This window comes from Uloborus diversus, unplaced genomic scaffold (genome assembly GCF_026930045.1).
Source record: "Uloborus diversus isolate 005 unplaced genomic scaffold, Udiv.v.3.1 scaffold_433, whole genome shotgun sequence".
NCBI classification, from domain to species: Eukaryota; Metazoa; Arthropoda; class Arachnida; order Araneae; family Uloboridae; genus Uloborus; species Uloborus diversus.
This window is the reverse complement of record NW_026558608.1, coordinates 73,475-145,563: the sequence shown is the minus strand read 5'-3', so window position 1 is coordinate 145,563 and position 72,089 is coordinate 73,475.

Here is a 72,089-nt window from a genome sequence, read left to right as displayed (position 1 = left end):
TAAGAGTTTACCAGCTTTGCACCGATTCTGGTCTTTACGCATGCGCTTTGAATTATACTGAAACCATAGAGCAAAGTTCCACCTAACATTTGAGTTTTCAAATGTGTTCCGTGTAACTTTACACCCATTAGTACTGGTAACCTAATACATTTTTTTTTACAATGAGGTTGTAACGCGGTGGTGACGTATTTGACTCGAAACTACAAGGAACCGGGTTTGAATTCCGGCGTTACATTAGCTGCTTTGAGAAAGAAACGAAAACACGAATAACACGCATTATAAAAAGTTCGAACGTATGCTCATGGTTGCTTCAGATGGTACAACATACGCCAATGATGGTTTCAGGTTTTCAGGTAGTAGAACATACTTCGAAGATTGTTTCTGGCTGTAAATCATATGCACATGTTTATTTCATGTAGTAGAACATTTGTCCATAAATATTTATTTTGGTAGAACAGGTGTTCAAGTGGTTGATGTAGATCGATGTCTAACCATCATCAAGTTGTTTAATAAGAACTTTTATGGTTTTCTATTCAACACGCAAATACGGAGCCACATTTCGTCTAGCACAGTATAGCGTGCTGAGTCTCAACAGTCGTTAAACACGAAAGACAACCAAATCTCCTTGGTATATGTGGTCTTTGAGTCTGTTCTTTTTCTTAACAACACAGCAGAAGGTTTTATTACAGATTAACTAGTTATTTCGAATACAAAAACCGATCTAGCATGAGTATTGCTTTTCTCAATCTCTGCTGTGAACATTATTTGAGCTATGTTACCTCATTAATATATCTAATGATCAAATAGTGATAAATGGTATTTCTTATCTTCATAGCTAATCCCACTGCAATAAAAACTGTGCTCTTACTCCAAAGAATCGGTGTCACCTTAGCTGCCTCCACTGCTCTGGAGTAGCTTAACTGATATTGTTGGTGTAAAGTTACACATCGCTTGTGGAAAGTTACACCATTGTAATGTAAGTATAGCGTAATATCTCATTCATTTCTGCGTTAGGACATACCAGAACTTTCTGTATGTTTACAGAGAAATTGCTTGAAAGGTTACACTTTAGCAAAAATGAAGTTTTCACCTGACTTTCTTGAACGGGTACTCATTTTTAATTGTAAGTAGACTTAAATTTCAAACTAACTATTCAATAGTTTAAATTATACAGATATATTAAATGATCATGTAATAATTTCTTTCTATACGTTTTAAATTGAAAGTACAAAAATAAATTAGTGGGTTACAATGCTTGATATTTCTTTGTAACAGTGTAAACAAAAATCATTCTAGAAACCCCCTTCTTTACAGCTCTTGCTTTTAATTATTCGTTTATTCAATATTTATCAAGTTCATGCTTTTTCACCAACCAATAACCACCAATTACTTATTTATTTTAATATACAAACAAGACATTTTTATTGCACTCAGAGAGGAAGTAACCTGAGTAGTTTCCGAACCCACAACGTGCGAATCTCACTGACAGATCGCAAAGCAAGAGTTTTTACCGCTCAGCTACCAAAGTCCGGTTTTCGTTCCGCTAATAAGTGTTCATCTAATCTGACCCTATTCTGATCTTTACGCATGCGCTTTGAATTCTACTGAAACCATAGTACAAGGTTCCTCCAACAATTTGAGTTTTTCAAACAATGATACTACACACTTCAGAATTCGTGTACCGTTACACCCATTAACACTGGCAACCTTACACATTTTTTTTACAGTGTAGAAATTTCACGTTTTACTCGTATTACTCCGAAGTAATTTAATCCCCATTTTATCTGTAACTGTAAAACCTAAATTTTCGCAACCGTTAGCCTTAGCCCTGCCTACATGCATACTTAAAATTGCTAAAATGGTCAAAATAAGGTGGGGAGTTAAGATATTGAAAATACGAAACGAAAAAAGAAGACAGTGAAAAAATATGAAATCAAACATTGTATATGACATCCAGGTCCTTGCAATAATATTTAGGGAAGTAATATTCATTGAAAACAATTTTGCAACACAAAATATTTGAAATATTCCAAAATTGAAGGAGATAATCGAGCCAAAGTTCCAAGGGAGTGTGCTGAAAACGAGATGGGGACGTATCAGAAGAGCACCGATAAAGGCCATTGTTAAAGCAAAAAAAAAAAAAAACAGTATAACTATATAATCATCCTTTTGAAAAAGGAAAGGAAATGTAATGCAACGATAAGTAAAAACACGCTACAAATTCTCTAGCTGTTTGAAAAATAAGGGGCTGTATGTACACGTATAACTTTACAACAAGTTATCACAAAACTCGGTGTTTCATATGTCGGTAAATACTGGTCGTACAAATGTCAAATTTGTTGTATTCGAATTGTTTTTTCATGCTCGTGATTTTCCTAAATATTACTGCAAGGACCTAGGGGTCGAAAAAAAGTTAGATTTCGTATTTTTCTATGTATATATATATATATATATATATATATATATATATATATATATATATATATATATATATATATATATATATATGTACGTATATCTTTATGAAAAGAGGAACTTTAATTTATAATTTTAAGAAAACATAAACAAAATAGTTTCTAAAAGTTTTAAATAAGGGAAACTGGTTAACTTTTTCCTTGCTTTATTTTTATTTTACTTCCTTTTTTTAACATTTATCCCTCCAGGCATAGAATAAAGCAATTTGGGGGGAAAACGTTGCGCTATGTTTTACGTTTTAAAATAGATAAAAATATTTATCCAAAAAGTTATTTTATAACTAGGAATGAAATTTATGTTAGAAAATTCTACTTAATTGATAGCATAATTTTACACTTCTACACACATTTGATTATTCATTTTAAAACTTTGACTGAAAGATATCATTAGCAATGCCTGAAATACAAATATGAATTTTAAAGTTATTACTAAATGAGTACAAAGAAAGCATTAATGATTTTCTTAACCGACAAATTTTACATGATTTCAAAAATTGTCTTAAATTGCTGCAAAAATTTTTCGGCAACATTTAGAAAAATATGCAGCAAAGAAACATGTCATTTTTTTCTCATTAACAAAGTCAAAAGGGTGGTTCTTTCTTCACACACGATAATTATCTTAATTATAATCAAAGAAACTTTTTGTCCATCGACCTTCATAGAGAAGGCGTTATCGTATTACAGTTCGCATCTTTGACCCAGTACAATATTCTTTCTGTTTGCACTGAAATTCTCAAGGCGGTGCTTCGTGTACAACATTTCCTGCTAAAAGTTACTCCATACTTTCCAAATAGTTTTCGGAATTATTCAACTCGTCCTTGTATGTAACAGCTCATGGTCAAAGTTGAAGGTATGCGTGGGTTGTCGAACATATGATACGTTCCTTAATTATTCGAAGGAATAAAACAGTAGTATTTTTTGCCAATCCTAGTTCCTGTTTCGTTTATGGAACGGGGCTTATCACATTAATTACTACAATGGCCGCCGTATATACAGGGTGTTCCGTTTTAACCTGCAAGACCTTTATTTTCGCAGCCGTTAGTCCTAGATGTATACTTCCAATTGCAAAAATGTTCAAAATTAGATGGAGGGTTAAGATATTGAAAGTTTGAAACAAAAATAAAAATGAGTCAAAAAGTACAAAATTTAACTTTTTACACGGGTCCCAGGTCCCCTAACTTATATTTAGAGAAATAATCTCCATTGAAAAACAATTCCAACACAAAAAGTTTTAAATTAGTACGACCAATATTCACCGAGCGATGAAACGCAGCGTTTTGTCACTTACATCACTTTTCACTTGCCGTCAATAGCACCTTTTGTGGGAAAATATAGTGGTCGAAAAGTGTTTAAAATTACATGTGTGCATAGCGTGTGATTTTTTAAATTATTAAAAGTTTTGCAGAGTGTTTTTGCGTATCACAGCAAAACATTTGCATTTATTTTTGAATATATTTTGAATTTATTTTATAAATATCTTGTTTTTCTTACTTTGACAAGATGTCATTCTTTTGAAAGAGCGATAAGTTCCAATCTCATCTTCTGTATGGTCCTTTAAAACTTTAAACTGGAATATGTTCTTGAGTTTTGGTGGCACAAATGTCAAGTTTTTTGTGTTAGTAATAGTTTTCAGTTCAGATTATTTCTCTAAATTTTAGTTAGGGGACCTAGGGCCCGTATAAAAAGTTAAATTTCGTATTCTTTGACTCATTTTTATTTTTGCTTCAAACTTTCAATATCTTAATTCTTCATCGGATTTTGAACATTTTTGCAATTGGAAGTATACACCTAGGACTAACGGTTGCGAAAATAAAGGTCTTGCAGGTTAAAACGGAACACCCTGTATAAATACTGCTTGTTCTAAGCAGTTTTGATTCATTAAAGCAGCTGATTCAATTAACCGGCGTCCACTGTATCATTACTACTGTAAAGTTATTATTGGAATGCGTATGGTGGGAACATTTCTGCAGTGGATAGGTAAACGGCAGTATCTGCAGAAACGAGTTTTCCAGATATTTGAAAAAACTTGTTTTGGATTCAATACTAACAATGGAAAATGTCGGAATTAGACCTTCTTTTTCGCTTTTTTTTTAAATTTTTCAGCGGAAACCAAATAAGCAAGCTTTTACAACAAAGCTAACGTACAATAGAGGACAAAAATGCCAAAAAACGAAGAATGAAAAATTTGCAGTTACTGTCCTTTACCTGTCCACGGTGGTTTTAATGAGTTGATTAAATATTTTAAAAGTTCAAGTAGACTCTAATTTGTAACTATGAGGACATGCTCAATGTAACTGGAGGAAGTTAATCACGTTAACTTTTAAGCGAGAATATAATTTCTACTATTTTTAGTAGTTGAGACTCAGGTTCCTCCGTGCATACCACATTGGTGGTTTACCGACTGGTTATAGTCCTCAAGACAGTTCCATATTTTTGGACTGAACCAGGAATGGGGTCGTTCCCAAAATTTTAAAAGTCTTTTTTCCTGAAAGATCATGCTTAAAAACATAGCATCTGACCATTTTTTAAATAACTTATTTAAGTTTAATATTTAAAAAAAATACTTAAATCGGTGCGCTTTCATTGTTTACACTTCTGCCGATGACATCACAAATGATGAAATGCCATTCAGTGCTGCCATTCACGGTCCAAAATATTTAATTCGCATCTTTACTCACGTGTACTGGCAACGATATGGTTGATAGCAAGCGTAGAGCGCAATTGTAATTCGCTTCTTGATTATCATAACGTGGAAATGCGGTAGAAAGATGCGCCATAGTGCATCATTTGTGACGTCATAAAGACCACGCCTTGTTTGAAGAATCGGACATTTAAAAAAAAAAAATAATTAAAAAATAACTGTTGGGAAAATAAAAGTATTTTCTGAGTCCATGTTTTTTGTTTTTTTTTGCATTTTCTATCAATTTCAGTGACAAAAAGTACTACTTTTGACTGAAGGAAACAACCCCTTTGAGTAACCCTTGGTTCCGCACCCTCAGACCCATTCTGCTGTGGTTTTTGTTCTCTATTGTAAGTTTGTTTCATTGCAGAAGCTTGCTTACTTGATTTCCGTTGAAAAAAAATTGGGGCAATTTTCAACATATCTCTATTGTTAGCATGGAATCCCAAACGCATTTCTTCAAATATCTCGAATACTCAGTTCTGCAGATACCGCTGTTTACATGCACACGGCAGTACTGCCCCCCCCCCCCCCATTGCCCCTCTTTTGTACTCGCTCTTGTGCTAAGAATACAATTTCCTCTTCTTTAGCCCTGAAGAAATGCTGAAGGTACACGTTGGTTCATGAATAATTAATAAGTTAAATAATTATTCCAAACAAAAAATCTGACTTATAATCATATTTCTTATTTTCCATTCAATACAGGTTAGAGGTGAAGATAATGAAAGCGTGTTAAATACAGATGCTATTTTATACGCAAAAGGTATGGATCTGAACAAAAGTTGAAATACAACAAAAAGGTTCATTATGACCTCAACTTTAACATTGTAATTAAAACAGAATGAAGGTGGAGGAAAACAATGTACTTTCTACATTTCAAGTTATATACTAAAAAACTATAAGCAAAGTAAGCCATTAATAGGTCGACGGTGAAATAACCTATATTAAAAAGCAATAATTACAATAAAGTGGGATCAATTCGCTTTGTTAGTGACAAAATCTAATTTTTTTTTTACAACAACTGAAAATATGTGAAGACTTTCGTTAATATGATATTTAAGTGTTGAAATTGTTCTAATATAACCATAACCTTGAACAAAAAAAAAAAAGGAATGAATTAAACTAAAAATTACTAATTACAAATAACACGATCTCACAAACTTTCCCTTCTTCTTTCGATATTTATTCTCAGTTATTCTTTATTCAAACTGTACTGCTATTATACTAATGTATAAGTGAAGGGATGGAAATATTCCTTTATTGTTTTTCCGATTAATATAACTTTGCTTACTTATATGTTTATCATTAATTTTAAATCCTTCAATTTTCGTCAAATCATCTTCGAGAAAAAATCCTCTTCAAGGAAGTTTGCGTATGTAAATTATATTTTTAGCCTTGAGTAGAGGCAAACTTCCATTTGTTTATTTTTTCACTACTAGGAATAAAGTCTACTTTTCTTCGCACTTCCTACTTTTTAACTGATGGGAAAATAATAACAATAAATGTTCCACTACGTTTCAGGGCCGTAACCAGACTCAGGGAGGGTTTCAAAACACATTTCTTGTGAAATCTATATGGTCAATAAAATTTGATTTCATTTGGACATTTTAATGTATTTTTAGAAAAGATTATTTAATAAAGTCTGCTGCTTCAAGGGCATTAACATGAACAAATGTAAGAAATGACGCATCTATTAAGTGAAAGGGAAAAAATTTTATGTGTGTGCAACATAATTTCACCCTTGTTAAATATTTGAAGTCTTTTTAACAACTGAAAAGAATACATGCGTGTACTCGTATACTCGCATTAGAATTAACACTTCTTAAATTCATATTTTTTGACACTTATAAAATATATTAAATATCGAGTTTGACGCTTTCAAATTTAAAGATTTTTTTTTTTTTTTGGTTAGCCTCGGGGATTCAAGATTTGAAGGAAACGCTGTGATATTTTATAAGAAATGATTTTCCCTAAAACCGCAATAAATTTGAGTACTGTAGATAAAGAACTGAGCTTCTACAATGTTTTATGCTAAAATATTAAAAAATAAATAAACCGAAAAAAATTATTAGCAATATTTTTTTATTAAATTATTAGCAATAATTTTTTTTTTTCAGAAAAAAAAAAAATCATGAAAAGCATTTTTTAGAATAGTTTTGAAAAATTTTGGAGGGAATTGAACCCAATAAACCAACCCCTTAAATACGGCCCTGCAACATTTATCGAATGCTATACTTTATTCTTTAGTTTGTATTTCACTTCAACAATAAACTTTCCCATGGAAAGATTTTCTACTGCTTTGAGAAATAAAACATATAATCATAATCAATAATAATTTCGTTTATTTATTTCAAAATGTTGCAACAGGCAAGCGGCTCCATAGGTGCCATTTATATATACTATACCCATCCTTTCCATTTCACATGATAATTGCCTATTTCTCGACAATCTCTCTAGAGATAGTTGCATGTTGGATGAGTAACTATTAGCGTAATAGACAGGAGAAAACTTATGAAAATTTACGCGATAAAGGTTGGGCAAAGTTTTTATTTTTTCCTCTCATTTCTTAACGTTAAAATCTTCGGCTCGAACGTTTCAATTCCAAATCGTTTGCGCTGCTGTTATGTCACGATAGTAGGATGACCTTATTATGCTTTCTTTTCTCTTACGGTACTTTAAAAAGCATAAATGTAGCAGAGCTGTTTTATAATTGAAGCATGTAGCTGAAAAAATAAATACCTGTAATTCAAATTCTTTTGCATATGCATTTTTTTTTCAGTTTCTTAAATTGTAATATCAAATTAAGCCATCAACCAGAAACGGTCAGATTTACAAAAGGGCCCCCCAAAATGACTTATACGAAACAGGAAAAATTATTGTAACTCGTATGATATATTCGTAGGGACAAACGTCTAAATTTTTCCTAAAAAATGTTTTTTTTTTGTAGAGAGATACCTACTTTCGCAGATATAAGCTACAACTGGTACTACTAAGTCCTTCGACTTCACAGACGCTTTTGTTTAAAATATTCAACCGATTTCAACCGGCTAAAATGGACTATCATGTAGTGTACAACACTTCCTAGCATTCTATTTCAAACAAATCTAAGTTCTTCTGCCTTTATATAGGAGTTTAGTAAGACCTCATTTGGAGTATGCTGTTCAGTTTTGGTCGCCTTATCTGAAGAAAGATATTTTTGTATTGGAAAGGGTTCAAAGAAGGGTAACTAAATTAGTAAGGGGACTCTCAGATTTAGATTATGATACCAGACTTAATAGGCTTAACATGTATAGCCTGGAGCAAAGGAGAGTCAGAGGAGACATGATTCAGTTATTTAAATTTATCAAAATGAAAGATGTAAATGGATTAAATTTTTGCGGGGAAAGCAGGACAAGGGGTCATTGTTTTAAGCTATTTAAATCTCAGGCTAACTTGGAAATCAGGAAAAACTACTACTTTAGCAGGGTCGTGGGCACTTGGAATAGCTTACCGGAAGAGGCGGTAATGAGCAAGGGAGTGGATAGCTTTAAGAGGGCCATTGATCTTCATTGGGGACTAATTAATTGACTAGGACCAGCCTAGCTGGACCCAGAGCCTGTTGCTGGTCGTCACATTTGTATTTGTATTTGTATTAACACAAAATTTTTATTAAAAGCAGAGTGGCTACAAATAATTGATGCCAGGATTGCAATTAAAATCTTCAAATGTTGGTACAGTAAAACCTATCTACAACGATATTGTTGGGACCTTAAAAAATATCGTAATAGACAGGTTATCGTTATAGACAGTTTGATTATTTATGCTGACATTTGGATGGGACCAAGGAAAATATCGTTATAGACAGGTTTACTGTTATAGACAGCAATGTTATGCACAGGTTTCACTTAATTAATCAATGGCCATGGTTATATTATTCACTATGTCCTATCATATGTAATATTTGTAACTTACGATTTTTTTTTAGATGTGTAAGAATACTATTGAAAAATTGAGTTGTAGTTAGATTTATTACAAAAACATCTTATTACCAAACTTTGAGTGTCAAGATGATGAGTGTTAAAAGTTTAAATGAAGATTAGAAACTAAAAACAGGATTCCGTTGGAACAAAATAATACAGCTTAAGTTTTACTCATTGAATAGCAAGGGGTGCCTCCCCCCTAAGAATAAGAGCGTACACCCCCTAAATATCGCGAAGACTCTCCTCTGAAGCAAGTCTCCATCCCCAAAAAAGAAAATTACCCCTCAAAACAACCCCCCCCCCAGATCAACACCCCTGGAATAACACACTAGAGAGTCATTGAAAAGTTTCTTCTATCATAATTACAACAAAGACAACTTTTTTTAAACAAATTGTGTTTAGAATAAAATTAGAAAAAAACCTTTCGTAAGTGAATATTTTTGTCGTTTCAGAAATGAAAACAACTGTTATCTCGCAATTCCTCGCATCGATAGTTTTCTTTCGCATACCAGTTCAACGTAGTAGCAGAATGCATTACAGGTAGGATACATTATTTCAGTTTTTACAAGTTTATTGAAAAAAAGTCCATGAAGACAGGGCTTCGGAGTCTGAGGGAAAATGACCGACTCCTTCTTCTTTATTACATACTCCGACTCTTACTCGGTAGCCCTGGCCGAGTGGCGGACAAAATGTCCGACTTCGACTCCGACTCTTGGAGTTTAAAGCCGACTCCTTTGCCCCAAAATCAGTTCAACTCCGACTCCACAGCCCTGCATAAAGAAAAGTATTCTTTTCTCGCTTCTCTCGTACTCTGTAAATAACAGGTCAAAACTAATGGAGAAATTTTTGAATGGGGTTGTTTTAGAAATTTTAAAGTATTTTTTCTGAAAAAGCGTGTTTAAAAGCATAGGATTGAATTTTTTTTAAAAATAATTTGACAAAGTTTAGTATTTTTTAACAATTGTTTTAAACGGTGCAATTTTATTGTTTACGCTTATGCATATGACATCACAAGGGATCAAATGCCATTCACTGATGCCATTAGCGCAGACACAAGATTTAATTCGCTTCTTTACTCACATGTTCTCGCAGTGATATGGTTGATAGCAAGCGTAGAGCGCAATACTTAAATAGCTACTGACTTATCATAAGCTGCAAACGCGGTAGACAGCAAGCGTAGGCATTCAACGCGCCAGTGGAGATGCACCAAAGTACATCACTTAGGACATCATAGAGTCCACGCCCCATTTTCAAAATCGGACTTTTAAAAAAAGTAATTAAAAATTAAGCTTTAGGAAAATGAAAGTTTTTTCTCTCTCCATGTTATTTTTTGCTTATTCTATCGATTTTAGTGACTAAAAGTAGTTTTTTTGACTAAAGGAAACAGCCTCATTACTACTGATAATAGACTATACTTAAATTAAATCGTTTTCATCTTCGTTTCTGGAAGATATATGATGCTACACACAATATGGCATTTCTATATTGTTACTGATATCCTTCTCAAAAACGCTGTACCCATGATCAAAGCAAAATATTTTCCTAAATTCAGTGGTAAAAGTACAAGACTTCAAAATTATCACCAATAAATAGCTAATTTTCAATGAAGAAATATGTTTGATGATAAATTTTAAATTAAAAAAAAGCAAAAAAAAATTTTTTTTTTCTTTTGAAAAAACAATATTGGTTGTGCTTTTTTTAAGCGTCTAATAATTATTTTTAAAAAAATATTTGTGTGTGTGTGTTTGTTTCGTTGTATGTAATCTCATTAATAAAAGATCCAAAAGATTGGTAGTGCCTCTGTAGACTGAATATTTTAAATAGATTACTCGCATAGCTACATTGTTTTCCTTCTGCAAATGAATTAATTATGGAATCGCTATTCTAAATACAATGTAACAAGTTGTAATTTCATTCCAATTACTTCGAACACTGCTTCCACCGACACACTTCCGTTGAGTTGCGTCACGAAGCAAAGACGAGGAAAACGATCGCGGTTGCGACTAAATACCGATGTTTTCCGGAAGATGTCACTTGTTGCCACTGGGGAAGTGATAAAAGATGAGGAAATGTTAGAACGCACGCTTTGTTTTTCTTTTTTATCCCTCGAAACTTGATTGCAAAATAGCGAAGACGAATTATAAATATTAACCTGAAAAGAATATATTTGCCGGTTTGTTCTTTGGCTTTCAAAACCGCGGTTTTTGTAGGTCAGTGTGCACGACTAGACGGCAACAAATGAAAATAATGGAAATTTTGATGTATGACTTCGATTCTTACATTTAAGATTTATAACCTTAAGATATGATTAATGTTCAAACTTCTTTCTCTTAGTCAAAAAACACTCACGGTATATGCTAATGTGTTTTGTGTTACGAAAATGTTTACTTGCAGACGTATATTCCTTTGAAAGAATATTTTTGAGAGGTTGTATGCAACGGAAAATACAAAAGAACATCGAAACCATCGATTCATCAGTTCTTAGACAAGACTACGTTAAAATTTTTATTCAGTTACAGTTCAGTTTAGTTTCGTAAAAAAAATTTAAGTAATATAAAATGTCATTAACTCTTCTCAAGGAATTAATAGTTAAATAAATAAAATTAACTACAGTAGTTATCTGAACTAACTGGGACCAAAGGCAATCCAGGTGATGGAAAATCCGGGTAGTATGGGTAATAAAATGGGTAATAAACAAAGCAAATCCTTAAATAAAGACTCAGCTTCGTTGCGACAAAAAAAAAACTATTTTGCAAAAAATTACTTAGAACTGTTTGAAAGAAAAACCTTTTTCGCATAGCTAAAAAAAAAAATAGGAGTGATAGAAATGCATGGATAATTTCTATGGCTGCATTTGGAATGGCTGCTACCAGTGACATTGAAGTGTACTTCTTTGATTACCAATACTAATAGAGGAGGGTGGGCCACAATGAGAAAAAAACACTCATTTTTCATTTTTCGTATATTGGTGAGTTCCAAAGCACAGAAACATACTTGATTATATTAAAGGTATCAAATTATAGTATATTGCATTAAATTTAGCTCATTTAATGTTAGAATAAAAAAGTGTTGAGATTTTATAAGTCAGATGAAAAGTATCTCATTGTGACCCAGTGATGGTCCACTATGTGACATTAAGTAGGGCCACAATGGGACAGCTGAATAATCACTGTATTTTTACCTAAAGTTTTCAAAATAAGTAACTTTAGCTAGTTTATTAAAGAAACTTAATTCAGTACAGAGTTATTAAAAAAATACAACAAAAAAACTACAACACCACGTCATACAGACTGATTTTTTCCACAATTCCAACGAAAAAATTTTTTTTCATACATTTGATGGTTTCTAGGTCCTGTGTCATAGAATATTTAAAGCATATTTTAAATGTTTAAAACTGTTTTTTTTTCTTACATAAGAAACAATTTTAATTACAGTAAGCAAAAAAAAAAAAAAAAAAGATTAGGATTCAAAAAACAGGAAAAGAAAAAAAATAATAAACGCCAGATATTACTTATATAATTATTTTATACAAATATTTATTATAAATATAAAGTGCTTTGAAATAAGTACCATGTGTGGCAACCTTATCAACAACTAAACGGTTTCTAGTTTTGTTTTGTATAAAGCTGTGTAGTAAAATAAAAAGTTCACTTGTAATAATTAGTTAAAATATAAATATTTTTAAATCAAGCCTATTTTGTATTGTTAAATTTCTTTTTTGTAAACTAAAACAAGAAGTAGATAAGTATTTTACACTTGCTTACTGCTGCTTGGGCCACAATGAGACGTCTCATTGTGGCCCAAAAAATTCGTCTCATTGTAGCCCAAACAAAATAAAGATTTTTGCTTCATATCATTAAAATAAACCATGAGTTAAAAATATTATAGGTGAATAATAGAAGATTAAAGTGTGTCAGTAACAACATAAACTACAACACTTAGCTTAATTGTTGAAGTTTTTCAAGATTATGATAAATGCAAGAAATTATTCAAATGACTTTCAGTGTGTCCAAACAGTAACTAATTCTCTTCTACAAAAAAAAAAAAAAAAAAAAAGCATAGAACAGCATGGAACTAGGAATTCTGGGAAGCATTTTGGTTATGTTTACTCCTCCTAGGAGGTGGTAGCTGTCAGAATTATATTTATTTTTGAATTTACAATGTCTCATTGTGGCCCACCCTCCCCTACAGTAAAATCCTACCTGCGGTCCCACTTCAAGGGACCGCAAATTTTGTTCGTTGTAACTAGATTTTCGTTGTAATGGAAATCAAATCGGGACTGAAAATTTCTTTCGTTGAAACGGATACTTCGTAGTATCGGTATTCGTTGTAACGGGATTTCACTGTAATAATAATGAAATTTAAGGAACTATCGTCGGTTAAAAGAGTTTCAAATAATAGATGTTCTACTGTATTTTTCCCCCCCTCTTTTTCGCGATACATTATTTAACATTTTTTTTTTTTGTGTGTAATTCCTAATATTAAGTTATCCATTTAAGCTTTCTGTGTTCTAAAGTCCTTACCCATTTTGTGGATATTAGGACGTAAAATTATCAATGGGATTGTTTCCGAAATTTTAAAAGTATTTTTTTCTGAAAGAGCATGCTTAAAAAACACAGGATTTGACTATTTTTTAAATAATTTGAAAAAGTTTAAAATTTAAAAAAAAATGATTTAAATTGATGTGCAGATGGAATTTCCTTTTTTATACTTCTGCACATGACGTCACAAATAATGAAATGCCATTCACTGATGTCATTAGCGCAGAGCGCAATATTTAAATCGCTTCTTTACTCACATTGTACTGGCAACGATATGGTTGATAGCAAGCGTAGAGCGCAATGTTTAATTCGCTTCCGAATTATCATGACCTGGAAACGCCGTAGACAGTAAGTGTAAACATTCAGCACGCCAGTGGAAATGTGCGCCAAAGTGCATCACTTGTGACGTCATAAGGACCACGCCTTGTTTGAAAAATCGGAGAGTTTAAAAAATTCATTAAAAAAACTAAGCGTTTGAAAATAAAAGTTTTTCCTGAATAAAATTCAGTTCCTTTACTGCTTTTCAATTTATGTGTATTTTTATATATTAAACGGAGTTCAGACTGTTTACTTATGGAAGTAAATTCTAAAGGGCTCACACACTTCTTATGTTAGAAATAAAACCCTGCTTATGGCTATCGTTATTTGTCAGTGTAGCCCTTTTCTTTTGGGGGAATTCTAGTTCATAATTTTAACCCATGAAATTGCAATATTCACTTAGTTCATTTTTCCATGTCACAATTTTTCTAATATAAGAAAAATCCAACTGAATCAATACGGTTTTGATCGCTGAATAGTATTCGCATCTCCAATAAACTATAGGGGGCGCTGCAGCCAATGTCTAATGGCGGATGAAAAAGGTAAAACAAACACACACCGCAACTTATGACTTGCTTTGACGCTAAGTGAATGACAGTAATATTTCATCGTGTTTGTGGGAGGCTTTCTTTTCTATTCTTCTGAAATTACATTACATCATAAACTGTCTGAAGCCTATAATTTACCCCAAAGAAAACACGTGGAATGGAATGTTTTACCTTTTTATTTAGTATTGTTAATCTCTGCAAGGTAGCGTATTCGAGCTCTGGAGTTGCGAATTAAGGATGTCAGAAAAGTGCGCTGCGCTATATAAGAATGTAAGGAAGGTTCCGATCCCCGGTGGGAGGTCACTGTGACTTTCCAAAAGTTTTCTTATTCGGTAAATTTTGTCCGACAATTTGGAAAAGTTATCATCATTCGGCAAAGATTTAAGTTCTATTCGACATGCTTCCGCCCACCTAAAGATTTAAATTCGGGCAGCCCCGCCCCTAATGTAAGGTGTTGATTCAACTAGGGATGCGCCGATAGGCAAATTGGCCAATTACCGATTAATCGACAGTGGATAGTTGGCCGATTAATGATCACAATGATTACTTTTAATACTACTAATTTCTCTATCGTATTTTTTCACTTTTCATTTCAACTAGAGAAATAGTTAATAGTTTGCTTCTGAGAGACGATTTGTTTTTCTCCACTTTCCTAATTTTCCCGCAATAATTTTGAAATGTCATTCAATTTCTTTGAGTCAATTTACATATTACTGCTAATAAAATTTCATTACGTTAACTAGAAATGAAAATTAAAAAACATTAAGGAGTATCATGTGGTCAGCAGTCTAATTTAAGATCACTTATCATTCAAATTTATTTTTTAATTAGTAGCCATTTTATCTAAGACTTTTTTCATTATAAAAGTTATAATGTTATCTAAAAGCACTATGCTAAAGGAAAAAAGTATCAATACATGAAAAATGTAGAAACGTTGCATACATGTGTATATTCATTCAAAAAAGAAAAAATAAATTTAAAAAAAAATAACATTTAGTCAACCATCAATTTGTAATAAATAAATAAATAAATAATAAAGTATGTAGGGGAATGTGGGGCAAAGTGAAATAGCGGGCTAAAGTGAAAGAGTGAAATATTTACTCTGCTTTTAGCTGTAATATTTTAAATATGGTGTAGCACCATAGAAGTATTACTAACACCATAAATATATTCTTAAGGAGCACATGTAGTCTATTTCAGTCAGGAATATACCGATGAAGAGTAAAGCAAATGATAATACTGGTAATTTTCGAAAAATTATACTCATATTGTAATATTTTTTTTTTGTAAGTCAAAAACTGTTTTTGAAACTGATAAAAGTTTTTTTTATTAATATTTAAAATATCAAATGCAATCTTCTAATAGTTGGTGCAGTACTTATTTAGCTAATATTAAGCTTGTTTGTATTTGAAATATTTTGAACAATGATATGTATTTGTTTACAATTTTGACTAACGATTTGTAATTTTTTTTTGAATGTAGGACATAAACCTCTCCATTTTTTTTTTTTTTTTGTTAAATAACAAAATATATATAAAAATAACTGCCGTTAAAAAACAACCTAGCTAACGTTATACTGCATTCTACAATTAAGTATTAATGATACAATGACAAGATTAGCAAACATAAAGAGTTTCACTATTTTCTGTTTCTATTTTTATGTTGTAAATTGATAATTTAAAAGCATAAACTAGGCTTTTTTTTAAGTAACAAAATACAAAAGGAATTTATATTCACAAACCTCCCGACTCCATATTGATAGATTAAAACATTTGTATTTATTTTAACTTAAATTATTTCGCTAAGGGTAGTTTATATTTTTTTACTGGTGAATTTTAAATTTATAAAGTTAAAAACTCAAATAATTTCTCTTGAGCCAAACAAAATATGCAAAATTTTTCTCAAGAGAAAAAAAAACTTTTGAAAAAAGAGAGCGAAGTACAAGGGATTCAATAAAATATAGGAGAGATTTTTATTCCTCGTTGCTTATACTTTTGGCTAGTCAATTCTCAGTTTATAAACTTAAATTTCAAATCGATTTTTTTGTGCTTAACAAACTATACAAAATATTTCTTTAAAAAAAATCTTTGTTCAGAATGAAATGTTTTCAAACTTCAGCATTTATTCAAACTAAAAAAGTTTTATTTTTCTTAGTTAATATTTTTGTCTTATGAATTCTTACTTTAAAAAGTTCAAGGTTATCGTTTTGACCTTAACAAAACATTCAAATATTTTTTGAAAAAAGAAACTTTTTTTTAATCATAAAATCTTCATTAAAAAATTTTTGTGCATGATATGAGGAATTCAAGCCTTAGAGTGTGTTTAAAATCAATTATTACAACTATTCGTTGTTTATTTTTAGTTCGTAAATTTTAAATTTATCAACGAAGAATCAGAATCGATCCTTTTGAGTTAAAAAAATTCTGCAAATTTTCAGTAAACAAAACTTCGATTACAGTATATTGAACTTTGAAAAGAGTATCATTATAAATAAAAGTGATTAATTATATCTTACTTATTGTTTTGATAATGAATTCTTAGTTTATAAACTTAAAACTCAAGTTGAACCTCTGTTGAGCCTAACTAATTATAAATAACTTTAAAAAAAAAACAACCATTGATTGCAATAGAAAAATTTCGAACACCTGCATTTATTTAAGACATGGGTATTTCCCTATCGGTTCGTTACAATTTTTAGAAATTTACATGTAAAATAATTTCGATGAATTCCAAATTTGCAAGTGTAGAACACAAGTCCGACCACGAAAAGGATCTTTGAGCACAGTATAATAAACACAAACTTTTCTATTTTTTTCAAAAGAAAAAAGATTTTCATTGAGCTTTTCTGTCTATATTTTTGTCTTGTGAATTGAAAATTTATAAACGTAGATCTAATCTTTTTTTGAAAGTAACAAATTATGTAAAACCCTTCTTTTCAACATACCGAGAAATAAATTGATATTCCAGACGAATGGAATACATAATTGGTTATTAATTCTATAGAAAGAATTAAGAACAAAGAAAAGAATGCAAAGAAAAGTATACTATAGTTATTAACTCTATAGAAAAAAAAGAAGAAAAAGAAAAGAATACAAAGAAAAATTAAGATTTTCAGTTATACTATTGGCTATGCACTATTGATTATTAATTTAATAGAAAAAATTAAGAAGCAGAAGAAAATTATACAAAGAAATAGAAAATTTTTCAATTACACTATTGGTTATTGATTGTATAGAAAAAAAATTAAGAAGCAAAACAAAAGAATACAAAGAAAACGAAACAATTTCAGATATACTATTGGTTGCTATAACTATTAGTTATAAATTCTATGGAAAAAATTAAGAAGCTAGCGAAAAGAATACAAAGAAAAAGAAACTTTTTCAGTTACACTATTGAATATTTATTGCATATAAAAAATAAAGAAACAAAGCAAAAGAAGACAAAGAAAAAGAAACGTTTTCAGTTGTAGTTCATTGGTTGCTACAACTATTGGTTATTAATTCTATATAAAAAAAATTAAGAAGCAAAAGAAAATAATACAAAGAAAAAAAAACTTTTTCAGTTACTCTATTGGTTATTGATTGTATAGAAAAAATTAAGAAGCAAAGAAAAAGAAACATTCTCAGTTATACTATTGGTTGCTACAACTATTAATTATTAATTCTATAGAAAAAAATAAAAAGCAAAAGAAAAGATTAGAAAGAAAAAGAAACATTTTCAGTTTTATGTTATTGTTTATTACAACTATTGATTATTTATTCTATAGAAAAAACTAAAGAAGCGAAAGAAAAGAATACAAAGAAAAAGTAACTTTTTCAGTTCCATTTCGCCGCACTAACAAAAGTGAAAGTTAAAAAACCTACCTCTGTGTCCTCTTCTCAGCGCGAGAGAATCCCTCGCAGATAACGAAAGTGATCTGAAAGCCGGTGATGAATTTTCCTCAATTAAAAACGCGCTCTGTGTGAGGGTTCTTGTTTTGCCATTTTAAGCAGAGCCGCAAAAAAATTCCGGTTTCCGCCAATAGCGTGTCGTCACTTGGAAAAGCAAGAAAAGATAATAATAATAAAGTTGTGATGAAACCGGTTTCCCTCATTTTTTAAACGGACATCTTGTTTCTTTGGGATTGTGGACATCAGAAGAATGTTTCATTTGTGATGGATGATCTTTTATTTTATTTTCCCCACTTGCAACTATATGATTTTTACTGTGGTAAAAATAGTGATTATTCTATTATCCTCACAAACAGTAGCAATAGTTTTTTTTTTCTCTTAAAATTAGATCGCGTGTGATAAACGAATAAAGATTTCTGTTCCAGCATCAGTAAAACGAATCCGATTAAAACGAATTCTGTTCCAGAATCAGTAAAACGAACCCGATAAAAACGAATTCTGTCCCAACATCAGTAAAACGAATCCGATTAAAATGAATTCTGTTTTATGTATCATTAAAACGAACCTCATTAAAACGAATTCTATCCCAACATCAGTAAAACGAATTCGATTAAAATGAATTCTGTTTTAAGTATCATTAAAACGAACCTGATTAAAACGAATTCTATCCCAACATCAGTAAAACGAATCCGATTAAAATGAATTCTGTTTTATGTATCATTAAAACGAACCTGATTAAAACGAATTCTATCCCAACATCAGTAAAATGAATCCGATTAAAATGAATTCTGTTTTAAGTATCATTAAAACGAACCTGATTAAAACGAATTCTATCCCAACATCAGTAAAACGAATCCGATTAAAACGAATTTTGTTAGCTAGTTTAATCTAGCTGCATAATACATACTTTTTTTTTTACATATTAATGAAATAACAATCAGAGGGCTATGCATAATACATATTAAGACACAAGCAATGAATCTGTTTCGAATATTTGAGAAATATTAATGTCCCAAAAACTTTTCGAAAAATGGAAATTTTGAAAATCCAAATATTTATCCAGTAAAATGTTATCCCACTAGATAAATATTAAAGTTAAAACTGAGTTGGTTATTCATATTGATCAAACTAAGAACACGAATAAATAATTTACTGATTATAAATAGAAAATGTATTTATCGAAGTAAATTACATCAACATTAAATTTCGATCTGGACTCATCCAATGATTCTTTTCAAGAGTTTTTTGGTTTTACTTGTATCAACTGAGTATCAGCTTTCATATATGTTATAAACAAAGATGTTATTCTTTTGTATCAAATATTTGTACGTTTTAGAAGTCATTGACCCTAATATTACAAAATATTGCCTTACAAATTGCATTTTAAGACTTGAGTTTAAGAAAATATTCGTGCAAGGGTCCCCATGCCGCCTTTCTTCAATATCACAAGCGACGGGTTTTTAAACGACACTTACAAAAAATTTTAGTTGAATAGTCCTTGAATGTAAAACATTGCTTACATTTTTAGAACCATAATTTTGAACAATTTTCTATGGAAATGGTCCAGATCTTGTTATCCATAAAATCTTCAAAGTTTGTCTAAAGTTGCATTTTTGAAACTTCATTTTCGAAAATTTGCAGGTTGAATGGGGTGAAGGAATTGATTTCAATCTATTCAAAAAAAAATCGATCGGAAACAGTCTCTGAGCTCCCTCCCTTACCGTGACGTCAATAAACATGGCCTATAATTGCGTTTTTAAAACTAAAAGTTTCAAATTTTTGACCAAACAGTTTTTGACCTTTTTTCCTATCCCATCAAAAAGATTTTTTTTTTTTTTTTTTGAATGTGCTCCCTTAAAACCTTTTTATGGTTACGTCACTGCGCAGAGGGGCAGAATTCAAGCAAATTTGGTGAGAACTAGACAAAGAAGAAGTGCCTTTTATTTTATTCTTAACAGTTGTATTCTCAGAAATAGCATCTGCTTCAATGATACGAAGGAAACGAATGTTTTCGACACCTAGACAGAGGAACATTTTCATGCCCTAGGAAAAAATAGAGAACCATTGCAATGATTCTCTATTTTGTGTGTCTGTGACTGTGTATCTATGATACACGAAATGAGGGGGCGCCGCAAAATGTTCCTAAATTTCTACAATCAGAGCATTTTATACGATGAGGGGTGCCGCAAGGCGCCCCTCTTAATAATGTCCCTCGTGATTTTTTTTTTTTTTTTTTCAAATTTTGAAGCCTGCGTTATTACGATGTATAAATTGTTAGAAGCAATAACGGTTAAAATTTTTATTAATCAACCAGCTGCCGAAGGTGGTTATTCTCAGAATGAAATCAAAAGACCTCAATAAAAAAGATAAACATAAAACACATTAAACTGTTTCGACGAAAACTACATGGAGAACATTTCAAAATGCCGACGATTGGCTTTGCGAAAAATACGTTTAAGTAACAACTTCTTTTCAAAGAAATTGCTCTTCACAGAAGCTAATTTTGCAACCCCGCCCTAAAAATATTTCGGTCGAGTTCCGAAATTTGACTGTTTTGCATCCTTTTTTAGAATCAGGCCGGTGGGTTGTGAAGCATATGTGTATATATTGATCCATGAACTTTTTTCCCAGTAAATAATATGCTAATAACCTGAAATCTTTGTTTATTATATCGGAAAGGCTATATGCGTTATGAAAACGGCAATAATTCGAAGCCGTTCAAGGGTTTTCTTTTAGAATTTTACCCGTCTTTGTTCATTTATTTATTCATTTTCTATCGTGATGATAGAAAACCGATGTATAGCATGCAATGGAAAAAAAAAACTTTAAAAAAATCTCGTGCAATGTTGACTAGAATTGAATATGAAAACATTTTTACTGCTGTATCCTAAAACTCAAAATGTTAAATTTATTTCTATTACACGTTTTAATTTATAACTCGATTTCAAATAGAACAATGCGTGCACAACCTACGACCCTCGGGCCGCAGCCGGCCCGCGAAGCTGATCCGAGTGGCCCGTTCTTTTGTTACAAATCGAGGACCACTATTAGTACCACTGTTTCAAATGAGGATATAAATATTCTGAAATTGGTTACTGAAAAACAAATGAATTTTATAAAATAAGCATAGTAGATATTAACAACAGCTATTGGTTTGTAGTTTTCATTATTTCCCATATTATTTCAAAAAAAATTAATGTTTTAAATTTTTATATGTGTTCTGGCTTACGAGAATCATGTTTATATGAGGAGCGCCCTTCGGGTAGTGAGAGGTAGGGCACCACTCGAATAGATGGACTGACAGCAGTACACGACCTACTTACTACACAAGGGCCGCATGCGACCAGCTATAACATTTGTCAGAGACCCGGTAAAGGCAGTTTAAAAACTTGACGGTCCGTGATGTACCGGTTATAGTTACGCAGGCAAAATCATGATTGAAATTCTATCAATTTGTAGAGAAGTTACTCCTATTGATTAATGTCAATTTTGGAAAAAAGGTAGAAGGCTGAAAATTATGGTTACAGCCTGAATTAAATTCTTCCAGAACTTGGATCTCCTGACTGAAGGGTAGCCAAAAAAGTGTAAGATTAATTCCAGTTCTACCTATTATAAGTTTCAGTTCAGGTACACTGACGTATATTTCTATTTCATCTTACCATTAAAATATATTCTTTTCTCACAAAATAATTTGATCTTTAGTTTTGAATTACAGCTCTAGAGGTGAATGGTAGCGCGTATTTCGCGTAAAAATCAGTTCTTTCAGCTGAAATAAGTTATGCATGCAAACTTTGAAACAAGTGCAGTTTTCCACATATCTTAAAGTACGACAAAAATCAAACTGCTGCAAAAAAATTTTCACAATTTATGTAAAAAATTTTAAATTTGAACTTTTATGAACTATTTTAAAATAAAAATAAATAGCGTTATGACTATGTCCGGTTACCAAAGTTCCTCTACGAGACTGGAAGCAGTTCTGACTGAAGATGCAGAGTTTAATACAGTACATTCATATACATACTCTATCTTTATATATAAAAGTTGTTGTTTGTGACTCCTGGTGAACAATAGAGAACTGAGTATTTAACAAGGTATCGATAGATTTGTAATTCTCCTGGCTACATGTTTAGCTAGGTGTTATAATTGTGAGACTTTAATTAGCGGAGATATTAGTTAAAGACATAACTTTTCGACTCTGGAACTTCCTTTCGAATAATTTTCCCTTCTTTTGGAAAACTTTCCCCCATTTTATTCCCTATAATATTTCCCGTCATTTTGGCAAGGGTGAATTGATAGACATTTAAAATCACTTGCTATACTAAATTAAGGGACCCGCCTCCTGCTCGTTCTGCTCGCCAACCCCCGTTCACTACTTGCGGTGGGTGACAATTGATGATTTAAATGCTTTTACCCCTAATGGATGTTCTCAGGACATCATGGATAGCCGGCCCTTTAAGGCTTAAAGGGGTGAGACAAGGCAGAATGGCTTTCCCTGGCTGTCCTGTATCCAACATTGTCCGACAACATCGTCTTTTCACATTAAATGAAAACCTCCCATTTTTCTTCCGAAAATCGTTGTACAACTTTCTTCCATCCTTATGCAAATAAATTATTACACTCCCTCTTTTTTTTTCTTATCCAAAGAGGGTTATATTGATCAGAGTTTTTAAATTTTAATTTTTAACTCACAGTAAAAAAAATACTGGTGTTTCCCAAATTGAGTGAACTGTTTTGTTTTTGAGTTTTTCCTTCCCCTCCCCCTCCTCAGCCCGTAATGGTTCACTTTGTTTATGTGTTTGGTTTAAATCAATTATTTTCATTTAGTGCTAATTTTTGGTTTTTATATCATTTATCATAGTTTTACAATTGTAAACATCATGCACTCTTAATGTATTGTATTGTTCTTGTTATATTTTGTAACAATAACTACTCTTTTTTTCAGTAAGTTATCATCCTATAGTCAAGGCTAAGGCAAGACAGGTATACTCAGCGGTGTATTTCAAGTATTTCTACCTTAGCCCAAGGTATAGGGCGGTAACTTACTGAATATACCTGCCTTGCCTTCAATATTCGAGTTGAACCGAACCATTGTTTCGGTCACTCGTCTGGTCAATGCTAATTCTGTATTAGCTACCAGTTTATTTGGCACTCTAGGCTTCCTTAAGAGGTTTCCCACCTCCAGTCACTCCTATGCCGGGCTGATGAGTGCTAATAAGCACGAAACTGCAGTCCTCGGTGTTAAGTATTGTATCATGATTTTATTACCAACAATTCTGATCAGTACAATTTTAAAATTAATCTTTTCCAATATCAAGTTACGTGCTTTGTTCTCTCGATGTTGCCAATCTGCTAAAACTTAAAACATAAATACATGACATGCCCTTTTTAAAGGAAATAAAAAGGATTAAAATATTTTCTACAGTAATAAATAAATAATTGAATTCAGTTCAAGTGTATCCATATCGCTGAGGCTTGACAATAGTTCTTGACGATCTTCTTACCTGGTTTTCCGCGGATGCTTGCTGGACATTTGTTTTGTGAACTATTTGTTCTGGCATGCTTGAATGTTCTTTATTTATTTCTCGATTTGATCCCTTAGCCAAAGTCGAAGGATAAAAATCTTCCACTGATCTTGTTTGTGAAGAACTATAGTGTTCTGATTTGTCTGGACGAATGTAAAATCTATTTCTGCGATAAACTCCACCATCCTTCCCTTTAATAACGTAAGACCGAGAATTATGATTGGATTGAATGACAGTTCCTTGCTTCCACGGATCGTTCGGCATTTTACGAAACCATACCTTTGCCTGATTATGAAGAATTGGCAACTCTTTTCCATGTATGTTTGCATATTTATTTTGTGCTTTCTGTCGCTTCTTTAAAGATTCTTGTGCTTTCTTTAATGGGAAGTTTGGTCGCATTTTCTCTGGATGCGATGGCAAAAGGGATCTAAGTCGTCTACCCATCAACAACTCAGCGGGAGAAGGAAGATCAGAAGATGGTTGGGTTCTGTAGTCTAACAAGACCGTATATAAGTCTTTTCCATCTTGTGCTGCTTTTATCAGTGATTTTTTTATTGTCTGAATTGCTCTTTCAACCTGTCCATTGGCCCTAGGAAAGTACGGTGACGTGATCTGATGATTTATGTTCCATTCCATGCAAAAACTTTTTACACACTCTGAGTCAAATGGCGGTCCCCCATCACTCACGAGCTCCTCCGGAATGCCATGTCTGGAGAAAATAGATTTAAAGATAGTAGTTACGTTTTGTGCACTGTTATGCTTCACTGACTGAACTTCCACATATTTTGAAAAATAATCAATCAATAAAATATATTGTTGACCTTGCAAATGAAAAAAATCACAGCCCACTTTTTGCCTTGGCCTTTCAGGTACTTCTTGTTCAATCAGAGTTTCTTTTTGATTGTTACGTTGGTGTTCCTGACAAATTTTACATCTGTTAATAAGGTTTTCTACATCAATATTCATGGAAGGCCAGTAAAAGTATTCTTTTGCCTTCACTTTACAAGCTACTACACCTCTGTGAGTCAAGTGCAACTTATTTAGTATTTCTGATCTTGAAGCTTGTGGCACAACTAACCGTTGACCGCGACAAATAATTCCTTCTTTTGTAGAGTATAACTCATCTCTACAATGCCAGTAAGGTTGGGCGAATTTCTTAGTACTTCGTTTATCATCCCACCCATTTTTTATATGATATAAAACATCTTGTAATTCTTCATCATTTACAGTAATTGCTGCAATATCTTTCCACTTGCTTGTTGAAGCCCGAGTTAGAATATTTATTTTTACACTTGCTTCTGTCTCTTCTTCATTTTCAAATTTTTCTTCTTTTAATTGAGCTCTGGAAAGTGTATCAGCAATGAGTAATAATTTTCCTGGGACGTACTCAAGTTTGACATCATATCTGTTGTCTAAGGAGCATTCGTTGCAGCCTAGGTGATATAGTATCATACTGCTTCTCTTTTAATCCAATCAATGGTTTGTGATCAGTCTGAACGATCACTGGTCTTCCATAAGTATAGTAGTTAAAATGTTCTAAACCATAGATTACGGCAAGCAACTCTTTTTCAATCTGGGCATATCGTTGCTGTGTCTCACTTAGTGATGCTGATCCATATGCTACGGGTCTGTTGTCTTGCAGCAGAACGGCTCCAAGTCCATTGCGACTTGCATCTACAGATAATGTCACAGCTTTATTTTCATTAAAATATTGTAAGCATGGAGCTTGTACTAGAGCTTTCTTGATTTTCTCAAAATCTCGTTGAATATTTGCGTCCCATATCCACTGTTTATCTTTCTTCAACAGTTCTCTTAAAGAATAGGTTAAACTCGAGAGGTGAGAAGTAAATTTAGATAAATATGTCACCATACCAAGGAATCTTTGCAACTCTTCACGGCTCTGTGGTGCTGGAAAGTCAACAATGGCTTTTACTTTCTTAATATCTGGTTCTATTCCTTTGTCAGATAAAGTGTGACCTAAATAATTAACTGACGACTTTGCAAGTTGGGTTTTACTGATATTGAATTTCAAATTGGCTTCCCTGGCTCGCATTAAAACTTTATTCAATAATTTGCAGTGCTTTTCAATGGACGATGAACCTAGAGCAATGTCATCAAAATATGGGTTTACTTCTGGCATATCATCAAAAGTTTCTTCCATAGCTCTCTGAAATTCCTCTGCAGCGTTATTAAGGCCAAATGGCAGAACTAAATACCTATATCTTCCCCATGGAGTTGCAAATGTAGTTAAGAATGACGATTCTGTATCCAGTGGTAGTTGCCAAAAGCCATTCTTTGCATCAAAAATCGTAAATATTTTACTTCCTTGAAGTCGTGTGATAAGGCTGTCATTTGTAGGTATCGGGTAAGGAGGTCGTAAGATAGCTTCATTTAGTGGTCTTGGATCCAGACAGATGCGTAACTTTTTTGCGGTATTAACAACAACAATGCTGTTCACCCACTCTGTTGGTTCATCCACTTTTGTAATAATTCCCGAATCCATCATATTTTTCAGTTCTTCTTTAACTTTATCATGCAAAGCAAGAGGTATTTTGCGGGGTGCTGCTATGTGAGGGGTGTAGTGCTTTTTCAGTTTTATTTTTACTGAACGGTTTAAAAGACCAACCCCTGTAAATACGTCAGAAAATTGGTTCAAAATTTCCTCAGGAGTTTCACCTAAGTAGCTCACAGGTCTCAATACATTATAAAGTCTTTGAATAAGACCTAATTCCTCACAAGCTTTGAGGCCTAATATTGGACTTGGATCCAAAGAGGTAACTAAAAATTTTAGAACCTTATTCACTTTCGCTGTTTTACATCTAAGCATACATTCACCAAGAATCGGCACAATATTATCGCTGTAATCAAGTACAGGTGTTTTGATTTTCTTCACCAATGGCTTTTCAACCCACTTTAATATCTCGCAATTTGGAATGACAATAACTTGAGCTCCCGTGTCCAATTTAAATGTGACTTCATTTCCATTTAAGTCTAATTTGTAAAGCCATACATTTCTTGATTTTCCTTCTTCCAGATGATTTATATATTTCAACTCTCCTAAGTACCCATTTTCTGAATCAGAGCCACTAGTTTGCTCTACAGTATTAACACTTGGCAAACGTTGTCTATTATTTGATTTTATTCGGCACACTTTGGACCAGTGATTATTTCCGCCACAGTTTCGGCACTTATCGCCAAATGCAGGACATCTTCTTGGCGCATGACTTTTTCCACATTTTTTACACAGAAATTCGCGTCTTTGCGAATACGTGCGATTTTCCTTGTATTTTATATCATCTAAATTAATTTTCTCAACTTTCTCACCCATTTCTGCCGCTTGCAATTTACTTTGCTCGGCTGTTTTACATTCAGCCACGATTTCATACAGAGTTTTCTTATTTTTGTAAGTTTCCCGAATCAATCGCTCTTGTAACGATTTATCATCAAGTCCTTGAATTATTTTATCACGAAGCATTCGATCTGAAAGTTCACCGTAATTGCATTCCACTACTGCGCAGCGTAAACGTGAATAGTAATCCACGAATTTTTCTTCACTTTTCTGGCTTATTTCCAAGAATTTGAAAGAGGCGTAAACTTCATTCACATAATCTTTAAAGTATTTGTCAAATTCAGTCAAAATTTGTTGCAATGTTACCTCTTTTGATCCACCCTCAGGCTTAATGTTGAAAGTTCGTAACTGCTTCTTCAATTCATCGCCACAAACATGTCGAAAGAGGGCCGTTTTCGTGTTTTCCGATTCTTTACCATATTTTAATGCTTCTACATAATCGTTAAAATCTTCTCGCCAATGGCGCCAAGCCTCGGATGGTTTGAGCCGGGATGAAAAGCTGCTATTGTTGGAAGATTTGCAGCCATTTTTTTTTTTTTTTTTTTTTTAAACTCCCGAAATCAAATTTTACAAATAAAAGGACTAATGAAAAGCACTTTTTGCTTCTAGTACTGGCTACGTGAGTACTTTATACTCTGACACCATGTTAAGTATTGTATCATGATTTTATTACCAACAATTCTGATCAGTACAATTTTAAAATTAATCTTTTCCAATATCAAGTTACGTGCTTTGTTCTCTCGATGTTGCCAATCTGCTAAAACTTAAAACATAAATACATGACACTCGGCTGGAATTAACTGAGCTGGTGGTGTATTTCATGTACTCTTTTGTTGTTCAAAAATCCCTATATAATAAGCTTACAAACCATTATATACCAGTTATATTCTATAGTCTATTATCTTCAATCTCATTTAAACTTATTTCCTCTTACCTTGCGTGTAAAACTACTGTTCATCTGTGACATGGTTATGATTCAAGTTAGCTCTACGAATGTTTTGTAACAATCCAGTAGGACATTTTGGAATTGTTATTAGTCTTATTTAGCAAAATGTTTTCATTCCACCCGGCACGGACGAATTCAGAAATTTTTCAATGGAGAAGCGGTTGATTTTTATTACCGACTTTTTGCTATGTACGGGCGTCCCTCGTATAACAGGGTACGAGACTTGAATTTAATACTTCGTGGTTTTGATATAATTCTATGTAATGTTATATTTAAACGAGCTGATGTGTGCATCACATGACTTCCTTTTACTCCAATTTGTCATTTCCCCATTATTGTCAATTTTAATGTGATTCAATTGTTTACTCTCTAAATATCACCAACAGTGGCCAAACTGAAACCAAATTTTAAAAAAAAAATCGCCAAATTTGTCGCTAAGTTGGCGACAAAACTTGGCCACCTAAAGACTGGCGATATATCGCCAAGTGTCCGACTAATTATAACCCAACTTGAGTTTACATCGAAATTAACAATGATTTCCTCCAAAAAAGGGCAAAAGACCCCCTTAGGAGCATCCGAATGCAACCAAAAGGGAAGGTGCACAACTAGACCCCACTAGGAGTCTACGAACGAAATTTCAATTTTCTAGGACGAACCGTTTTTGAGTTATGCGAGATACATAACACATACACACATACGTACATACGGACGTCACGAGAAAATTCGTTGTAATTAACTCGGGGGTCGTCAAAATGGATATTTCGAGTGTCTGTACGTTTTTAGGCATATATCCACGTGTGGTCGGGTCGAGAAAAAGAAACTCAACATTAATTCGGGGGCGAGAAAAATGGAAATTAAGGCCGATTTCTGAGTGAAAATTTTTTCGCGAATACAATACTTCCTTTTTTGTAAAAGGAAGTAAAAATATGGAATTTCATTTTTGTTTAATACATTCTGTTGGGTTGATAACTCTAATAAGTTTTTACTTTGTTTTTATGAAATTTGGTTTCAATATAACACGGTACACATCCCTTGATTTACATTGTTTTTAAGTCTCGTATAACACGGTTTCGATATAACACCATACATCTTACATACCCTGATTTTTCTGATGCACATACATAATTAGTATTAAAAATAAGTAAAAATGTTATTTTTAAAAAAGTCTCGTATAACACGGTTTCGATACTGCACGGAACGAATTAACCGCGTTGTACGAGGGACACCTGTACACTTATTTTAAAATATTGATCACAAAGGTTTTTGAATTGGTTGACTTTAATTCCGAAACAGTTCTGAGATAGGGTCATAAAACCAAACTATCAATGAAACTCGTCTAAATTTGCGATTTTTGAACTTCATTTCCGAAAAATTACCCTCAAGGGATGGAGCCCCTCCTTTGTATCCGTCCTTGCCACCCTGCGTGATAAAAACCATTTTTATACTTTGTATAAACCTTCAAAATTTTAAACAAATCTCTTCTCAGAGATTCATCAAAAGGTTTGAAACCTAATCGTGACAGGTAACAAGAATAACTGGGGTGTATGTCCTGTATCCAACGGTAATAGTACTGAGCCGATAGACATTGACAGTCTGGAAGAGATAAAGTTAGAGACACACAGACAGACGCGCACACAAGTTTTTGTAGTATAGATGTGATGTTTGGCAGGAAAACCAGGGAAAAAAGTTTCTTATCTCGAGAATCTAAAATTACCCTCGAAAGGATATAAACAAGGTCGTTTTGGGAAGTTTAGTATTCAAAGTAGGTTACTTTAAACGGTGGTATTTTATGCAGAGTCATAAAAATTATTTTAAGTTAGATTTATTAATATTTATCACTTTAATGATTAGGTAACAGTAGATGATAAATATTTAAAATTCGAACTTTGTTTTTAGAGTAATTTACTCATAAATCGAATATTTGTTACGCAAAATAAATTGGGGCAATATAGAATGAGGAAGTATTTTAAAGTAATTACTGAACGAGAGAGGCGATAAGACTAACTTCAATTCGCGTTAAATATTTTTTTTAAATGAATAAGTGAAAGGTGTTTCAATCTTTTTTTTATGCAAGGATATGAAAATTATTTCAAGTAAGATTAATTTGCAATTATAAATCTAATAGTTGATAAGTGTTGACGATAAATATTTTTGAGCAATCATCGATTGAACAAAAGAGGCTTGCCTGAAATTCCCTCTAATGACGAAAAACGCCAAATATGCTGCTATAAAATAGTTTTGTGAATGAAAATAACACATAGTAAATTTTTTTTTAATCAACAAAAAGAAAAACCTGGCAGCATGGGTAAAGACGAAAATTAATTTGAAACTTCAATTTCGAAATGCAATGAGTAACCTGTTTTCATGTTTTAATAGGTCTGAAAGTTTGGTTAATTATTCATAAGTAAGTGATTAGAGAGATATTTAGATAAGCGTTAACTTTGATTAACATACTGGAAATTTTAACTTTTAAAATGCTCAGAAAACCAAAGCATATTTACACATTAAGAAAAGCATTGTAAATGTCACTCTTAAGCCCAAGACAAAGGACTGTGTGTACATTTCAATTATCCATGCGCAAGCAAAAGACTGCATAATATGGCAATATGTATCAACATAGTAAATGAAACCATTTCGTTAAGATATTTATTTGGTGGATAGAACACAAAAAAAAAAGTGTTTGCGACAACTTTTTCTCGATTATTTCCGGAGGATTAATATTATTTCCTGTTTGCGGTATTTTTTCCGACAAAAAGGGGGAAAAAATAATAAACCATAGGTGACTCACTCTACTACAAAAATATACCAAAAATGGTACTGCTCACAACTTTTAAGTTTTTTACATTTGTCTTCTTATTATTATAAAGAAGTTTTTTTTCCCTTTTCTAAAGGACGTGTACGTTTCTGTAGTCTATAAATATTGTACAATGTGTATGAATACGTGTTGTTGTTGCATTCTCCCGTTAGCCAGGATATATGATATCGTACACCCTCAAAAGGTTCAACACTGTTAAAGGATCGTCAGTTAAATCCTGTTTCGAGATGTGTTCTGGTGAAGCCTGCTTAGAAGAACAGTTGGAACAAATTTCAAAGTTATTGAACCCCTGGGAAAATTTCATTGATTTCAGGGGGACAACTTCGAAATCGGGCAAGAATAGTTTGATTCTGTCGAGTAAAACCCAGAGCCAGGGATCATCCAGGACGATAACATTGATATTATTAGTAAACTGGTCTCAAAAAGTTAAGGTACAACATGTTTTACGAAGCTCACTATAAACAAAATGGCGGTAACAATAAAATGCATAGTTTGAATGAATGATAATAACGAGCTTTAAAACCTTTTATGAAAAAAAAAGTTGCTACCACTTTTATTTTATGGAGAAGAAGATATTTTTACGAGTGAAAAAAAAAGAAAATGTCGAGCTATCGTACTTTTGTGTGTAAGTTGTGTTGATTTTCAACTGTTGTTGGCAGTTTCGGTGACAATAGTCAATTGAGTTTAGAAAATGTCTCAGGAGATGTCGTTTACCCGATTCGTTACGGTGGACGGCAGTTGAATGGAAATGGGATTGTTGCAGGCTGATGCTGCTAGACGTCTCAATGTGTCTGGTAGTGTTGCTCAGCGACTTTAGGAACGGTACCAATCCAAAGATTCTGTGTCCAGCAGACCTGTTCCAGGCCGGTCATGAGCCGTGCATGAGCACCTGCAGAAGATCGTTTTCTAGTTCTTTCGGCTCGAAAGAGAAGAACCACTACTGTGCCACAGCTCATTGCTGGCCACTTTGTAGCATCAGGAAGAAGAATCTCTGCTACTACGGTGCGAAATCGTCTTCACAATGCAGGTCTCCATGCAAGAGGACCAGTTGTGTGTGTTCCCCTCAACGGACCACAGGGAAGGATTCGCTTATGCTGGGCAAGAGAACATGTTTCCTGGGGCCAGCAACAATGGGCTTCTGCGCTGTTCACAGACGAGTCCAGATTTACATTGGGGAGTGATTCAGGGCGTCTACTGATCAAGAGGGAACAGCGCAAAAGATACCATCAATCCAAAACTGTTGAAATACCGCAGTTATAGAGGTAATAGAATCATGGTTTGGGCAGGGATTTCGCTCGGTGGTCACACTGACCTGCATGTGTTCCATGGAGGAACTCTGACTGATCTGAGATATCGGGATGAAGTACTTAATCCATTTGTCCGACCATATGCTGGTGCTATTGGTAATGACTTCATTCTGAAGGATTATAATGCACGACCTCACCGATCTCGGATTGTTGAGGAGTATCTTGAGGATCACGGCTTGGGACGAATGGAATGGTCAGTTCGATCTTTAAACCTGAATCCGAATAGTTGGGACTATCTTAGCAGACTGGTTGATGTTTTAAATTCTCCTGCAAGGTCGTTACATGAGCTGGAACAAGGCTTACTCTACACTGTAAAATTGCTTCATTTAATTTACTAATGCTTTTCCGTAAATTTACTGTACAATTTCCCCTTATAAATAGAAAGGTTCCGTTCTGGATTGAAAACGGAACTTTTCATGGAATTACTGGAAATTTTCTTTTACTTTAGCGCACTAACAGAACATGTCCGTATGCGATCGTTAGAGGAAGCCTTTATCCGTGAAAAAAACGGAATATCTCCAGCGTAGATTTTTTTTTTAGTACTGTACTGAGAAATGGGAACAAATGAGTGATGGCGGCGAAGCATGTTGTTTATTTCGTGCATGGAAATGTATACTGAAATCATGGAGCCTCCATGACTGAAATACTGAACATTTTTCGAACGTTTTCCTCTTCTCCATCAACATCAAATTGTTTCGATCAAATACGGCATTAACAGAAACGCTTCGAACGTTCTTTCGTAGGCTACGGTTTGCTTATTTTGCAGCAATGGCGGATGCCGTAGCTGTCAGAAAGCGCTCTCACCAAAGAGGAATTTTTTGGTATCTTCTCATCCGGGATTGATTGCTGGTGAGTGTTTACATTTTTACTACAAATAAATACTTTTGAATTCTGTAACGATGATTGCTGCTTAAAATTAAGTTTTTATCTAGTTTGAACATTCAATTTCCCGCAGACCTTTGTTTAAACTTTAAAACATCGCGACACGTTTTTGAAATTAAAAAAACTTCTAATAATATTAAAAACTTCTGTTTGCTAAGAGGATATTTTACAAAATTGTTTCGAATAACTAAGTAATTGTTAGATGGGACACCATTGAGTCTTTATTGTTTTATTGTTAATGAAGAATATTTTCTGCCTACATGTAAGCTTAATGTAAAGATATTGCTTATTACTTAAAATACTACCGTTTTATTTTATTATTAACTTATTTTAATTTCTATGAATAACAACTATGTCTGTATAAACTTGCTTCTTGCAATTGATTAGATTTCAATTAACAAGTTGAAGCATCTAGCTTTTGGGTTTTCAAGAAAACAATTTTAAATATTGATTCTCTCCCCCTTCCCCCTCTCTTTCAAACTTTTAAATGTTATCTATATTAATGAATATAATACATAATTTTTTAAGGAGATGAATATGAAAGAAATGTATCAATCATTAAAAAAAAACATTATTTTGAGAACTTTGAATCATATTGTTCTAAGCACTTTATTTAACATTCCAGATGCTGTCCACTTTGCACTCTCTCAGCGCTGGAACCTTTCAAATTGACCCGGAGAATTATTGATGGAACGCGAATTCAAATGTGCAACTGAGTGAACAGAAAAGGGAAGTTCGCTGCAAATTGTAAGTATAAAACATGTTGTGTTACATATGCATTAAGGCTGGGCGTTGGATCGATACATCGTCAAAAACCAGTGTAAATCCTGCATTGTTAAATCGGTTTCAAATTTTTCTCTTAACCAATGCATTGATTCCGCACCAACTACAAATCGAAGCGCCAATGGTATATGATCATTGCCGCTGTAATATCTTTATTGTTTCAAAACGCCACTGAAAGCGGCACCCTGATGGGAGGTCACTGTGACCTACCAAAAATGTTCTAAGTCGACACTTTTTTCTGATGATTCTGTAAATTTGGACACTTCACTGCAAAATTTTGAAAATTTTAAATAGTGATGTTTAATGTCTCTTCTCATTAGATGCACGTTTGTGTTCATGTTCGTATTTTATCATTCGGTAAAATTCAGAGTATCATTCGGCAAATTAAAAAATCATTCCTTCCCAAACATTTAAAAGCGGGGTTGTCTGTAAAGAAGTATCATAAACGAACAAACAACTTTCACTTTCCCCAAAACTTGTAGTAAATGCAATTGTTTTTAAAAACCTTTTTGCAAAAAATATATTGATGAACAAAGTTGATCTGATAATCACTCTACAAAAAAACAGCAAAATGAAATCTCAAAATAGGAACAAAGGTTGTATGCACGAATTTTATTGCTTTGAGTTACCCCTTTCCAAATGCAAGATGATATTGCTTCCACAAGATCGCATCTGTTTGTTTTGAAAAAATAGGTACATTGTAATTTCAAAACAGAAGACTAATATTTATTGCTACCTTGCACACAGTTTTTTTTATTTTTGACAATTTCTTGCTGGTGCTAGAACATGTTTGTAGCATTTATATTTTTTCATTTAGAATATATGTTTTTTTTTTCTTTTTTAAATTTAAACAAGCAATTATAAGTGAAATGAAGAAAGAAAAAAAATGTACATTTTTGATGCATCATAACATCGTGATGTAAGGTTGGCGATGCATCACAATGTAGAAATCCCTACAATGCCCAGCCCTATTTGGAAACATAAATATACATGTATAATGAATATAGTATGCATATGCAAGAGTTCAACAAAAATTGTGAACTCTTGAGAGGTAAAAAGAAATTGTAGGCTACCGACAAATTACATATCCGAGTTAGTGGGGATAATCTTAGCTTCTGGAAGAGTCTTGCTCTAAAACAACTTGTCGTATACCTCAAAACTCAAATTTTTAATTGGTAGCCAATGGCTACCAGATCCTCACAAAATGGTAGCCAAATCTCAAAAAATGAGAGCCAAACTTTATTTTAATTTAAATTATTTAATTTATTTTATTACGTTTATTTAGTCACTATGTGTTTATATTTACTGTTTTAAAAATAAATGTTTTATGAAAAAAAAAAGTTCCATGAAAGGTTTTTCAGGTGTATAACATGCGAGTTGAAATTGGACTCAATTTACCAGTGCACCGATGAGAGGCCATGTCAACCTGATCAGTCAGAATTGGAATAATACCACGGGACGCGGGGGCGTCCCGCCCCGCCAAGGAAACCAAACGTCAGCAGCCAACAGGAGCAAATTTACCGCCAAAGACGAAAAAAAATAAAAACGACCAAAAAAAAGATTACACGACAGAACAAGTTGGGGTTTTTTGGGTTTTTCACCCCTCTGTATCTCAGCCCCATGAAGACCCTCGGAGTTGGTTTTTGGTACATTCAATCTCTAGTGGCCCCTGACGCCGTAAACCAAAATACAATCCCCTGGACCATCAGGGGGAGGAGGTATTTAAGTTATAAAATCGCTGTTCAAAAACGTTTTCGCTTTCTTTGACAGGGCTACAGCCCAAACGAAAGAAGGAATCAAGCTGAAATTTCGCACACACATTCCTTGTGCCCTACTGATGTGCCTTTTGTACCATTTGACCCCCTCCCCTTCCCCCCTCGTTTTTACATCAAAAATTGTACCTTCCCGGGATTCTATCACAGCCCCCCGGGGGGCTACGGTAATGATTTTTTGTATACATATTCTTGGAGGGGCCATTGAGTACATATGCAAAAATTCAACAACCCAGGGACATCATGGGCCAGAGTAATGTTAGAAAATCACTAATTTTTCCTAAATTCTCATGTACTTACTCTCAGCTCATAGGGTTTGTTTATCTCGGACTGCAATTGCAAGATTAGAACAGATCTAACAGTTATTCCAAAGTTGTCTTAGGAAATGAAATTCAATCAAGACTAAAACATATCCAACAGTTGCAACTAGACGTCAAATCGCGGATATCACAAATTTGCCACAGCGACTGCGCATGCGCGCAGACTTAGCTCATTGGGCTTTCTGTTTTCATATCTGAGTTTTTCCCACTTGGTAAACTAATTTCATATTCAAATGAGCATAGCATTGCGCTTCGTCTATTTAGTACAATGCTGAAATGAAGTTTAAAATTCATTATTATTTTTTATTAATATTAACGAGATACATATGATTATACTTACATTATAGTTAAATCTTTTACTCGGATTTTAAAAAGATTCCTTATTAATCAGTCAATTCGTTTTAGGCATACTTTTTGAGCTGTGAATGAATTTAATGTGAACTTAGCAATAAAAACGTTTCATTTTTCAAAAATTTTAAAGGTTTGTAAACAAGAATGCTTTTTTCTCTAAAATCAAGCGATAATAAGAGAGAGAAAGAGAGAGAGAGCTTAGGATTTTTAAGCTGAAAGCGAAGCTTCTTTACGATATTTTATTCAGTTCAAGCATCTGACGATGGACCACACAAATGGCATCTAATTAGTTATACAGCTGAGTGGAAGTGATGTCGCTCACACATATACTTTTATATGGTTTCAGCTGAAATATCATAATTTTCAAAATTTAAAAACCGTTATTGATTCTTAAATAATAAAAGCAAATGTGTTCTATTGTTGAAGTATAAAATTAATGTTTAAAAAAATGCAAAAAAAAAAAAATCGATTCCAATACTTTTTTTTGATGTTTTAAGAAAGAAATAACAAAATTTTATTTTTTGGCGAGCTGTAACTGCTATAAGCGTTGAACTTTACTTTTCTTCAATACTTTATTTGGTAATTAACTATTCACAATGTCTTAAAACGTATGAGATTAGTGATTAGGCTCTGCTTTTCAGTTGACTAACGAAAGGTTAAGTTAAACAATAACTTTATCCACAATAATCAAATAGTTTGCCAGACATCAATAATCTTTCCATTATCCTAAGCATCGTTTCCTTTCCCCAAATTAATTGTAATCGTTTGAATGCATTGCACATCGACCGTCTAATGTGTTCGAAAAACGAAGAAATTAAATAAACATCCCTTCGTGAAGTTATTTCAGTTTATTTTCACCTTGAGGGCTCTTCATATTGAAGTGTCTCATGCTAAATACTTCATTGCCAGAAGCACCTTTCTACTTATTTTAACCATGCATTCTTTTCACGTATCAACTACGTCAATGGTCAACACTAATTATGTCATTTTTAACCTGTTTTTTCATTTATTTTTCCTATCTTTTGTGTGTATGTGAGTGTGTTTTTTCTTTTCTTTCTTTCTTTTTTGCGAGAGCAATTTATATCCGAAAGAAACAAGTTCGCAGATTCATCTAGCGGAGATGTGATTGACCTTAACAAATAAATCGACGAGACTGGCTGACGCGATGTGTCTGTAAGATTCTAATTCTTAAAAGAACATTCTAAAACAGAGAAAAGCTTTCAATATTTTTGTTCATTCGAAACTATGGTGTAAACCCTATCAATTAGATACGATATTTATTTAAAATGAAAAAAAATTGAGGCTTTAAACCTCTGCAGACATGATTTTTATTTGAGTTAAATTTGCTCATTTGCACACATGACTCCAACTCTAATGATGTTGAGTTGTGCTGTGTACAAAGGTTTAAGAGCCTCACGCAAAATCCAAGATTGGGTTCATAAAACTCCCAGGGTCTATGCAAAAAAACCTAAGATCATGTTGTGAAAAAAAATTTAAAAATTTATTCTTCCTCATCCATGGCGGGACAGTCTAGAGTGGGCCAAAGAGAACTGCACTAGTCGTCTCCAGCCTCCCCTATGTGCAGCTAAGCTCCTCCGATTCTTCGACCTACGGGCTCAAGGGCAGATCCAAAAATATTTCAAGGAGGGGTTGATTGATTTTTTTAAACTTACCTCCTACTACGTATCTGATTCACACATACTTGGGGGGGGGGGGGGAGAGTCTGCCATATTACTTTTATTTAAAACAGCTAAAATTTGAAGATTTATTTAAATAGGGGGAGGCGGGAGGTCCCTGAACGTATTCTTTTCATTTTCCGTTACAAAGGCATTGTAAAATTGCGTTTTTAAAACTTCAACTTCAAAATTATTCCGGGGAATGCTTCGAAACATCCCCTTACATCATCGAAGGTCGTCAAAACTTCTGTTTATTGGAACTTTAATTTTGAAAATTACCGGAGGCAAGTCCCTGTACCCCATCTCTTCACCTGACGTCATCTAAGATGGACTACAATTGCGTTATTAGGAATTCAATTCCGAAATATTGCGGGTGCAAGGTCCCACAAGGGAGGAGCGATTGCCTCCCTCCTTTTATCCGCATATGCTAAGGACAATACAATCCTCTTCCACAACATCAACCCAACGCAGCTTGGCCTTTCACGTGTTCTAAGTACAATATGGTTTGGTCATGAAAATGTTCTTTAGAATGTTCTTAGGGAATTATGTTCTTTAAGAATTATCCTATCCAATTTAGACGGCTTCTCTTTTTCTGTGGACAACATCAGGTAGCGTAAATAATTTGTAGAGTTCAATACTGCGTCTTCTGCGCCAGACTTTTGTTTTCCTGAGTTCCTCCAAAGATGTTTCTTTGGATTCTACGCTCAAAGGTACTCAAAAGTTTCTCCTAACTCATATAAAATTTATACTTTTCTTTTGTAGTTGCTACTATCATAGCTGGTCAATTATTAATCTAAAAAAAATTAGGGTGAAAATATGATAACAAATATCAAAATTTCAGCCCTACATGATTATTTCTTTGGAAAAATTTCTTTAAAAATTGGTGTAATAATAGTTTGCTGAAAAAAAAGAAGGTTTTTATTAATGTTTTGATGCATTTGGTACTAGTAAATAACACCCAGGGCTAGAGAGGGGTAGATTTCCCCCCGACACAAAATCTCTATTGAAAACTCAAGGTTTTAGGGGAATATCCTAGCTGTGGCAGCCTTGTCTATCGCGAGACGAAATGACTAAAAATATTTTTCTCTGCTCTGGAACATCATCCAATATTGAAAATAGTGATTTAAACTCAAAAGCATTGCTTGATGTGCAAAAATGTTCCCATAAATCCATAAAGGTAGTCCAACACCTGAAAATATTTTATGAAATAAGGAACGGATAGAAAATTTGACATCACAAACTGTTCTTCGAAATTCAAAAACAATGCCCGATACTAAAAATTGTTCCCTAAAAATTTGGAAGTATAGTTAGATTAAAGGAAGCAATTCCATAAAATTGAAAACTATTCATTTGAAACGACTAGAGAAATCGATTGTAAAACAAAAAAAAAGTAATAAATAAATAAACATCTCTAGGTTGAAATATATTGAAGATATATATACAATATAATTTTTTAACAGAACGCCTGAAAAGTATTTTGATGTAAATCGAGAAAGTAAATTAAATATTTTTTAACAAAAGCATAAATAGTGGTTACTAAAAACTTCTATTATTTCACTGTTTAATGAGAAACATTTCTTCCATTTTTTAGCAATATCTTTATTTTATTCTGATTTGTATTTTAAATTTCCAAAAATTACATAATTTTTTGATTGTTGCACAATTTTTTACTTTAAACAAGTGAAAAGTAATTAGAGTTATAAATGTAAAGCATTAAGTTTTAAGCACATTATATAATATTGGAGATCTTCAAGCAAATCACTAAGTTCAACACTTCGAGTTTTGCACAATAAAGACACATAAACTTGAGTATCTGCGAAAAAACAGTAAAAGTTATTCACAGAACCTTAAACCATATAGCAGACGTACTGATCTAAATTTTTATAGATTCATAATTGATTAATATTAAGGAGGAACTGACCGTCAATTATTTCCGTCAAATATCCGTCAAATATTTTTGGTGAACGAAGTAAACTTTGCTCAAACGCCGATATAAATGTCGCAGACAATTTTGCCAAACGGAGCACAGACTACTACGACTACGGAACACATAATATCGTGAACTACAAAGAGGTTTAGATATTACTAATGTTCATATCTATATACATAGTAATACGAAAGCTGGAGGAACGCCCAAAACTTTAGGTGGGAATTGGTCTAAACTGATAGCTGTATTTAAGAGTGCATTAGGGAACCCTACGATTTTTTTTTTTTTTTTTTTTTTTTTTTTTTGATTGCACCTCTCAAAGGGTTAATATATTTTAGCTTTAACTTTCAAACAGAACTCATTCGAAAAAAAAAAAAAAGAGGGGCGGCGGCATAAAATACAAACATCCCGCCAGAAACACCTTCAATTGAACATATTTCATATTCAGATGCCTTAACATTATTTAGTTAATCCAGGTTACGAAATTATCACATCATTAAACTGCGCCTGTCAAAGGGTTAATACATCTTAGCTATAGTTTTTAAGCAAACAATGTATTCAAAATCAAAATACTTCATTCCTTTTTAAAACACAGTACCTTCCCAACCAAATATGATAGACAACCTATAGGGGAAATGGAATGAAAAAGATTAATGAAAGACATCAAAGTATTCCTTCAAATATAAATAGTTAATAATGGTATTACGCAGATTCATTCCTCCTTATAAAAACGCTTAAAATAACTTAACTTAAATAAATAGGTAATATTCATTACCTAAAGATAATAATCAGAAACTGTTTTTCTATCTTATACATATAAAATCTGAGTATCTATCTATCTATCTATCTATGTCCAAGCTTCTTCTCCCGAACGACAGTGAACTGACCATCGAACCAGGTATCGATGGATTCGTCATCTTCCCGTCTTCATGTTTGGCTATTTAACATAATCCTCCGATAATAATTAGCGGAGATATCAATTAAAAATTATTAATTATGACTCTTAGATTTCAAAATAAAATCCATATTTTTCGAAGGCTTTCCTCCATTCAAATTATTATTCAGTGCTTCAACTCAACTTTCCGGATGAACGCTTTTATTAAAATTTACAGCGTGAAGAAAATCGTTGAGATGAAAGATCTGTTGCCATTTCTTTTTCTCGAATATAAAGAAATAAAATTAGGCTTTTGTTTTAAGACTTTTCCTGTAATCAGGGTGTTTAAGTTGTTTACTTTTCGATTATTTTGCCGTAATCTGCAGCAAAATTTTGCTGTTTTTTTTTTTTTTTTTTTGTTCAAGCCTGATTGTTAAATACGCGTCACATGACATAACTTTCATTTTCGAGGAGGACCGTGCACGTCGTAAAGTAAATGAGTGATTTACATGCAGTTTATTTTTAGTTACCTAACCTTAGTTAAACCTTGCTTTACGCGCATTTATTTATTCCTTAACGCGTTAGAAACTAGTGTCAGTGTACTACAAAAGCATCAACTGGACTGCTCTTACATTTTTTAGGTAGCCCGTGCAACGCCGGGCACGCAGCTAGTTGTTATTTTATATTTTGTGTTTAGTGAAACACCAGTAGAACAATTAATTTTGAACAAAGTTGTGTTAGAGTTCTGAACTTTCTACTTTGCTCGAATAAACTGCCTGGAAGTCACTGGCGGTAAATCATAAATCAGAATATTTCCAGAACTGTTAATCAGGTACTAGGCCTTTTAGAACGCAGCATTTAAGCCCAGTGTGAATCCTTCTCCTTCGATGCAAGGAAACAGCCACCATTGGTCCAGCTGTGGGACACTGGACATTCCAAGGATGCCACTTGTCAGCCGTGCCACCATCTTTCCCTTCTGAATTGACAGTCACACATTCCTCGTAATCGATGTGATATTCCGAGGCCAAAGGAGTGCATTTCCCATTGTCCACGTTGCGGAAAGCAGCGTTGCTTGCTGTGATAGCTACAAAAACAAATTAATTTAGTTCGCACTAGTTATAAATGCTGAAAATATACAAAGTAAAAGCATTAGGGTAACGGCACTAGTAACAGACATGCTTAAGACATCGTTCTCAGATCAACTCAATTTTCTGAGTATTTTAATGTATTTAGTCTTTTGAAATTATTTTTCTCTCATGCAGCTACATCTCATCTGACGTTTGGCTGCTTCTGGATCCTCTGAATTAGTTTTTTCTACTTTTATTTGCTTAATTTCGAAAAAAGCTCCGACCCCCAGTAACAGACACCGAAAACTCTGATGATATCCAGTAATAAATAAGGTGAGGAAATGGTGAGTAATGGACAAAATTCCCCTTTTCTCTTCAAATTGTGCAAAAGTTCTTTATTTTTAGACCTAAAACCTTATTAAATTCAAATGAACATGGAACACTGGCAGACCTCGTGGTAGCTGATCATAACTTTCCACCACTGCCTTGTAAATACAAACTGGCGCATAAAATCCAGTCTGACAACACTAGATGGTTGCACCGTATTCATGGGCCACAGCAATATCAGTTTTACCCGCCTAAAATTCTTATTATTTAAATCAAAACTTATGATTGTCTGTTATGGACCCTTGTCTGTTACTAGTGCCGTTACCCTATGTCTTGTACTCATTAAGCAAGGACAGATACAAGGGAGGGATGATGAGGGCGATCGTCCCCTTCTTGAGCCGAGATATGAAAACTCTGCCTCGGCTAATTTTTCAACAAAAAATACAATTTTACACAAACTTTAACGATATTACAGAAGATTACTTTGGGGTCTCTTCCGGCTAACTTTTAAAATTAAAAACATGGTTATAGGCTATCATTGGCATCCTAAGAAGAAGGGATGGGATCATGGGACTTTCCCGCAACAATTTTTTGATATTGAAGTTCAAGAAACGCAATTTTAGATTATCTTCGATTATGTAAGCGGAAAGGGAGGCAATTTTCAACGATCATTGATGATGTTAGGGGAAAGTGAGGTTTGAACGCTCTTTCCTGAAAATGTTTCGAAATTAAAGTTCCAAAACCAGTAGTTTTAATGTTGGGAAAGAGGAGATTCTGGGGTTTATATTTAAAAATTCACATGTACTCAAACGTACACACTCAAATATAGATAGCATATTTGTGCTGAAGTGTGTAACTTAGAATATAGTATTGTGAAGGGTAAGTAATAAAAACCAGTCGCCCTTCCCTTCAAGAATTTCTGGATCCCCTCTTGTAATTAAGAAATCCAATGTTATTGGCAGAAGTTTGGAGTGAAAATTGCATACACGTGTTTTGGAGTAACATTGTGAGAAGAAGACTGAAACCGTTGTCCAGAAACATCTGCAAAATTATATGGGAAACAAAACTACAAAAAATAATAAAACACTTGAAGTGATTAAGTGAAATTCGCACAATAAATTCGAAAAAACACCCGTAAGTGCAAAATCACAGAAATAAATTCCAGATGGGAAAAAACGCATTAAAAATAGGGAAAAAATCGATAAATATCGAGACAGATTCGTTGAAATGCAAAAACCTTTCTGAAATTCAAAATACGATTAACACGTGTTTTTCTGTATAGTTTTATCAGAAAATTAAATGTGTGGTAGGAATTCTCTCCAACGGAGCCGAGTCATAGGTCTCGGACTCTTCACAGCTCATGACCTTCACATAAATATCAATCGAATTTTAGTTTTCTCTGTAAGCATAAGAATGTTCGCTGTATTTTAGCGGTTTCAAGTGGGTTACTTAACGTGTACGGTTGCCACAAAAGTAATGCATTATTCTATATAACCAAGAAAGAAGAAGCCATGCAATAAGAATTAGAATATCTGAAAAACTTGAAGATTGGAGAAAATACAGAGGTCTATGAACGGACCACCAGATAAAGATTTTAGGCAGTAAAAAAATTAGAATAAATAAATAAGGGGGGGGGGACTTTTTGGATTTCATTTAGCCAAAATCGGATGTTTTCCCCCAACATTGTTTGTGTTGAAGTGCCATTCATGCACTTCCAATGGATCTCCGTTAGCCCCTTCACGAAGAATATTCAACTTAGTTGATAACCATCAACACTTTTTCGTCTAAGGTTTTCTAAATGACACCTTATTCCACGATCGTATTTAAGGGGTGGATTTTTAGCGTTATTGTTGTTTGTCCTAATTGATCAGCTCATTGACTCCATGGAATTCGACGGCTTCCAAAAAATCCAAAATATGAAGAGGACTAGGTCTCAAATCTTCCTTCTCAAATCCAGGAGAGGAGATAATCAGGAGTTATGTAACGAGGTGTTTCATTTCTTATAGGTAGGGAAGATCCAGAGACCGATTAAGTAAAAGTGAGGCCCAAGGCCCATAATAATTTGGAGGCCCACTGAAGACATTGCAGTTTGGCTTATTCACTGAATTGAGGGTCTGGAAAGAATTTTTGGAGGCCCCTTTGTCTATTACATAACTGTATTAAATATTTATTTTGCATCATGTGCATTTATGAATCCCATTTGGGATCCCTATAATTGTGGTAGCCCTTTGATCTTGCGACATAGTAAATCTACTATTGGCAGAATTTATAAAAATTCCCCTTTAGGAAAGATTTTTTCTATATAATAGCTCACTATTTTTCAAAAAATAAATGCATTGTTTCTTGCTGGTATTAGTTTTAATGCAACGCACAAGCTTTCAGAAAAAGCTGGACCCCAAGCCCAGGCTTTTGAGGCAATCAGGCACTGGCATGGGCGCCATATGCAAAATTTTAGGGGGGGGGCACAGATATTTACCTCATGGAAACCGGTTTCAGTACAGATTAGGGTACAGATTAGAGATGTAAAATTTGACATTTTTAATAACTTATTCATTAATGACTGGAAAAAAAACGTTTTTACACTCTTGCAAAAAAAAAGCAAGGCAGTTCTCATTTCTAAGGGGGAGAGGGGCTTGAGCCCCCACTTGCCCCCCCCCCCCTCTATACGGGGCACAGATGGCGCCCTAGAGAGATCTTTTGACCCGGGTTAAATCTAAGGCACTTGAAGTGTCTACTAATTAGTCTGGATATTACTTTTCTAAAACTGCCTGCATGAAAATGGCGACTTACCGGTGAGGACATAATCCTTCGGACACTGCCTGTAATCCTCCAGATGAATGTAAAGTAGCCTGGACGGTTTGTCGCTGTACAACTCTGCAGCGTCCCAGTTAAAGCATTTAACTTTATCAAGGTCTCTAAACTCATCTTTGTCATCCCTAAATAGGAAAAAAAAATACATCTCGAAATCAGAAAATTTTAGAAATGAAAATGGTATTTTTTTTTTTCATTCCCTCACCATCTCCCTAAAACAGGGGTGCCCACCTGGGGGAAGGGGGTCGTGGCACAAACTGCGCAATTCAAATTTTAAGGGAGTGTTTCGGGGGGTATTTTTCTCTTTTTTAGGGGGCTCTAGCTCTTTGGGGTTCTTCGTGATATTTAGGCAGTGCGCCTTTGCTCTTGGGGGGCATCCCTGCCCTAAAATTTTATTTTCAAACAAAATTTAATTTTAATATCTTTTATTTTGTTATGAAACAGTTCTTATTTTGTCAGACTAAATTGCATAAAATGTAATTGACATTTCAAAGTGGCTTTCAAATTCTTTTAACAGCTTAAGTTTGAGCAATGAACATGTTGAACATTTTAAGAGCAATATTGCATGGGTTTTGCAGAGAACAAATATTTCAGAACAAGTTTCCCTATCAAAGATAATATTTCATCAATCACACACTACATCTGAAATAATTTTATTATTTTTTCTTCTTTTTTTTTCATATATATATATATATATATATATATATATATATATATATATATATATATATATATTTTTTTTTTTTTTTTACACAAAATGCTAATGTTTTTCGGTTATTCTAAAGTTTTAAGGCAGATCATTCTGTTATTCTATAAGCATAACTTTCAACTGCGTATTTCTTTTCTTACCAAATTCCAATGATTGCACCATTTTTCTTAGTGGTCACTTCTGGTCCATTGCAGTCGATGTTCCAAGTTTCGAGAGGTGTTATGTCAGGTGGAGAGGATTTGTCATCAGTATCCAATATATGGAACCTAATCTCTTTCATCCATTTCTAAAGATATTTTAAAATATATGTTAATTATTTTATTGAATAAAAATAAACTAAACATTTGACTATTTGGCACCCGCAAAAATAGATATATTCCGGTTAATCCAAAATTAAAATTTGGCATAGTATAGTCGGAACATATTATTATTATCCACATTTAAAGCTAATATAAGCGTATGAAATTTGATGACTGTGTCCATCACACAAAACAATGTTCCTCATCCAATTATAAATGTTTAAAACATTAATTTGGTTATTTTTAAATGCTGCTAACATTCTCGACCTATTGCAACTTTTTCTATCAGTTCATTGCATGTCTGCAGTTGCAGTGTCGTTTGGATCAGGGGAAAAACTTTATTTTCGCAATATCTGACTTGTGAATGTAATGAATAAAAAAACTTGAAGAAAATGATAGCTATAGTTTTATGTATGAAAGTATTTAGACAAATTCAGTCTCTTTTCAATTAAATTTCATGTTAGTTTTTTTGCGGCAACCTTAAATAAATAACAAGACCAATCTTAATTTTTTAACCATCCCCTCACTTGATTTAAATCGATTGTTTCAGAAAAAGCGTAAGGGGCCATTCATTAATTATGTAAGGATGATTCTGGCAATTTTTGATTCCCCCCCCCCCAGTAAGGGTACGTAGGATTTTTCAAACCCCTCCCCCCCCTATTCTCGCGTAAGATTCTATTTCGTTTTTCAAAATAATAAAATAACGAATCTTACATCACTAGAATCGAAATTAAATTCGCTTTTATTAAATTAAACCTTTTTGTGTAAAGAAATATTTACTAAAATGTTGGAATCTAGACTGAATGTTTTTCGACATTTTTTTGTATACGATGCGATACTAATTAAAAATAAAACATTCCATACACGGTGCGATTTTTTTATTATATTTTAAGTAGTTAATAATTGACAGTTCTGGGACAACGGAGGCGTTGAGGCGTTAACGCCTCCGTCGATTCCCACCTCCGTCGATCCCCACCTCCGTCGACCACCGCCCCCCGACCTTGGGGTTGCGCTGCCTCCCCCTCCCCACAACCGGGGCCGCCGCGAGAACCCGTAGAAGGTGATGAGGTTTTTTCGCGCGCTTTTTTTTTTCGCGCATTTTTGGACTTAGAATATTTTGAACTTGTTGTCATGACAACCAGAGTTTTAGGATGGCAACTTTTAAGAACGTTCGTGGCGCCATCTATTGAGATTTTTTATTTCCAGACTTTGAATAATTTCGACGAATGGTTGTCAAGACAACCAAAGTTTCGCGAATTTAATTATTTTTATTTTTACAGAGTGTCGCTGCTCGGAATCGAACACCAAAAGGTCTTCGTAGTCGAGGGATATTGAGCACACGCGCTAACCACTCGGCTACGAAGACCTACATATAAGTACACTAATTGTCATCCCAATATAATTTTCACATGAGGTAAATGCTCGTGGCACCATCTATCGGAGTTTGAAAAAAAAAATTTTTTTATTTATTAGATACTGGACTTAGTCGAATTTTCCTTGAGTTGGAACTTTAATTACTGAAGTTTCACAAAATAATTTTTTTTTATTAATTAAGTTAAATATTTTTTCCGTTATGAAAAGGTATAAATGCTGATAACGTAAGTATTTTAATTTTATTTTTCGATATGTCTCCTAGAGAAGAGGTTGTATGGATTGCTGTCCTTTATCTCAGTTTATGTTGTATCATGGGTATCATCTATATTCTAACATGGAAATCAGATTTTGCCGTTGATTTTCTACTTAAACCGAATGATACCTCTAATTCACTCATTACGTTCCGAGGATGATTCATTTCAACGTGTCGAATAACCATTTTTCGTGCTGTAATGAAGAAGGCTTACCTGGAACCGGCTCAAGAAGCAAGTTTTGGCGGTGTCAATGCATTATTTCGTGCTTTGGAAGGAGAAGAAAGCAAGAAAGCCATTCAGAATTATCTAGCGGGAGTCGATGCGTACACTCTGCACAAACCTGTGAGAAAGAAATTCCCGACGAATCGCGTATTCGTTCAGCATAAAGATTTCCAATGGCAAGCAGATCTCGCCGATTTAGGAAGTTTACAGAAACATAATCGTGGTTATCGGTATATATTAACATGTATCGACATTTTTTCAAAATATGCATGGGCGAAGCCTTTAAAAACGAAGCAGGGCCGAGAGATTGTCGACGCTTTCCAATCTATTTTTACAGAGAGAAAACCCAAGTTACTCCAAACGGATCAAGGTGGTGAATTTAAAAATGCACTATTTCAAAAGTTTCTACGAGACAATCAAGTCAAGTTCTTCACAACGTTCAACGCAACAAAGGCTTCAGTAGTGGAAAGATTCAATCGTACTTTGAAAACTAAAATGTGGAAATATTTCACGAGTCAAAACACTTACAACTATATTGACGTGTTAGATGATTTGATAAAGAGTTATAATACTACTTACCATTCCACCATCAAGAGGGCACCTGTTGAAGTGAATGCGAATAATGAAGGACAAGTGTATTTCGCGATCTACGGAGATAATCAAGATGCGGAAAGGAAACCGTGTGTTTACAACGTTGGTGAAGTCGTTCGTATTTCTAAACAAAAACTCACTTTTGAAAAAGGATACGAGACGAATTGGACGGAGGAATTATTCATCGTCATCGAATGTGTCAAAAGAACTATTCCCGTGTACCGTGTGAAAGATTTAATGGGCGAACCCATCCAAGGAACTTTTTATCCTCAAGAATTACAAAAAGTCAAACTGAAAGAAGATTATACTGTCGAAAAAATATTACGAAAGAGAAAAAAGGAAAACAAAACTGAATATTTTGTCAAGTTTCGTGGTTATCCGGAAAAATTTAACCAATGGATTCCGGCCTCTCATTTAACCAACCTATAAATACTTGAGACACGATATCATTTGCTCACTCTGCAAGATGGGCTCGTTCTATGTGACTTTGCCCAGCGACAGCTCATTAAACTATTTCCCAGATAATAAAATATCCCATTTTATTACACGTCTACCGACCCCAATTGAACTGACTGGACATTGGGATTGTGTGCTGGTAGAAGTCATTTACCCGCATACTTGGTATAATGTGAATCGAGAGAATAATTTAATTGGATTCGATCTAGGTGATGGAAAAGAATTAGGAAGAAATATTCCACCTGGATGTTACGAAAATGTATCCGACATTTTGAAGGCAATCAACATACCCGATCATGATAATAAGATTTCCTTCAATTACAATCACGTCACGAAACGCGTTCGTGTTAAAGTGAAAAACAATGCACGCGTTGTCTTTCATGAAGGATTATCACAGATGTTAGGATTTCCTCCAATGGTTATAGGGGGCGATAGCGACAAAAATGTTGAACAGACCGTGTTCAGCCCGCAGATTGCAGATCCTAATGCACATTTCAGAGTGCTAATGGTTTATACAGATATTATCGAACCTCAAATCATAGGCGATGTGTATGCTCCGCTCCTGCGAACAATTAAAGTCAGCGGTTCCGACGGAGAAATGGTCAGCGTGGAATATGAAAGACCTCACTATTTGCCCGTGAGTCGAAAAATTATTGACACTATCGAAATCGTTATAAGAACCAACACAGGAATGTTAGTGCCATTCGAGCGTGGAAGGTCGTACGTGAAACTTCACTTTCGTCAGAAATTCCTCTCATGATGTATATTCCATATCAATGCTGTCAAAAATCCTTCGAGGATTACTACACCCATCAATCTGGAAATGGTCTTAATTATTATCAAGGTGCACCCTATCAAAGAGGCTATGGTTTCGGCGGTCTCTTTAAATTTTTCTTCAGAGCTGCGGTTCCACTTTTCAAGTCGGGTGCCAAAGCGGTTGGAAAACAAATTTTGAACAGCGGTGTAGATGTATTCAACGATGTCTCACGTGGTAAAAATCTCAAAGTGGCTGCTAAACGACGTTTGAAGGAAGCCGGCAAAAACTTGACGGATAAAGCTGCAGTTAAATTAAAGACCATGATCGGCTCCGGCAGAAGGAATAAAAAGCGCAAACTTCCCAAGAAACAAGTCAGTGTTCGTAAAACCAAGAGAGTGAAAACACATCGCGATATTTTCTCTTAAAAAAAATGTCTTCTCTCATTCATCGCGATTCTCCAGTGTGTGTGAAATCAGAACTGGACTTATTCACACTGCCTCCCACTCAAGCTGCTATTGAAAAAGGACAATTTGTCGAATATCATCCCATCGCAAGCATTCGAGACGGATCGCCTCTCGAATTTTCAATATCTGGAAGCGGTGTGGAATATACAGATCTCAACGCATCCTACATTTACGTGAAAGCGAAAATCGTCAAAGCGGATGGATCCCCCATATCACCGAAAACCTCCAAGCCCGATGGATCGGAAGTTGAAGAAGTTGTAGTGCCAACCAACTTATTTCTCCATTCTCTGTTCTCACAAATCGACATCAGTTTGAATGAGCGAAATATTTCATCTGCAAGCAACACTTATCCATATCGTGCATACATTGAAACTCTGCTAAATTATGGAGAAGATGCTAAGAAAAGTCAACTTACCTGTGAGATGTTTTACAAAGATGAACAACCTGAAGAAATCGACCCCAAGGCTGTGAACGCTGGACCCGGATTGAAATCAAGATATGAGCTCAGTAAACACAGTAAAACATTTGATATGATCGGACAATTACATTGCGACTTGTTTAATCAGAACCGTCTTTTACTGAATTTGGTCGATATTAAAATTAAAATGACTCGAAGCAATGCAGCGTTTTGTCTTCTATCGTCAAAAGTGGATGCAGCATACAAAGTGGTATTAGAACATGCGTCATTATTTATACGAAAAGTTCAAGTGAGTCCTGGGGTTTCACTCGGTCATGCAAAAGCTTTGGAAAAAAGTTCTGCCAAGTATCCCATCGACAGAGTTTTATGTAAAACTTATTCCATTTCGAAAGGAAGTTTTTCTTTCATGCAAGATAATGTATTTCTAGGTGTGATGCCGAAAAGAGTCGTGATTGCCTGCGTCGAAAATGCTGCTATGAACGGACATTATTCAAAAAATCCTTTCCTATTTTCACATCATGATGTGAATTTCATCTCTATTTACGTTGACGGTCAACCCGTACCAAGTAAACCTATGGAATTGGATTTTAAAAATAATAATTACATTCGTGCTTATCACAGTTTGTTTGACGGATTTAATAGTGATAAAGGCATCTATTTGTCTCGTGAACAATTCGCACGAGGTACGACACTTTACAATTTTGATCTCTCAGCAGACTTATGCAACGGTCCTCATTTAAATTTACAACATCAAGGAAATTTGAGAGTTGAAATTAAATTTAGCACAGCCATCGAAGAAACGCTCTCGTTATTGATCTATGCAGAATTTCAAAACGTGATTGAAATTACAAAATCTCGTCACGTGCTGTGTGATTTTGCAAATTAAAAATGGATTCGAATCAAATACAGAATATTCTTCAAAGTGACTCAATTACCAAAAAATATTTTCTGGGTGTGTTTCCAAGTGATCATCTGGCGGGTATTGTCAACGATAGGACACCCTCCTGTTTTATCGCAAACGTGGACACTTCGACGGAATCTGGAAGCCATTGGGTGGCTTTTTATGTTGATGGAAAACAATTGGAATTTTTTGATTCTTATGGAAATCCACCCTCTTTTTTCAAAGGACCTATTGATGATTTTGTATCACGATTTTCGAATGTAAACTTTAATCCCATGACATTGCAAAGTAATGTCACGGCAGTATGTGGTCAATATTGTATTTATTATTTGTATTCAAAATGTCGCGGTCATTCATTGAAAAATATATTGTCTTCTTTTATAAATACACATGTATGTAATGACAAAATTGTTTACAATTTTGTAGCAAAACATTTTCATGTATTTCCGAATTTCAATCAATAAATATATTTAAAGGAATATCATCGTTATTTGTCTCTCATTTGCCATGGAGTTTCCAAAGTTGGAGGTTCCTTTTACGATGGTCGCTGCCGGACCAACTTCTTCGGGAAAGTCATTTTTCGTAGCAGATTTAATCAAGCATAAACATGAGATGTTTTCAATTGTCCCCGACAAAATTGTATGGTTCTACGGGATCTATCAAGAATTATATGATACGATCCCCGATGTGACGTTTGTGGAAGGATTTCCTTCAAATTACCGAGAGTATTTAGGGAATTATACAGTTTACATAATTGATGATTTAATGCATTCTTGCGGTAAAAATGAAGTCATGACTAAATTGTTCACGCGTGGAAGTCATCATATGAATATATCTGTAATTTTCATCACACAGAATTTTTTTCACAAAGGGAAAGAAATGCGTGAAATTACTTTAAACGCACATTATATTCTGCTTTTCAAAAATAGGAAAGATTTGAGTCAAGTGACTCATTTAGGAAAACAAATTTTTCCAAGACATTTAAAATTTTTTCAAGAAGTGTATGAGGATGCGACGAAGGAGAAATTTTCATATCTATTAATCGATTTGAAAAATGATACACCCGAGGAAATGCGCCTGCGCACAAATATTTTACCCAATCAAACTCAATACATATATCAGAGAAAAATAGTATAAAGTGAAAGGATATAAATAATAACATTCATTTGTCATCATGGCAATTACCAAGCAACAGCTGAGCGAGCTACATCTTCTGCAAATCTGTCCAGCAAAACTTCAAAAAGAGTTATTAAAAAAGATTGATGTGAAATGTATCAAAGCAATTTGTGAGTGCTGTCACAACACACTGAAAGGAAATATTCCTCTATCGAAACATCAAAAGAAGAACTTGTCAAAGCACAAGACAACTTTGCGCAAATTAGCAAATCGCAAATTAGCATTGTCAAAAAAGCGGAAGTTAGTCATTCAAAAAGGAGGATTTTTAAATTTCCTCATTCCTGCTGCTGTAGGCGTACTGTCAGCTATACTCGGAAATGGAGCACACTAAAAAATATTCCTTGGTTCCCGAGGAAATATTTCAAAAGCATACAGTCACATCCAATCAATTGAGCGAATTGGATCGTGAAATGTTAAAGATTTTACAGAGCAAGTTAGAGGAACACGAAAAGTTATCGAAATATACAGAATTGTTGCAAAGGAAGTTAAACATGACAGAATTCAACCCGAGATGGAGTCCACCACCACCATCACCACCTCAAGAAAATAAAGTTATTGAAGAAGAACAAGAAAAAAAGATAATAACCAAAGAGGTGAATGATAATTATGAACCCACGATTCTGAAAAGTATTTCAAAGAAGTATCAGCATCAAGTAAGAAATCTGCTGGAACTCATGAAGAAACACTCGGATCTCTTATCATGGAATGAGAAGGGACAAATTATTTATAAAAACCAGAAGATTGAACATTCAAATATTGCCGACTTGATGAATTTAATTTTTAGTCATCGAAAAAATATTCAGGTACCCTGGAAAGATGAATTTTTAAGCACATTGAATGAAATCAATGTTCCTAAGCATTTTGTAAAAAATAAATATTTATCAGATGTAACATCATCATTTGTACCGAAAGATAATATTGTATCTAACACACCCCAAAGGAAAAGGTTGAAAAGACAACCTGATTTTGCATGGGATACAATGTATAAATAAAGTATTTTAATTCATTAATTATGCTTTGTTAATTTTTTTGATGCATGCAAATGATAACAAAGAAATTGAACCAAATACATTCATTTAGACAGACATATACAATTACTAAAAATAATAAATTGTATATACAAAAAGTACTTACAAATTTCGGTAGATTTCTTCTACAAATGTATAGTTAAAGTCGTTAATGTCTTTTTCAGTTAAATTAACATTTGCATAGAGTTCATTCATCAATTCTTTCAGGTTTACACAAAAATAAATAATAAGAGTCTACTTGAAAATATTTCTCGCGAATACTTGACAAACAAATGTGTCGTTTTTGACTAGGATGCGAGGTTTTACATCCATCGCATTGTAAATGCTCATTGATGGATTTGATTATTGCCTCACGAAAACAGTCGGATATTTTCCATCGCGTCTCTTCTTCAGAGATTTGCGTAATACGATTTTTGATCTCTTTTGTTTGCATTAGCATGTTTTGAAACACATTTGAAAACAAGCAGTTTAAAATTTTTTCCTGAATTTCTTCATTTTTCTCCTTCAAATAATTGCATGTAGTTTCACTCAGTGTAAAATAATTTTCTAAAAGTAGAATCTTTTCCACGGTTTGCACAAATTTTCTCAATTGGCACTCGTTTTCAGTATACATAACCATCACTTCATTGGCGGCGATGAAACTGCTTTCGATATATTTAAAGTTAAAGCTCCATATTTTTTCCGTAAAGTCAACCCATGCACGAGGGGTGAAATTAATGGAAGATTGATTTAGCATATCCTCAAGCTGCACATTAACATCACCATTTGTCTCTAACAAAATATTAATTTGTATTCCACATTGTATGTCATACACAAAAAATTGTTTCTTTCCAAATTCGGGAAATGCACTTTTTAGATATATACCCAGCCAGTCATCGGAAGGAAGAATTGAAGGCGACTCCAAAGATGTTTCTTCACTCACATCGGGAATCCGCAGGGAGTTGTTTTCTTCGATCAACTTTGTTGGTGACATAGCAGGCGGAAGTGTCACTTTCAATACACTACGCGGCGTGTGAGAAAGAGGTGGCAACTCTTGCTCAAAAAACTCTAAAGAGGGCTTACGCGATCTTGCACGCTTTCGCGGGGGCTCCACAGATTCATCGTTCAGCGGGGGCGTCGATACATCAACTTCTTCGGGTTTCTCATCGTCGACGGGACGTACTTGTTGAAGTGGATCATGCTGCATCTGCGGGAGTGGGTTGCCAAGGGCGCACATCTCAGACTGGTGGGGCGCATCATCAGCAGGTTTCAGAGGATCCTCTCGAGTTTGAACAATGATTTTTCGAAAGGTAATACTTATTCGAGAACCTGTCACTTGATATTCAGGCTTGATTCCATGGGTGTAGTGTTTATTCGTCGGAGCTAACATCTGGTACAAGTCTCCATGTTTGCAGAGCAGATGATATGTTGGATAACCACGTCTTTCAAACTGTAGAGTTCTTGTAGCACCGAAGCTTAATGCTGTAATTGGAATATCTTCATCGAGCGAACTTTCGTTGTCCTTATGTTGTCCAATTCCAACGCTGCTATCCGAATAGTAATTAATGAGTGCATAGTTGTAGGCGATTCCCGTAAACTTGCAAACGTCACGTCGAATCTTTTCCATGAGTGGTGTCCATTCGTTGGCAGGATTGGATGTTCCTGAATAGCAATAGTCCACACCGGCATCTCCAAACGCATAGGATTTACGTTTTGGAGTATACTTCCTCCCATAAATTGTTACACATATGCTATTAAATGGAAGCAATGAAAGTTCTTCAAAAATGGTGTCCGACTCGAACTGAGTGTAAAAATGTTCATACACTCGGAGATTGAGATCATGATTTTGAATCGACATTATTGAGAAAAACTAAGGAGCGGCTCAACACGTAACTTGCCAATACTGAATCGTGAAAGGGAATGACTTTTATAATTGCGAGTTAATTGTATCTTCATTTCGTGATGACGCTGCAGTCGTACAGATTAAAAATCACGTGGTGATTAATCATTAAGATAAGCGTATACGTAGTTGTATAGATGCGAATCATCTCATATCATGTTTAAAGGACTTGATTAGAAATCACGTGACACATAATCATCACATGTTTTCTGACTGCATCCACGAGTGGTTCACGTGATGCATAATTACCGCTGAGCGAAGGTTAATCATTATCAGTGTATGTGATGATTAATCTGGGTTCGATCATGTGATCTTCAGCCTTTCGTTGGAGTCTATCTGATTAGAGCTGACTCATTTGCTCGTTGTAAGTTGTCGTGCAAAGTAGTTTAAATTGTTTCGAAGTGAATGCCAATGATATTGATGCTCACATTGGGTGAGACTAATATTATGACAAGTCCAATTTCCAAAACTAACATTGTAAACTAAGAGTAAGTTCTAATATTTTGCAAAAAGGTTGTGAATATCTCGAGTTTTGCCCACATTGGATTGAATAGCAAATCTTTTTACAATCATGGATTATGCGGGAAAAGAAAATGGATTGACTGCATGCACCGTTGATGGATTTATTACTCCAAACATTCTGAGGGTCCCTCCTGATGCAAAACGTTTGCGCTCCGAGACTTCTACTGTGGATGATTTCCTTCTCTTCGACCAGCCGGAAACAATGATTGCATCGGGCAGCTCTCCTCGTGAAAGAAAAGTGTCAAGTCGATGCATAACATCCCAAACTTTTTTTGAAAGTTCGGAATTAAACACTGTGAATGTTGTGGACGAGAAGTGTGTTACAGCGGAAAAGATTAAACTTACAACATCGGAGAAGCCTCTCATATCATCAATAAGCTTGATCGAGGAAAACAAATCCCGCCTGAACGAAAGACCTCCCATGGGGTTGACTCCCATTCTTCCTTCCGATGACTGGGTTGATGCAAATCTAAAAGGTACCCTTCCACGATTTGCTGAGAGAAAGATAAAAGCTTATGATTTACAATTGGGAACCTTTCTATATGTTGTGGTTAAACCAAATGGAAGTATAGTAATGATGATTGAAGATTGCAGTAATGGAAAAAAAATTAATTTCTCACCTCACGCTTTCGTCGACTTCATGGGAAAAATGTGCAGTTTTAATCTTGTGTATAAAGACTGCAGTTTTGTTGCATACAATGAAATAATTGTATTTAATGTAGCAGGACAATGTACAATGTATCATGTTGATATCTCTGAATCGAATGTTATATTCAACAATGAAAAATTCGTACTTCATAGTGAATCTGCGAAGTGCTTAGTGAATAGTTTTTGCATGATTATGGAAAAATTACTCGAAATAATGTTTTCAACGATTTTACAAGATATGATCCGTGTTTATCGTGATGAATTTAAACCGAAAAAAGTGATTAACGAACATAGTAAAATTCATAAGCGTATGTTGAGCAGTATGCATGATTGTCTGAACGAAAACTATCGCTGTGCGAGATGTAAAATATTGTATCAATCGCAATCGGGGGGGGGGGGGGGAAACATGAGTGTATGTCGCAAAACTTTCATTCGAAATATCTATGCAGCGAAAATTATATTTTTCTAACTGTTAATTTAAATGAACTTGCAAGTAAAATTTCACAATCGGTTTGGATATATGATAGTATGATACAAGAAATTGATTTTAAATATTTTAAAAGTCTAAACATCTATCTGTAAGTACTTTCATTATTATTTGTAATGTATATGTTTAAATAAATGTGTTTGATTTAATTTCCCTGTTTTGATTTACAAGTATTTTTCATCCTTAACAATTTATTTAATACAATTTCTTTTTTAATCGTTTATGAAAAATATTATATGAATAAAATTATTTGAAGGTTTAGATGAAACAGTAGAATGATAACATTTCGGAAATTTTTTTCCCCTCCCATTGAGTATGTGTAAAGTTCTTATCTTCCTCCCCTTTGACCACTTGTGGTTTTCGAAAGAGAATTCAATGAAGAAAATTTTCTATTTCTTTCTTTATCTGCCAAAACAAGATGGTTCGAATTCATTGAAGTGCAAACACCTCTGCTGATAAGGGGTAGGATTTTTCAACGAGAGGGGAGATGAGCGAAGTTTGTTTTCTTATGATTGTGGAAGCGTGATTTAGGTACTGATTGGCAAAACCCCTCCTTCCATTATCTAAAGTCTATGAATCAGTTCGCAAGGTCGTGATTTATCCCTGTGCTTTGCGAGAGAAGATTTTGTGTTTAAGTGTGCAAGGCGTTGTAGTGAGAGAGAAAATTTTTGCATCTACAATGGAGAGGTTATATCAACATTTTATTGATGTTTGTAAAGAGGCGCTAAATATTACCGGTCGTTCTTGTTTCGACACAATCACCAACGTTCTAAGTAAGATGGACTACATTATTTGGAAAACATTTTATAGCTTTAAATTTAAGGTATTTTCATCGAGGTATTTTTTGGTCATCGAAAATAACTATGTTGAAAATGGCGTATTTTGGATATAGCGATGTGATAAATAGTAAATATATGAAAATATTTAAGCGCGTTAGGGCATGTTTGATTGTGATTTTGAATTAGTGTTAAAAGATAATTTTCCTTTTGTTGAGGAGTGTATATATTTTGAAAATGATTCGAAGTTTGTAAAAACTAGCTTTTCTAAGTTTTGTTGTATGATTTGCGCGTTGAATGTTTTTTTTTTTTTTTTAGTGAACTGGTAAAGTTAATTACCAATCGTTGAATTACTTTGATTAAATTTGAATGCATTAAATTAATCAACAGCTATAAAAAAAATATTTGCAGCTATGTAAAATTAATTTGTAATTTCGGAAACAATATGATGGAAGTCTAAAAATAATAAACAGTAACATATAAAGTGAAAAACATGATTCTTGAATTTGATGAAAATTGAGATGTAGGTATATGTTAATGAAAAAAAAATTATTAGAATTAATTAAATGAAATGAAACTCTTGAAAAGCATATGTGGTGATAAAATGTAACTTGAGTGAGAAATTTGCCTACTGAAAAAAATACACAAGATGATTTTTAAATTCCATGAAAATTTGTTAATGTTATGCAGTAATTAATACTATTGGAATTAAGATTGATATGGTAATTAAAATCTAACTCGTGAAAATGTATAAATCGTATTGAATATTAAAGCTGATTGATACAATGAAAAAAAAAAAAAAAGAAAATCTAACTTGTGAAAAATATTCAAAGTTTGAAAACGCTCGAAAATAATCAAAAGAACGAAAGACGTCAAAATAGTCTTAGACTTGAATGTAAAAAATATTTGAATTCTAAAATACCTGAAAAAAAAAAATAATAAAATAAAGTTCGAAAAATATTTCAAGTTTGAAAACGCTCGAAAATAATCAAAAGAACGAAAGACGTCAAAATAGTCTTAGACTTGAATGTAAAAAATGTTTGAATTCTAAAATATCTGAAAAAAAAAAAAAAAAATAAATAAAGTTCGAAAAATATTTCAAGTTTGAAAACGCTCGAAAATAATTAAAGATCAAAAGACTTTTGGAGGGTATGGCAAAAAGTATCGCACATTGTCATGGTAACAATTGCGACATTTTGCCATTCCCTAAAAACAAAGATTTAAAAAAAAAAAAATTTCCAATTCCAAAAAATCACGGAAAATTCGACTAAGTCCAGTATCTAATAAATAAAAAAATTTTTTTTTTCAAACTCCGATAGATGGTGCCACGAGCATTTACCTCATGTGAAAATTATATTGGGATGACAATTAGTGTACTTATATGTAGGTCTTCGTAGCCGAGTGGTTAGCGCGTGTGCTCAATATCCCTCGACTACGAAGACCTTTTGGTGTTCGATTCCGAGCAGCGACACTCTGTAAAAATAAAAATAATTAAATTCGCGAAACTTTGGTTGTCTTGACAACCATTCGTCGAAATTATTCAAAGTCTGGAAATAAAAAATCTCAATAGATGGCGCCACGAACGTTCTTAAAAGTTGCCATCCTAAAACTCTGGTTGTCATGACAACAAGTTCAAAATATTCTAAGTCCAAAAATGCGCGAAAAAAAAAGCGCGCGAAAAAACCTCATCACCTTCTACGGGTTCTCGCGGCGGCCCCGGTTGTGGGGAGGGGGAGGCAGCGCAACCCCAAGGTCGGGGGGCGGTGGTCGACGGAGGTGGGGATCGACGGAGGTGGGAATCGACGGAGGCGTTAACGCCTCAACGCCTCCGTTGTCCCAGAACTGTCAATTATTAACTACTATTTTACACTATTCATTCTTCGTAAAAAATAAAAATAAAAAACAGCTCATCCTAATACGTTTTTTACCTTCCATGCTCAAATTAAATATAATCCCTGTCAAACCATTTCACCGCGCAATTTCAAATGTAAAATATCAACTTGGAAAATATTACGTAAAATTGGATTTTAATTTTGAATCCCCCACCCAAGTAAGGGTATGTAGATATTTTTCCAACTCCCCTCCCCCTCGGGACCCTTACGTAATTAATGAATGGTCCCCAAGTCCAATGGATTCCCGTAATACTTACGCTCTTTCTGAAATAATTGATTCATCTATTTTCTGTGGTCCATACTTGTTTTAAGAATTGCTTGAAAAACTCATAAGGACGGTTTAGAATGAAGGCACGGAAAAGCTTCAGCTTCCGTGAAAATGGAGAGAGATGAGAAATTGACACTACAGCCTTTCAAGGTATCTTTGAGCCAGTCCAGATAACTTTGCGCCTCTTCATAATTTTCATACTAAAGTACATTTTAAAATCATAAAGAGCAGAAATCGTATTTTATAACCTCGCCAATAGGAAAGCATCATGTGGACTTATAGTTTTCTTTCTAAGTCAAATAAGTTCTAATATATGAGGTGATAGAGAGCTACTCGAACTCGCTCAAAGATAACCTGAATGACCGTTATCGAACAAAATAAGCTTTAAACAATTTCGATTTTTCCGTGGGAAATTTCTGAAAGACAAAACAGGACTTAGACTAATGAAAAACTTTCCTAAAAATAACGCTAGTTACGTTTAAATGGAAGTACAGGACCTTTTTTCACATTGCGTAATCGACTATAGTGAGAGTGTAATACTTTTGAAAAGGGTCTTAAACAAGTAAGAACTGTTGTTATCTGAGCAACCCAAAAAATTGTTTTCATCTAAAATTGTATATTCCTTTTAGCATCTTGCACAAGCCGAACTGTGAGCAAAGTAATACTTTTGCAGCGTCTTAGAAAAGTAAGATTTGTTGCTATCCGAGGCAACTTAAAAAATTATTTATTTACTTTAAATTGAGAAAGATTCGCAGCTTTCTTGCACATTGCACCAGCCGAACAGGGAGCAACGTACTGTCTAGAAACACAAATCTAAAATCTTGCAAAATGAATTGTCAACCACCATTAAGTAAGAGGCATGAAAGGACGCGCCTGCCCTGGAGTTCGTAAGAATTCTGTTGCTTTCAAGTACAGATGGCAAAATGAGTTTCATGAACGAAAACAAAAATTAATTTTCATAGACTGAATGACCTTAGATATCACTGGCATTATCTTCGGGGCGAACTTCATTTATTTCAAAGCATCAATTTATTCCGTAATGGTATGGGATGCTTTTGCTGATAATGGAAGAACACCAATTGCTTTTCTAAAAGCAAAGACCTATCTGGAAGTCTAACAATACATCCTTGTAGTTACAACGCTGTTAAAACTGAATCAAGTTGACTCAACTAGTTTACTCATGTGTAATGCTTGGCAATGTTTTTTTAGTTGATTCAACTCATCGGGATGAAAATGAAAGCGACATATATGCCTGGTGTGCCGGGCGAGTTGATTGTTGTGTTGATGATCACCAGGTAATTCCTTCAATTTTCTACCTGGTTACACTTCTTAATAACCGGCCGTTCGAAAGTTGATTCAACTAAGTAGCCTTTTTTGAAGGAGGCCTTTAGGATAAAGGACATCACCGCGGTAGTTATTCGAGAACAAGGACATATACAAGGGATGGGCCGTCGCCCCTCCCTTGAGGGGTTCTGCACCGGCATTTTCCCCGCATTGAAGTTCTGTTTTAGGCAAACTTCGATGAAGGGAGAGAGTTTCTAAAATTCCTCGGAATTATTACAAAATAGGGAAGTTGCAACTTATTAAATGTTCATATTTTGGCTATTGGATATTGTTAATTGACCCTCAAAATTAAAAAATTCACCATCGCCGAATTTTAAAACACCGTGGTTGATTTTTAATGATTTTTTTTAAAAATCCACGCGCAAAAGTGCGCTCTTCTGAAACGTCACGAGCCTACGTCACAGGGCGCGAATGGGCAGCCTTCCGCCGAAGATCCCTTGTTTTCGCTAGGGACATTTTGAGCGCGCTGATATTTATATTTTTTAGAAATTCAATAATCCTTTTGAACACACTATGGAGGCCGGATTCGTTAAAGCACTGTCTAAATAATCTTCCTCATGTAACATCAATGATGATATTCGAATATTTCCGAGAGGATGAGAGGTTTAATGTTCCAGAAACGCGAGGAGTTAAATGCGAGGATATAAGCCTTTTACGTTTCGTCTTCGAAGTCGAATGCGTGACCTTCGGCTTCTCCCCTATCGGAAGAGCGCATGACGTCACTTCCTATGCCATTTGACGTCACAAGCGCTTGAACTTTAAAAATTAATTTAAAAAAAACTACTTATCGTATCCCAAAAATGTTTTCACCTATGATGTTCATACATGTTACTCTATCATATAAAAATAAAACTGAAAAATCGAAAACTTCCCTATTGAAGTTTTAAAACGAAATATATGAAAAAGTTCGTCCAAAAAAAGGGGGGTTTCCTTGGCTAAATCTCTATATTTTAGTTGTTCTGGATTAAATGCTGTAACATCCCCCCTCCCCCAAGCGTGAAAAAACCAGATATGTTGTAAGAAGTAAGTTAAAAAAATCCATAAAAAAATTCTCCTTGAAACATTTCTGGATCCGTGCTTGTTCGAGAATGAAATGAATATTAACTCGTTAGAGCCAGAAAAAAAATCGATTAAATTTTCAGCAGTAGAATGTAATTCTGGAAAAGATAAATAAATAAAACGAAAATTTTTCTTACCATGTATACAGACCAACCTTTCTTGCCTACCACTGAAGTCATGTTTGAAGTCTTGCACAGTAGACAAGTTAACTTTTCATTTTTGGGTTTGGAAGTTTCGTTATTATAAACGTGGTTGATGGAGAACATTCCGCAAGAAGTTTTTTGCTTACAGGCCATAGCACAATTGGATAAAGAATAAGCTGTGAAGGTTTCAATAGATTTCAAAGATTCACAAGTTAAATCCCGGTCGACCAGACGATAGAGGTTATCTTTTTTTGCTGAACAAAAGTAATTAAGAAGTAGTAACACAATGATTTCGGAAAGATGGTGGGGTTTCCCCATAACTGCCATTTTAGTCAAAACTCGGGAAATGGCAAATCTTTACACTTATGTCAAAATTGACATAAGCTAAAAAATTCCAGTTGAATAATGTTTGTCATAGAAGAAGTACAATTATTGATAATAGACTGAATGAAACCTGAATACGATTTAAACCAGAACAAAATGCTTTTAGTGGATCTCCAGTTATTCAAACATCTCTAACGGTACGCAAAGTAGCTCAAACATTTTTCTCTACAATTAAAATTATCAGACTTTCATCATGGGAGAAATAACCAGCAAATTTCACAGCCAAAATATCAGAAGAAAATTGATTGAAAATAATACGCTAGAATTCTGGCTGAAGATCTAAAAATTGGAATTCAAGTATTCACATAACTTTTTGTCCGTAAGTCTTCTGATAACTTCTGCTTTCCTGAGATTAATGGAAAACAACTATTCTGTAACTTTGATAAACTGACGCATAGTCAATCGGATAGTCTAAAATTCTTTCATGAAGGAACGGAAAGTAATTACTTAATGTCTTGTCAAATTAGATGCTTTTCGAATGGCATTGATAGCTGCATTGCGTGACTTAACATAATATTGACTGAAACGCCTTCATATGTCTTCCCTTTCCAGATGCATTAAAGAGAGAAAATTGATATGATACGGGGATTCATTCCACATTTTTTCACCATTTGCGAAAGAAGAAATCTTTCTTCATTTTGGTAATGAGGAATAATAATACGCGTTGGAAAATTTAATTATCTCGAAGAATATTGTTCTGAAATGTACAAACATTTTACAGAAATATTTGAACTATGCCAAGTTGCTCTTTTGATACAGCTAGTCCTGGACCAAATATATAAAGACAGTAACAATGATGTGACCAAGAGATCGTAGAATTAGGAAAGAAAGTTTATTTGTTATGTGAATTATTGTACCAACAATCGTCCGTTACCACTTTAATAGCCAAATGTAATGACGTAGGTCAAATATAACTAACTTGTTTGCTTTGAAGCAAGTAGAGTCACGCCTCTGCCATTTAGGGGTGTCAGGAGGGGGCGATTGATCCCTCTGGCTTTTAAAAGATCATATATTTTATATATAAGTGGTCTTGGTTGTTGTTGTTTTTCGGTAAAATTTGCATAGAGTATATGCCCTTTAACCCCTATGAAAAAACTTTGAATTGATGGGCCTGGAGATAGCTGAACCAAATCATAGCGCCACTTTTCAAATTTAACTCTAGGAAGAAAAACTGTATATGACCGATATTGAATGGAGTCAAAACTATCATTCTACCCTGTAGCATATTCGTCACTGACAGTGTTGTTAAACAAAACGTGTATAAAGGCAAACCTTTATCTGAAAGAGAGCAAAGACTGATTCTTGCATTTCATTTTTGTGGGCCAAGTTCTCGTAATATGGCAGAGAAAACGAATAAGTTGATTGTTATTAATAATTTCTCTTAAAAAACTGCAAATTACTTTCAAAACTTATTTACGATTAGATCAAATGCTTTTACCTCCCGACAAAAGAGATAGATTATAAATCGAGTATCCAATAAAACTTCATATTCAGCGGCTATTGTACGAGATTTGGAAATTCCTTGCTAAAGTAGAGCAGCACTATGTGCAGTAAAGCATATAAGATATAAAATATGCAGTTTAAAATTTGAGGGGAACATACGTGGCATCCTGAGACAAATGACAAAATGTGCTGTTCTCTGAAGAAAAGAATTCAATATGTACTAGTCAGATGGCTTTTCAACAAACACTATTGGTAGATTGGCACGATATACGCAGGGTTTAATTTCTAAAAAAAAACGTGCAAGAGCTCTTTTTAGGCTCGTTATTTCGAATTTTTCCAGTGGGGGAGGGGGAGCAAAGGATGTATATTCTAGGACTCGACCGATGCAAGGCCGATGCATCGGCGCCGATGGTTCAACAATTTAGCCATCGGCATCGGCGGCCGATGCTAATTTGCAGGAAACATCGGCCCATCGGCCTTAAAAAACATCGAAAAGCCGATGGAATTGGCCGATGTTTTTGAAAAAAAAAGGGCCTTTGCTGTTTTACTTTTTTATACAGAGTAAAGGGAGTTATTGTTTTTATATAAAACTAGTGATACCCGCACGGCTTTGCCCGTGTGGGGGCTTTGCCCGTTTGTGATTTTGCCCGTAATAGAAAAATCAAAAGGTCTTTTGGTTCGCCTGTATATTTACAATTAATTTATGGTGAATTTTCTCGCCAGTTGGCTTGTACCCATGTTACGGTTCCACGTTATGATAATTTCGTATCTCGCCAATTGGCTTGTGCCATGTTACGGTTCCACGTTATGATAATTTCGTAATTTATGATAGTTTTTTTTCTTAAAATTGGAATAAAAAAAGAACCACATCGAATTTTCGAAAAATCGCTTCGAGGTGCACACCCCCATGCTACATACTAACTTCGTGCCAAATTTCATGAAAATCGGCCGAACGGTTTAGGCGCTATGCGCGTCACAGACATCCAGACATCCTCCGGACAGAGAGACTTTCAGCTTTATTATTAGTAAAGATTATTTAATTAAGTTTCAGTATGAATTTCCATTTTAGTCACCCCTGAAAGTGTTTTTAATACTGCATTCAGGTACCAAACAAGTTAATTATTGCGTTGTTTCTTGCAGCTGGATGTACGTATGTATCTCTCATAACTCAAAAATGGTAAGCTGTAAAAAGGATCAATTTTCGCATGTCGGGTGTACGTACGTTCCAGTCCCTTTTTGTTTTCGATAGGGTGTTCTGCCTGTTTACTCATTTTTTGTGGCTATTAATTACTTATTTCAATGCAAAACTAATATAGCATCTCAGACTGACGATCATTTGGTGATATATTGCCGAATTGGAGACTATGGAAACAAATATGAGATGGCGAAACCGGTTTTTGTGTAATTTTATTAGACTCTCGTTGAACCGACGGTCATTTTTAATTTTTCGATATTTGTAATATGAATCACAGTAATGCAGTCTTTTCTGTATCGCTTCGGCGGAGTTACAAGTTTGGGGCCCGTCGAAATACATTTTGGAGCCCTATTTCTCTATCACAGAAGTTGTAAAACATTTATCAGAAGCATTTTTGTAACTCCTACGGTGCCCTTATGGTTATGGGGCCTCTCGCGCAATTGCAACATGTGCTATATTTTAAATCCGCCACTGCACGTCAAAACTAACTCGGGTGCAAGTTTTGAAAGGGTTTTTCTGCTGAATGTTTATGATTATTTTGAACACTTGCGAGGCCTCTCCTCCCACTCCCTCAATTTCTGAAATTAAACTCTAGTTATACTTCTGAGTTGTTTAAAACTAACACCATTCATAAAATTAGGGTTTTTTTTTTCAAACTTTATCTATTGTTTAGAAAGTATTTAGAGCATTAATGTAAGAAATTGATTAAAGACGTTTTGAATAGTGACATAATTCGGAAATCAAAGGGACTTGTGTTGAAGTAGATTCAGAAACTCGTCCGAGGCGTTGGTGGTAGCTGTTGGTAATTTTTAAATAAAACTAATTTAATATTTGCTTTGCTTTTTGTATCATAGTTTATGACAACAGGAGATGAAAGTGTTGGTATTTTTAAATGATAAATGGATGCTCTCGAAGGAATTTTTTCATTTTTGACAAAACAAATTTTTAACAAAAATGGTTTTATTGCACCAAAATATGAGTTTTATTTTATTATTATTATTATTATTTATTTGCGATTTTTATATTACATTTTTACTCTTTCACACTTAAAAATTTTATTACTGTATTGTTTAAAAGTGTTTCTTTGTTTAAATTTTGTTTTCATATTTTTGTAATTAATATCTTTGTTCCCACCAGTTTATTTTTAATGCTGATGATTGTCAGCTTGTTTCTTTCGTTTTGTTTCTGCAACTCGGTATTTCATTAAATCCCTTGAATACTTCAAAAGTAGTGTTAGTTTATTTTTGAGACAGTTTTAAATTAAAAGTACTGTTAGTTTATTTTACATTTGAAATAAAATTTACGCTAAATTTGTTTCCTCTTGATGTGTGTGTAGTCCTATCTCTTCCTACTTTTTAAAGTAATTTTTTTCCTACTTCTTTAATTTTTGATTCCTTATTTCCTACTCCCCCCCCAAAAAAAACACTTCTGTACTACGTAAGTATGAGTTTTCAAATTACTATTTCATAACGTTTTTGAGTGACGCAAATTTACGCGCATGAAGACATCACAAGAGAATTTGCGATAATTAACTGAGGAGGCGTTCAAAATGGATATTTTGGTCATCTATATGTTCTTAGGTACATATGCATGTACAGATATGCCGAAAAAATTTGTGAATTATAAATTGGGTGATCATAAAATAGAAATTTAGGTCGAAATCTGATTTTTTTTTTTTTTTTTTTGTGATTACAATTCTTTATTCGTAGAAAGGAAGTAAAGTGAAATGAATCAATGATCCTTTAAATCCCTGACAATCTTATCAATTTATTTCTGTTTGATTTTTTTTTTTTTTTTTGCCATCGGCCAACGGCATCGGCCATCGGCAATCGGCCATTTGAAGGAAAACAATCGGCCATCGGCCATCGGCCTTCTTTGAACAATCGGCATCGTCCCATCGGCCAAAAAATGCAATCGGTCGAGCCCTAGTATATTCAAAGTAGATTTTATCATGAAAAAACTAAAACCGCTACCACTCATAGGTAAAAACGTTATTTTTCCAAAGCTAGGACGGGGGGACCTGACCCCCTCCCCCCCCCAATCATGGGCCTGGCTCTATTTTTCTGCAAGACATACGTACATTCATGCGTGAACAGTATGAAATTCGTTCCATTTAAAACGTTAAAAAAAAGAAAGGTGGGAGAAACGAAGTGCACTCCTTTGTGCATACGGGAGGGAAGTACTCAAATCTTTTTGTATTACACGTTTAATTTACACTAAAGCAAACTGCAAGAATTTGGTTCAATTCCGCGGGCGACTTCTTTACCCTAAAATAAGTCCCACTCCAATTGCACAGCCCTGGTTTTCTGTGATATAACTGACAGAGATAACATGTACGGTATAACTTCGATTAAACGATACCCAATTTAACGATTTCCTCAATTTAATAATACATTTCACTGTTCCACATTTGATTGCATTGCATGTCTATGCTCCTCGATTTTATGATAAGCTTTTCCAGTCCTTTGACAATCGTTAAATCGGGGACTATATTATCATTTTATTTTTAAGCATTTCTCAGTGCGCACTTAATACGATCAAGTTTAGTTTTACGGTCAAATCAATGCGGTTAAAAAATTAATTTAAAAATAACTGTCGGGGAAAATGAAAGTATTTTTTGGGTCCATGTTATTATTATTATTTTTTTTGCTCATTCTATCAACTTCAGTGAGTAAAAGTAGTACTTTTGACTGAAGGAAAAACAACCTCATTCACAACCCCAATGCCTGGGGCTCGATTCTCTGCATGGGAAGAACATTTCACAGCTCCTGTTTTATGCAACAACTAGCAAAAATACCCGGCGTTGCATGGATCAGTAATAATTGTGAGAAACAATCGCTACTTTCATTTGTTTTCTGTTTTAACTGAAAGAATTTAAAACACACCGCTTTGACGTGATTAAAAATCGAGCTTCTTCCTTACCCATAAAAGTAAAACAGCAATAAGTACAAAGAACGAAATAGTATTCAATTAGAAACGAAAACATGACATTTAATCACATAAATATTTGAAGAATTTCTAAACTATGAAATTTCACTTGTTTAAAAAGATTTATCAGTTTTTTTTTTTTTTTTTTTTTTTTTTTTGAACATAAAAATTTTTCCATCTGGCTATTGAAATACAAACAGTTTTAAAGAATGTAACCGCCCGTAATCCCACTATACTTGCCTTAGTTAATTTGGGAAATTTTAATTATCGTGGGTTCTTGGTACGACTTAAAATGTTACCAAATTTATGGTAATCGTTTTGGGGTACCTTGGATAATCCTCCTCCTCCCTACTTTGAAAAAATGTCTATTACTAATTTTCGTCAATGAGATATTGTTGCCAAATACTGAGATATTTTTGCTGACCATAAAATGATGCTAAACATTTTCATCCGAAATGTTTCCGAAATAAGTAGTAAAACTTGGCGAGTGTTTGAAATTGTGCACAAAGATAAATTAATGGAAATTTTTGTGCTGTTAATTTAACTAACTTAGTTAGCGAATTATTTTACATTGTAACGAAAGTTTTAAAGATTCTTTTAATGGCGATATTTTGGTTGCATGGTGAAAGCCGAAAAAACATTATTACGTAGTCTTTGACTGCAAAAACAGCGCCGGTTTGAAAAAAAAAAAAAAAAAAAGATAATTAATTTGAATTCCAGAATTTTGAATTCAAATTATGTTTTTCGCAATCACGAGTTGCGACAGGGACCTACTCATTGGGGGCTATTGTAGGCTTTCTAGAAACAGCTCCTGTCCCCCCAAGCCTACCCCTCCTCCTGGGCGGTTACATGTGTATAGTTTGTGTGTGTGTGTGCAGGCGCGTGTGCGTGCATGTGTAGGCTTGTGTGTGTGCGTAGACCTGTGTGTATGCACGTAGGCGTGTGTGTATGTGTGTAAAGGCTTGTGTGTATGAGCGTGTAGGTGTGTGTATGTGTGTGTGTATGAGCGCGCGCGTGTGTAGGACATGGACGCCATCGACCAGGAGAAACGGATTCCAGGAGGCAGTGCTCGGAGCCGCGCCTGCAGAGGCCGGTGGGCGGTGGTGCTGGTATCCCTGGTCCAATCTGAAAAAGGAACCAAACGCCAAGGACGGTGAAATGAAAGCAATAAGCAATCGTGATTGCTCAAAAAAAAAAAAAAAACCTTACTTTATGATTGAATCGTTATAATTAATTATTACTATGTTCCTATTTCTATGAAATTAATATATATCTTAGTTACTGATTTCCAATTGTATGTTTGATGCATAAACTCGTTTGTAAGTTATAAACTTAGATATTTTGAAAAGACTCTTTCTCCCAGAATAGGAAAAAAATAGGCTTTTCTGCCTTTATGTTAAAGCCCGATTGGTGAAAATCTCTTATGTGATTGAGAAAAATGAATGTCATATTTGAAATCAGCGCACCCAATAAAATAAGAGTCACTCATTACCGTACAATCACTTTTTCATGACTCGAATTTTGCAAGCCTGTGTAGTTTTAGATAATAAACTTTCTATTTTCTAACTGTTGCCAAAATCAATTGTCCTTTTACTTAGTCCCGGTATCGATTAATGGCATAGATATGTGGATAAAAATCCAAAATGTAAGAAAGCAATAAATTTCATGCTTGCTCCAGAGAAGCCTTGATTCAAAATTTTCATTATGATTACTGTTAATATTGCTGTTGTAAGCAGGCTGCGAAGCCGAAAGAAAAATGGCCGATTCCGACTCCAGGATTTTGAAACGTCAGATTCCGACTTTTTTTATTTACTTTTATTTTGTTTTTTCAAATCCGCCCCATGAGGGGGGGGGGGGGTTCAAAGTTCACAAAAAGGAATTAATATTTCAATCACTGTTAGGGGGGGGGGGGAACCCCTAACAGTGATTGAAATATTAATTCCTTTTTGTGAACTTTTCACGTTGTATTTTATTCTAATTCTATGATGCCCCCCCCCCCCACAACATTAGAAGTTCATTTTAAAAATCAAATTATTTAATAGTTGCGATTTCGAAAGTGAGATTACTCAAAAATCTCATTTTTAAAATAATTGAAAAGGATTATTTTGCTTCTTTTTCACTTTTTGAAAGCACAAAGGGTGCGAGAAAGAGTTTTGAGAGAGAGAAAAAAAAAACTTTTTTGCTAAGTCAAAAAACTTTTCTTGGGAGGGGTGGTCCCCCCCCCTCCCGGGTGACACCCATCTGGTGCGCGATACCTCAACTCAATTTCCTAGTTTATAAAAATTGAAATACTTTAATTCTGAAAATTTTCTCCAAGAATTAATCTTAAATTTCATTTTAAAAATTTCAAAAAATATTGCACTATATTGCGGAGAGAGCTCGGTTACATTGTACGTCTGGACCAAATTTTACACAAAATGGGCGCTATACAGCTCTGTACAAATAGCTTTTACTATACCTACATTTCTTGGCTCAATTTTTAATATTAATTTTATTAGCAGCTTCAGAATTAACATTAGTATGAAAATTTTAGGATTAATTGCAATTATTGAGTGTTGTAACTAATAAATCATGTACTAATTTTATTTTGTACTTTTTAGTGACAATCAAGCATTTTTAGATAAAGTCTTTAGATTTAAAAAAAAAAAAAAACATTTGCATTTTATCGAATGTTTGCGCTTTCGTACCAACACTTATTTGAATTTACCAAGCACCCACAGAAGTTTCCCGACTTGTTCAAACGATACATACATTCCTTTTACTATTTTATAACTGAGATCGAGGTAAAAAATATAGTATTATTTTTATTTGAAAGTGATTACTTAGAAAATGTTAGGCAACAAAACTGTTTGCTGACAGTTGCTATCAGTTAAATAAAGCTAGAAAATAAGCAAAGTAGAAGACGGCGTAGGTAGCTGTAACAGAAAGTTCGATAAACAATCAAACCAGCTGGTTGCCACAATGACAGTTATTTTCTCATTAGTACGCCTTTACATATACATGTAATCAAATTAATTGGTTGTCAGTTTTTTAAGAAATCCAGGGAAAATTAAAGAGAAAAAGAAACCCGGAGTCAGAGTCGGTATGTTTACGAACGAATTCGACTCCACAGCCCTGGTTGTAAGGCAACGAATTTTTGTAACAATAGGTTTTATATTTAATCATTTAATGGGGAAATTACATGAAATGTACTGTTTTCCATCATAACTTTTTTAAACTAAGTTTTTTAGGAACAAATTATAGCCTATGTTGCTTCCTGATAATGTAACTACCCTATGGTGAAAAAATGGTTAAAATCGGTTCCCGGATCTTACCCCGGATATACTTACATAC